We start from the raw sequence: 72089 nt of genomic DNA on the forward strand, positions 1-72089 counted from the left end.
GGGATTTGAAGAACTAGAGAAGGTGAATATTTTCAGACCCCAGCAAAAGAGATAAAATATTAAATGGCTTTGGGCAACAAAGATCTAGAAAAGTCTCTCACTTGCATAAAGTGAATCAGGGAGCACAAAATCAGATTAAGAGAATGGCCTTCACATTCACACCTGTAGTGCCAACACTGGGTTAAGGGAGAGACAAGGAGACCAAAAAGGAAATTGAACTGGCCAAAAGCACATGTATAGGTGCTTACTAAATATTGGAGGGATCTGTATTGCCAAAGAAAGGTGCCTGAAGACAACAGATACTATCTAGTAAAAAAAATTCCTGAATCTCTTCTCAGATAACAGGAATTAACTGCACTGCACATTTTTGAAACATCTATGCAAAACCACACCCTCAACATTACTCGAAGACAGGGAATAAAAATTACTGTGAAGAAAAAGAGAAAATACAAGGAATAATCCTATGGCAGTAGCACATGCTCCCACCCTCCCAATGCAATTAGGAGCTTTGTGGCAAGCAAAAGAGGGGGAAAAAAAAATACAAGAAATTCAGAGGACAAGGAGCTTAAGGGTGAGTTGAAGCAACCACTGGAAAAATTAAATCCACACTAAACTAGAAGGTATGGGGGGGGCGGGGGGAAGCAGATCACAATAAACTGCAAGGAAACGATTTCAGAGTACTTGTCCATGCTTTTAAAAAGCAAAACACCATAAAGAGACAGGTACAGAATTTAAAGAGACAGAATCTATTTCAGGCATTCATTTCAAAGAGGCAAACTAATGGGGGAAGCTGATTTAAAATGAAAACAAAATCAAAACAAAACAAAAACCCAGGCATGATTTAAAAGGAACAAAAGTCTTCCAAACACATAACTTCCAGGGAGCAAAACAGTCAAAAGAAAGTAGGAAGCATCCTCCAGCAAGGTGGTGAAAGGAAAAATAAGAAAAAGTGGAAAATTTAGGGTTCTGCAAGACCAAAGAGATGCAAAATCTGAGGACTGACAATCCTTCATCCTCCTTCAAAACCAAAAAACAAAAGACACTAAGTTTTGATTTTTTGCTAGACTGACAGAAAGGGTGCCATTAAAATAAAATTCATATAAAATACCTGGATATTATTAAAAACAAACCAAGAAAAGTAAAGTTAATAGAGAACAATTGCAGAAAATCAACTTAAATGAGCTGCAACATAAATTTATCCCACTATCAATTAAAAGAAAACTGTAAATCTACATTCCAAACAGAATTAAAAATTTGAAACGTGTATTTGAAGATATGAAAAGCTACCCTGAGTCAGAAATTAAAACAAAATCAAAATTGATAAAAACTGAGAGAAATTTTTTTTAAAAAAATAGCCTGAGTTTCATCCAGTCAAATTACAACCAAAAAGAAAAAAAAAAAGTTCAGAAAAGAATAGGCAGTAAGCATTTTTAAAATATATGAATACGTCCATAAAGGTAGGGACAGGGGAAAGAAAACTACAGTATAAATACCTATCTTAATAACACAGAAATAATGCAATAAAAATTGGGAGAAGGGAGGGGAAAGAGAAAACCACAAAAAGCTAATTTTTGTGTAGACAATAGGTGTGTGTTAAAGGACAACCCTCCCCAAAAAACTGATAAAGCTGATAGTAAAGTGTTAAATAAGAAAACAGGAGACCAAACTCAATAAAACAGACATAAGTACAAAAGTAGCTCTAATAACAAACCTTTCAACCTTCTAAAATACCCAATTCATTTAAATAAAAGGGCAGAAAATGCACATCTTACAGATAAAGAAACATAGCAAACACACCAAAGGCACATAATAATAAATTACTGTCAAAACTAAACCTATCAGTCCTAAAAATAAATGTTAATGAGCTTAATTCAATTTGGTACACACACTCACACACACACACACACACACGAAAATATGGTTGCAATATTCCCAATGTTAAAAAGTAAACTGCCTACTAAGATCTGATAGAATTAGCTTTATAGTGTAAGGGGCTAACACATTTGTGATTAAAAATAATAATAATAATAATAATAATAATAATAATAATAATTCCCTTTTGGACACTTTTACAAACTATTGTTGGTAGGAATGTAAATTAGTACAGCCATTATGGAAAACAGTATGGAGGTTCCTCACAAACTAAAAATAGAACCACCATGTGATCCAGCAATCCTACTCCTGGGTATGTATCCAAAGGAAAGGAAACCAGTATATCAAAGAAATATCTCTACTTTCATGTTTATTGCATCAATATTCACAACAGCCAAGATATGGAATAAACTTAAGTGTTCATCAGGAGATGATGGATAAAGAAAATGTGGTATATTATGCACAATGGAATACTATACAGCCATAAGAAATGAAATCCTATCATTCTTGGCAGTCTAGAAAAGCCTGGAGGACGTAATGTTAAGTGAAATAAGCCAGGCACAGAAAGATAAGTACTGCATGTTTTCACTGGTATGTGGAAGTTTAAAAAGTGATCTCATAGAAGTAAAGAGTAGAATAGTGGTTACTAGAAGCTGGGAAGCGTAGCAAGGAGATGGGGATAGGAAGAGGTTGGTTGATGGTACAAAATTACAGCTAGATAGGAAGAATAAGTTCTGATGTTCTACAGCACTGTAGGGTGACTACAGTTGACAACAAGTTATTGTGTCTTTTTTACTAGCTAGAAGAGAGGATTTTAAATGTTCTTGACACAAAGTGATGATAAATGTCTGATGGATGTGCTAATTACCCTGATTTGATCATTACACATTGTATACATGCATTGAAATACCACACTATACCCCATAAATATGTACAATTTTTATGTGTCATCTAAAAAATATAATAGAATAAATTTTTTTAAAGAAAATGAAAAGAGAACCCACAGAATGAGAGAAATATACATCTATTACTCCCCCCAGTCTCCCCAAATTATCTTTTGTTCCCCCAAGGTATTTTAGTTGCAACTTCTTAATCAGGAAATGTAACTTTACTGAGTTTCATAGATTAATCAAGGGAATAATATGATAATGCAGGTTCATTAGTGTGGTATTTCCCAGCTAAATCAGTGGCCACTATTTTCAACTGAGCACTGATGTCTTTTGAGGTGACAAAACACTTTGGATTTATTTAGGCATATTTGCCTGTCTCATCTAGGACTTGAGATATTCAGTCTCCACATGTGTTATCTCCCCTTCTGCACCATGCCCAACCATAAATGTTCTATTTTTGTTATTTATCTCCCTAACCCAGTCCTTCCATCTGTCATTAAAATAATGCAGTTATTTAGTCTTCTCTTTCAGTGGTGCCTGGGTGATGCTGGCACTGGTGTTGTAATCAGTCTCATTCTCTTCCTGAACTCTTAGAAAACATGGTCACAATATTCCCAATGTTAGCAAGTAAAAAAAAAAAAGACATGTGGGAACCTTAAATTACTAAATGAAAGAAGCCAATGTGAAAAGGCTACATACAGTACGATTCCAACTATACAACATTCTGGAAGGCAGCAAAAACTATGAAGCCAGGGGAAGGGAGGGAAGGATGAGGAACAAACAGGCAGAGCACAAGGGATTTTTAGGACAGTGAAACTATTCTGTATTATACTGTAATGATGGACACATGTCATACATTTGTCAAAATCCTCAGAATGTAGAACACAAAGAGTGAACCCTAATGTAAACTATGGACTTTAGTTAATAATCATGTGTCAGTATTGGTTCATCAATTGTAACAAATGGGCTATACCAATACAAGATGTAAATAATAGGGGAATCTATGTGGTGCGGGGGGAGGGAGTTTGTGGGAACTCCATGTGCTTCATGATCAATTTATGTAAACCTAAAAGTGCTCTCAAAAAATAGTCTATTAATTTTTTTTAAAGTAAATTAGCACTATCCTTATAAAAAGTACAGCAGTTAATCCACAAGCAACGTCAAAGAACACCTACTATCATTCACAATTACAATGCACTAAAGTTGCACACTTAAAACCCCATCATTCTGAGTGAGGAAGCGATGTGTAATTGCTACTGTGCACTGAAAACCACGGTTGCCAGCATCAGTCACTGGAGACACCACCACCAGAGACAGCATCTACAGAAGGTGGATAATCTAAACTGTATCCATCTGACACTAAAATGAAGGTCTAGGGAGCTTCTAAGAAGGAATATATTAAGAAGAAAAATAAATATAAAAGTATGTTGGGATTCATGCAATAAAATTTCTTGGGCCTATTCTTCCTACAGGAAGTAGGGCCACAAGACAGAAAAATGAAAATTATCCTTTTCATAAATAACTGGGAGATTTAAGAGCATAGACACACTAGTACAAACCTCTTTAACAGAGCACAACATAGAAAGAAGTGAGGCATCCTCCTTTTATATAGAACATGGCATAGGCGGAAACGTTACCACATCTCACAACTTCAGGGCATCTGAGAAGCGGCATATGGCCTCCTTGAGGGTGAGTTAGCAGGACCATAAGAAAGCAGAATGGCAGCCAGACACCTTTGAGAAGAGACAACAGGGTTTGACATACGTGGTAGTACCCGGCAGAGCTTCAAATGTGCCCATCCAAAGCCAAAGTGCCAAGTAGATAACTTGGTTCTAGATTAACATTACATGCCTATAATATGAAAATTTATACAGATATTTCTTCTTATTTTTAGTGGCTCATGAAATAAAATTATCAGCATTTTTTTCTCCTTCTCTGGCCATAAATTAGTAACTCTTTCTGGCAAAATGGTTCTTCAAGTTGATAATTCCCACATAAGTGGCAGCATACAGGGTAGAAGCTGCATGTGGAGAACTACATGTGGAGAGCTGGGCAGGAGATCAAGTTCCTTTTGATGAAAGCTTAATGGTTTCCTGCAACCTCAGAGGAAATCAGTTGCCTGTCAGTGATGTGGAATGAAACATTTAATGAAGCTGTCAATGCAGTTGCCAGACAAACGTGTAAGTCTTCAGTGTGCTGCCATCTTGCTCAGATACTGCAGATGATTCCTCTGATTCTTCTCTGGACTTAAGGGGCATTGTTTTCCTAAATGTTAATTCACAGTTAATTTGGGGTACGTAAGTTTATTGGGGTAAGGAAATTAATTCAATTGGTTACTTTATATAAAGGAAACTTTAAAGGAAGTCAAGTAGTTGACTTCACAAAAGTCTCTCCTACTTTCTTCATTTAATATTGCATTCTCTAAGTGTGCCCACATAGTTCATTTACATGGCAGAGATTTTTTTTTTATTAGATGGTCATTATTTTTTATTTTTAAAATGTTGGTAAAATTTCTTGTATTTTTGGAATATATTCAAGTCTCTGTTATGTTCATCTTGTGGACTTCGGACAGGATCAAATACAATACAATTTATAGAGCTCCTTTGAAGGTGCCCATTTCTTTATATTTATACACACACATGTTTATATACACTCACATATATGTATTTCGAACAAAAACTATCTATCTAACTTAGGCATTAACTAAATGGTGCATTTTTTTAAAAAAAACACCTACAATTTTTATAGTTTGTGAAAATATTTCTCAATCTGGAAGGTAGTTGAAGAATTTATAAACAATAATAAATCAGGAAGTCTGAGTGAGAAAGAAATAGGAATCAGAGTAGGGCCAGGACTTCTCTGAAGATGATCAAAATCTTTGCGGATTTGTGTTACCCCAGCCTCACCTATGTTATTACATAAATCATGTTTATCATCCTCAAGAATTCTAAAGCAAAGTATTCAGTTGGCGAGTATCTGAATAGGTATTTATGTCCTGAGAGTTAAGTGCCCACTATGTTAGTCAGTGTTGGAAGTGTTTATAATTCACTTGGGCTGGCAATCATCACACACCACTTCTAGTAAGCAGAAGTGAATGCTCATTCGCAGTGCAAACTCAAGCAGCCCTGCCTGAATTTGTATCCTGGCTATGCCAGTTAATTGAAAACTACATCCGTCTCTCTTTGCCTTGGCTTCCTCAATTTTAAGTAAGTACAGATAATAGCAGTGCTTACCTCATAAGATTGTCCCTACCGCTAATTAAGTTGATATACCTAGAATGCCTCAAACACTACCTGGCACAGAGTAAACTTTATAAAGAATTAGCTTTCCATAATTAAAACATAATTAAAATGCAATAAAGGATTGTATACCATTCTACAAACTAAGAAGGAGAATTGATTTCCTAAAGGTAATTCTAACAATAGTAACTCTATTGACATAGGATATTAATAATCTCTTGGAGGTTTCTTGTCACCTAAAATCAGATATATGGGCTTCCAGCCAGGAACAAAGCCAGGCTGAAGCCTGCCCGGAGGCCCTGACAGAAGGGGAAAGTGGGCCTCAGCTCCGTCCCCACCACCGCACATCCAGCCCAGCAACAGAGCCATCCCGACACCTGCCTGGGGATCCTGAGAGACTGGGTCTGAGGTCCTCAGCCCTGACCCCACTGCCAGACAACCAGGTCAGAAACAGAGCAAGCCTGACATCCAGAAGTAGGGCTCATCATCCATTGGGTTCATCCATTCAAAAATCAATGTAATTAACTTTGTCTTCAGGTTGAAGAAAAAAAAGTACATGATGGTATCAATAGACACTGAAAACGTATTTGACATGATTCAAGTCCATTCCTGAAAAAATCTCTCAGAAAACTTGGAATAGAAGGGAACTTCTACAAAAAACACACAGCTAACATCATACTTAATCTTGAAAGATTGAATGCTTTCTCCCTAAGTTCAGGAAGAAGACTATGATGTTTGCTTTCACCATTTCTGTAAAACATTGCATTAGAGGTTTTCAAAATGCATCTAGATTTAAAAAGGAGTAAAACTGTCTTTATTCATACATGACATGATTGTAAATGTAGAAAATCTTATAGAATCTACAAAAAGAGCTTCTAGATCTAATAAGTGTGTTTAGCAAGGTTGCAAGATGCAATATCAATATACACAAATCAGTTGGAGTCCTATATACCAGCAATCAGAAATTGAAAATAATAAATATAATTTACAATAGTATCAAATTATATAAAATACCTATGAATACTTAAATGAACATGTGAAACCTCTAATAAAAACTACAAAATATTGGTGAGAGAAATTAAAAACCTAAATAAATAGAAAGATCATTTGCATCGTCATGGGCCAGAAGATTCACTACTATTAAGATGTTAATTCTCCCAAATTGATCTATAGATTCAATGCAACCCCAATTCAGATTCCAACAGGTTTTTGCAGAAATTGATAAATTGATTTTGAAATCCATATGGAAATGCAAAGGACCCAGAAAAGCCTAAAACATCTAAAACCTGAAGAACATAGTTGGAGAAATGGTACTATGTAGTTTTAAGACTTACTATAAGGCTATGTAATGAAGAGAGCACTGTACTGGCATAAATACAGATCAAGAAATAAATACAACAGAACAAATAATCCAGGATAGACCCATGTGGAGGGTTAGAAATCTTAATTCTCATTTGATTTTAGAATAGGGCTTTTAGGTAAATGCATAGATAGGGCAAAAGCCCTCCGATAGGAGACCAAAGTCTACAGATAGAGGAAAAAAGCCCATTTAATCAATTCTAATTAAATAATGTTGATTCTCATTTGGTTTTCAGAATAGAATTTTTAGGTAAATACGTATTGGGGCAAAAGCCCTTGCATAGGGGTATACAGTCCACAGATAGCTGGGCCACAGCCCATTTAATCAACTCTAATCACTGCTTAGGTATGGGATCATATACTTTAATAATTTTAGAGCTAACAGGTGGTTGTCATACTGATGCTGCTAAGAGATTTTAAGGATTGCTGAAGGAAAAGACATGAAAAAAATATTCGCTAGAGGCAAGCTGTCTGTTGGGGGAAACTTTAGAGATAACTGTCCTTAGATTTTATCATAAGAATGTAACTTTTGCTTAAGGAGAAGTTATACTTTAGATAATGAGCCAGTTTGACCAGCTTAGCTTTTCACTAATTGTACTTTGGAATTTCACTTTGTTTATTTTACTGATGTTACTAGTTTCCATTGTTAAGCTGTACTTAGCCAAAGATAACTTTTGTCACACTGCCCATGTCCTTGTTTCCCTTTATAATGATTGAATCAACTAAATTTTCTTGTGAAACTTCCATGTCTTTACAATAAAAAATAGAAGCTAACTTTGAATGGCTGCTGTACCCAGTTTTCTCTGGGATGCAGACCCTTCAGGTTTCTCAACCCATTCATGGTGCTTTGAGTAATCCTTTTTCATCTCCATTACACAGTGGGAAATGTAACAGACCCACACATAGAGGGACAAGTAACTTTCAACAAAGATTCAATGGCGATTTTAAAAAATATTTGCTTCCATGGGTTGGGGGAAAAACTCTTAAGTTATGACACAAAAAATACGTTCCACAGAATAAATTGATAAATGGAATCTGGTTGAAATTAGAAACTTATGCATTTTGAAAGATACTATTAAAAGATTAAAAGGACAAGCCACACACTGGAAAATTACTTCAGATACTCATATCTGCTGAAGGGTTTGTATACAGGATGCTTGTATATAAAGGACTTTCAAGATCCAATAACAAGACAACAAACCCATTTTTTTTTAAATGGGCTAAAATTTGAACGTGAACTTCATTAAAGAAGGAAGACACATGGCAAATAAGCGCCTGAAAAGATGTCCCACATAATTTACTGGGAAATGAAATATAAAACAGCATTAAAATAACATTACATACCTATTAGAATGTCTATAATTAAAAACCTGACATATCAAGAATTATTGAGGATACAGAGAAACTAGAACTCTCAGCACACTTGGTGGGAATGTAAATGGTACAACTAGTTTGAAAAACAATCTAGCAGTTTCTTTAAAATTTAAACATGCATATATTATATGATCCAGCCATTCCACTCCTAGGGATATATCCAAAAGAAAAAAGAAAGCATATATCTACACAAACATGTTTATACTAATGTTCATAGCAGCTTGATGTGTATAGACAACACTAGAAACAACCACATGTCCATTAAAAGGTAAGCTGATAAAGAACTTGTGGCATATACATACAATGGAATACTACTCAGAAATAAAAAGAAATAAGCTATTGATATATGCGGCAACATGGGTGAATCTCTAAATTGTTATGATAAATAACATAATCCAGGCAAAAACAAAACATGTTATATTACACGATTTATATAAAGTTTTAGATATGCACACTAATTTATAGTGACAGAAGCAAATTAGTGGCTGTCTGAGAATGGGGACAGAATGAAATGGAAAAGATTAAGTGGTACAAGTAAATTTTCCAGGTGATGGATATGCTCACTTCTTGATTTTGGTCATAGTTTCCTGGGTGTACAAACAAATATGTCAAAACTTATCTCAAACGATGCTATTTAATATGTTCAGTTTATTGTATGTCAATTATACCTCAATAAATATTAGGAAAACAGAAAATTAAAGAAGCAGTTTGAGAGGTAAATGAAGGAAGAGCTCTTTAAAATATGCTTAGTGAAGCCAAGTAATTCTGTTTATGCAATTGTATTTAATGATCATTTCTCAGGTCTACAATTTCATTTAGCTCTGTGGACATTTATCTTGTACAGTGTTGAGTATTTTCTTAAGTGTCAGATGCTGTACTAGGAGCTGAAAATTTAAAGAGGCAATGGTGTTACATGGAATATTTTAGCATACTGGTTGAGAGCACTGGACTTACAGCCATACTGACCTGGATTCACCATGCAGCACCATCCGTTCCCACTTGAACAATCATGGGTGCTGTATTCAAGTTACCTAAGCCTCAGTTTTCTCTAGTATAAAATAAGATTAGGTGAGATAATGCATATAATATTCTAAATAATGCTTAGGGCATGGTGTGTGTTCAATGAGTTATCATTATTGCTGTATTACTATTAAAGAAACAATGCTCTCAACCACATCATCAAGACTGGAGAAAAAAATTCATTTAGAGATCATTAAAGCTTTCAATAAGCTTAATTCTAATCACAGAAGCTATAATTTTTCAGTCTAAAAATGCACTTTCTAGAAACTTTCTTCCTTTAATATCTCATTTTTCAATGGCTAAAGAAACCCAAGCCTCCTTTAAAATGCTAAAATGGTATACATGAAACCAATTAGTGCTGTCTCAGTTAGCAAACTGCAATTCAATTATCCATATGCAGCATGAAGAAAATAAAACTCCAGAACCCATTTTAAAGGCTTCTGTAAGCTGTAGCAAAGATCACCTGCTGTTTGAAAGTTGTGACTCAGCCAAAACATCTAGTGTACTTCAAAATGTCTTTTTTCGTTTCAGTTAGGACATAGAACGTCTCTACTGCCAATGTTCAGAGCCTTCTCTACAGTGTTTAAATTATAAACCACAAAGTGATTGCATTTCTGATCATCACCTTTGGGATAGGAGACAGGCAGGGTGAAAAACAAATGGAAGAATAAAATCTTTCTTCAAAGTGTGTTTTCCCTTTGAGAACATCAGCAGGGGAGGCAGGCACTATGAAGGACAGCCTTGTCTGCCATGCAGATTCCATTATCTCTATCTTCAGAATTTCCAAGCTGATCACCTATTTCAGTGGCCAGGAAAGGACAATACTGAGAGTCAAATATGCTTTGTAAAATAAAGGATTCCTACCTTTTACAAGAGTATACCTTTTTTAAATACCTAAGCTCCTTGATGCCAAAACCTAGGGATGGTATACCAATAATTTACAACCCTGGAATTCTAGTGGTTAAAGCTTTTACTGGTGGTAAATTGGGCTAGTACACTGTCAAGGGAATGCATTATCTGGTACAAAGTATCAGGCATTTGAAACTTACAGAGGAAATAATCACAAGTGCAGTGGGTTTGGATGGTTATTGCTATCATTAATGCTGTTGAGAAAGATCATAAAATGCTGAAGGCATTTATCAAGTATTTTAAAACCAAGTATAAAAGCAAGAGGATCTCTTTAGCAGCATACAAGGCTCTCATCTCTTACATAAGAAGTGCAAAGAAATTATTATATTCTGGGCAGAAGACTAAGCCCAGGAGAAAATATTTCAAGTGGCTGAGCTTTTAAAGTTTAAATGGCCAAGCTATGCAAGTCATTTAGGTCATGATTAGAGTCTGTTTGGGAAAACCTGGGAGCCTGACACATGAGATGGAAACATCGGAGAGAAATACCCTAAAATTTTAGACACTCCAGATTCCTCTGAAACTTCTGAACCTGCAGAAGTTGCTGACCTTTTTTATTAAGAGGTAGCATTTCCACATGCTGGAGGACAATACAGAGGCCTCTTCCTCTCGAGGTAACAGATTTCCCCCTAAGGATCTGTTCCACCTCCCTTTCTGACTACTAGGCATGTAGCTAGGTGTATGTCATAGCACAGACTAGTTGGGGACATACAGGGCCTGATAAGGTAGGAAAGGTCCTATATCCCAAAGGAACTGCGAGACCTATTGTATCTTCAGGTGGTGGAGGAGTGTACATGAGAATAGATCCTTGCGCTTGTTCAAGCAGTCCAGAACAAAAACTTAGATAAGGAAGAGTTTACAGATTTGGAAGCAGTCTCCTGAGATAAAGGATTTCGCACAAGCAAAGACCTCAAGAGATGGTTTCTCATTAACAGGAAAAAGTAAAAGGAAGACCTGTGTTGAGTGAAGTTGAATTTCCATGACAGATGATGGAAGAAAAAATTTAAAAGTTCAAGTACTGTGCATTCTTAAATAAATATGCTATGTATGTTCAAAACACCCACCAGATGATTTTGTTCCACAGGAAGACACGGAGCCACGAGGAATACTGTTAGAGAGAAGCATACACACTTAAAGAGTTAACCGGTGGTTCTCTTCTGCCCACCAGAGCTGAGAATGAGAGAGACCTTCACAGAACTTGGTTTGCTGATAGTGGTGGGGATCATAAGACACTGTGACAACAGAAGCCAGCTGTAGTAGAAGCCAAAAATCCCTGCATGTAGAAAGTTATCGAGCAGGTTGACAGAACCGTAACAATCCTAGGGGCAAAACAGATGAGCATCCAGGAGTACAACTCAGCTTGTACAAGAATGGACAACTGTGATGCTGAGAGGGATCACTCCAATGAGAAGTTCTGAGACCTTGTCCAGTTTACAGACCTAAGTCATTTTTTAGACCTGGAACCCTTTGCTTGAACTGGAATCCTTTCATACTTGGAGCCCTTTTCTTCCTCCCCAGAAAAAGCACGCTGTAAAATCACAGCAAGAATGCATAATAATGTTTCCTCAGTCCTTTCCTGTCACCTCTCCCAGGGTGACAGAGATGCAAAGGATTACTCAAAGCCCATTTCTCCAGAGCAGTGAGAGGCCCAAAAGGGGTTAATTCCAGGAGAAATTCCTTCAAGAGAGAAGAATTCCTAGGAGTAACGCCAAATTAGGTTTTCTCCCAGTTTTTATTCTCCAGGCAAGAAAGTTACAGAGAAGGAACAGTTAAGGGGGATATGTGGAGGATACCAACATTAATAAAGCAAATGTAGTTTTAGCAAGGCTGAAGCCCTTTGGTTTAAGGTATAGCCTAACTTTTTTGTATTGCACATAGAAATGCTAAGCTTGGGAAAAACAGAAAACTTTCCCAGGACTAAAGCCTCTGTTGCAGATAAAAAAAAATTGTAAAACACAAAAATGCTGGCTCTAAGGGCAGTTGTCCTCAGTGCAACTAAACCTGATGATGGGAAAGTACGTGAGCTAAAAGCTTCAAAGCTACTGGTTGGGGAATGTTCTACATCTTGTCTTCAGTTGTTTCTTTAAGTTTCTTGGAGAACTGAGCATTGCCATGATGATTATCTCTGTTCCTTTTGTAACCACCTGTATTCCTTCTCTGTAACTTTCTTGCCTGAAGAATAAAAACTGGGAGAAAACCTAATTTGGGGTTATTTCCTACATATTCTTCTCTCTTGAAGGAATTGCTCCTGGAATTAACCCCTTCTGGGCCTCTCACTGCTCTGGAGAAATGGGCTTTGAGTAACCCTTCGTGTCTCTGTCACCCAAATACGTGTGATTGCAATAGCTAGGCATTGAGACAGGATGCATGCTCTCCTAACCTTTAAGCTGATTGGAGGATGTAAAAACCTCCCTTCCCCATTTGCCTTTAAAAGCAAGTGCTCGTGTGATAATAAATGGAACTGCTCGACAGAACCCCCGCTGCATCTGAGTGTCCTTTAACGAGCTGGTTGGGGCCAGCGGCTGTGCTCACCTCTCTTCACAGCTCTCTTCCCCCCATCTCCTTCCAATGGGAACCGGAGGGAAAGAGGAATCCGAGCAATTCATTCGCCCACCAGAAGGAACACCTAGGGAGAGACTGATAACGAGGCAAGGGCTGTTCGGGTAGGCCAACGGCTGACCCGACAAAGGATCTTAAGGATTTTCTTAGAGAGTATTAATCCATTTTCATTACTCTTGAAACCTGCTAATTTTGAACCTTCTTTTATCATCTCATTTTTTATGTCTATCATCTTCTTCTGATTCATTTTCCCCTTTTCTGCCTTTTGAGAGGAAAATAGCATTTTCTAAGTTCCCAGCTGTTTGGAAAAATATCAATCTTATTTCTAATATTTAATAAAACTTTGCATTTTAACAGGCATACTTTTTTTTTTTTTTTTTTCCTGTTCTGTGACCGGTAAGGGGATCGCAACCCTTGGCTTGGTGTCGTCTGCACCACGCTCAGCCAGTGAGCGCACTGGCCATCCCTATATAGGATCCGAACCCGCGGCGGGAGCGCCACTGCGTTCCCAGCGCCGCACTCTCCCAAGTGAGCCACGGGGTCGGCCCCATACTTATTTTTTAAAGTCTAAAGTTATTTAAGCTTCCCTCTTTCTCAACACAAAGATGTTAGCATCCTATGGCACCCACTGAATACTCCCACTATTTTATTATTTTTCTCAGCTTTACTTTTATCTTTTCATAGCAAAAACAGGTATTATTTTTATAGTCAAGAGTAAATTAAATTTATCAAAATTTTATCAATTACCATGTTACTCTGTAATTTTGTATATCCTACATCTTCCTTTTCATTTTCACTGAAGAAAAAATTTAACAGTTCTTTAACAAGTTTCTCTGGCTCTTAAAATGTCATAATATTTCTATTTCTCAGTATGCATTTCATTTTCCCTTAATCTTGTATGATAATTTAGCTGGATATACATTTCTAGGTTGACAGTTATTTTTCCTCAAAACATGGATAATACTATTGTATTGCATTCCAGCATCTGTTGCTGATGAAGAGAAGTTTGCTGTCTGCTTAATTCTCATTATTTTGTCAGTCATCTGGCAGATTTCAAAAAGTTCTCTTTAACCTTGATAGTCTGCAGTTCAACTATGATGTGTCTAAATTATGTTTTGGGTTTGTTTTTAATTTCTGTAGTACTCAGAACTCTAGGAGATATATCAAATTAGAGATCTAACTCTTTCTTCAAAATTTGAAAATTCTCAGCTATTATTTTTTCAAATACTGCTTTTTTTTCTGTTTCTATTTCTGGAGCTCTTGGAATCTCTCAACATATCCTCCATGACTCTGATTTATTTTTTGTATTTTTTTTAAATCAGTAATGTGTTCTGTATGAATTCATTAGTAATCTTATTTACTTTTCCTATTTTATGCCCACTCTAGAGCTTTACCTGCCTCTTATTTTTTTTATTTGAATGAGGACATTGATTTATTTCTAAGATATTTATTTTGCTCTCTCTCTCTCATACCAACATTTTCATATTTTATGTTTGCCTATTTTGCTTCACTTTTTATTTAGGTGTGATTTATTAATTTATGTGTTTAAACAGGCTAAATATCTCATTTTAAATTTTATTAAACTTCTATAAAGTTGATTTTATTTAGAGTAAATTTCTTTTTTTGCTTTTCTTTTGGTTGTTGATTTGGTTTTTTTGGTATGCTATTTCTTCATAATTCCCCCTGTATTAATTTACTAATTTAAGTTTTCCCTGTTAACATCATTAAATCCTTGGTCTTCATGAGTTTTGAATTTTTTTTTCCTTTTTTCTTATCCTCTCACCTCATTTTCTGCACACTCTCCTATGTCTAGTAATTTTGAAATTACCTCCACCTCCTCAACTTCCCCATGCTCCAAGTTAAGAGACAGGTCTTTAAGTAGGGATTTAGGGTGCCTTTTACAGTTTGTGTGTATTGTACATCCAATAATGGAACCAATGTTTTCTTTAATAGTGTTATCTAGGTGCTACCTCCTCACTAATCCTACACTTTTGAATAAAAAATAATGTAAGTCTGGACAGTATATATCAGATGCCACTTTGCTTTCCTCTTCTTTGTTGGAGGTGGAGGTGGTTGTCTATCAGTCTCTGGTTTCATGAAGTGAGTCAGTTTATTTGCTCATCATCAATGTTATACTTACAGTCCAAATTAACACCAAGAGATGAATTCCTAGGCAGCACTGCCCACTTGCAGATCTTGAGCCAAGCAAGTCCATGGTTTCAGATTTACTCACCACTTTCTTTAATCTGTTCCATTTTTACTCCAAAGTTTGGTTTATAAAATTTTTAGAAATACCAAGAAATGTTCTATTTTCTTTTTAATAATATTTATTTGTACAGAAAAAATAAATTCCCACATATCAAAGTGATACTTTGATGAATTTTAGACAAAAATAACCTTCCATTCCAATTTCTAAGACAATGATTGATTGATAAGAAAGTGAGCACAAAGACTATTTCATTCTGTGAACATCAAGAGACTCTTTCTATGTCTAATACTCATATATCTTGTGTCTGATAGCTAAGTAAGATGAGGAAAATTAGATCGGGTCCCCTGAAAAGAGCAAACAGAGATTAGAAAAACTGATCTTATGAGGAAAACTTCTGAAAAAGAATTTCTGAGACAAGAGATGAGCTAATTGAAGGAGAAGGATTGTTAGAGGACAGTTAGATATATGGAATTAAATATACATTTGACTACGAGCAGCAATTTAGTATAAATGCATAAGACCAAATAGAGGAAGGAAGGAAGGAAGGAAGGAAGGAAGGAAGGAAGGAAGGAAGGAAGGAAGGAAGGAAGGAAGGAAGGAAGGAAGGAAGGAAGGAAGGAAGGAAGGAAGGAAGGAAGGAAGGAAGGAAGGACAAGAATTTAGAAATAGACAAAACTCCCTAATTATAAAGTTTATGAGACATTATTACAAAATCTCACTCACTGTGGATTATTTAGAAAAGTTTAGACAACTCTTCCTGAGCTAGTTTAAACATCCTTAAATAGCAGCCTTAGCTAAGAAATTAACTTATATTCCTTTTAGCCTCATCACTCTCTATCATGCCTTGGAGCTAGCCATAGTGCCTCATAAAAGTTCTTTCAACTTCTGCATATTCAAGGCATGAGAGTTCCAACTTGTTTTGCTGAGACTCACACTTCAGTATTACTGATCTAAGAGGTTTGTAGCACATATAAACCTTTGGATACTGATTTAAACTACACTCTTGGGTTTCTAGGGTTGTCTGCTACTTAATTAGACCTTCCACATAGGAAAAGAACAATGAGCTGGTGTCCCATCTTCAACAGATGCCTGTGCCAGATGCTCAGAGAAACATATACTCCATTTCCTATAATGTTGTCTATTGCTCATTTTTATACTGTGTCAAAGAAGCTTTACCAAGAATACTTCGAGAATTTACAACAAAAACAAATAGAATATAAACAGTAAAAGGACTAACCTCTATTTCAATATTTTTGTTGCATATGCTTTCTTATGAATATTCTTTTTCTATTGTTCTATTGCTCCCACTTTAACTTCTACTTAGTTCTTTTTGGTGATTTTAAATTGGATTTGATGTGCAAAAAAAAAAGGGCCCTGATTATTCACACTATCCCAGAGCATTGGATAATGTCTGAAATTCCAGGGTCAGACACGAATCTGTCCACCTCAGGGAAGGCTTTGATAAAATGTGATGTTGACAGCATTGACACCTGATGCGACAGAGAGAGAAAAAAATAAAGAATATTCCTGAGAGGATGTGAAGATTTTGAAGAAAAAATAAAGCTAATTATAAATTATATCCACTGTGTTATTTTGCTCATCAGTCTCTGTAAAGCTTCCCAGGAGGGAATTAAAGAGAAAAATCCAAGAAGGAGAGGGAAGGACGTCCAGCCAGGCAGTAAGTCCCATTTATTTATAATCACAGAATTTGTCATTAAAAAGACCAGTAATGTCACTATTTGTTGTCTCATGTTACCTCTGATAAAAGAGTATATTTGAGAAAATTTTCCTAGGATTAGGTGAGAGTCTACATTCAGAGGCATCTTGGCATTACAGTCATAACTTCATATGTTCATGACAAAGAATGAGGTATCAAAGAGAGGGCAAAGACTGTGAAGGCAAAACATCCAGTTTTATCACTTGCCAGCTAGGTTACCAATCTCTTTTCGGCTCCCTTAAGTGTCAGTCACATGTAGAGTATAATAGCTAACAGAGAGTCCTTGTTAAATTCAAAAGACAAGAATATGCAAAGCACCTAGCATGGTGCTTAGTGATTAATTGGTGGTCAATAAATTTTTTTTTATTATTATTTTTTTTTTAATTTTATTTTGTCGATATACATTATAGCTGATTATTGCTCCCCATCACCAAAACCTCCCTCCCTTCTCCCTCCCCCCTCCCCCCCAACAATGTCCTTTCTGTTTGCTTGTCATATCAACTTCAAATAATTGTGGTTGTTATATCTTCTTACCCCCCCCCCCGGTTTGTGTGTGTGTGTGTGTGTGTGTGTGTGTGTGTGTGTGTGTGAATTTATATATTAATTTTTAGCTCCCACCAATAAGTGAGAACATGTGGTATTTCTCTTTCTGTGCCTGACTTGTTTCACTTAATATAATTCTCTCAAGGTCCATCCATGTTGTTGCAAATGGCAGTATTTCATTCGTTTTTATAGCTGAGTAGTATTCCATTGTGTAGATGTACCACATTTTCCGTATCCACTCATCTGATGATGGGCATTTGGGCTGGTTCCAACTCTTGGCTATTGTAAAGAGTGCTGCGATAAACATTGGGGAACAGGTATACCTTCGACTTGATGATTTCCATTCCTCTGGGTATATTCCCAACAGTGGGATAGCTGGGTCGTATGGTAGATCTATCTGCAATAAATTTTAATTTCCTGCCACCACGCCCACTATCAAACTTTTCTCTCAAGGATTAGTTTTTAAATTTTTCTGTACCATATGTCCCCTTGTATAAGATGTATTGAAGATGTCAGCTAATGACATCCTGCCTTTGAATGCTTAGATAAAATTACCTCAATCTTCTATCTCATGTTTTATGTAAAATCCAATGCTCTCTCTAAAACTCTGGCAAATTATCAAAAGCTTACACTCATTGTTATGTCTAGTTTCTCATTTAGGCCCTGGTTCTCTATCAAATTTCCTTGCATCTCACCATCTTCTCCCATTTGTTTCTCTCTCCTCTATGCTGATTCAGATACCAAATTCTTACCCTTGATTTCTACCAAAAAAACATTATATAAACCACAGAAATACACACTACAGAGATGAAAGAACTTAAATTTTAATAAAGATACTTCTTTGTGATAGTTACTTTTATATCAACTTGATTGGATCAGAGGATGGTTGTACAGATATTTGGTTATACATTATTTCTCGGTGTGTCCATGAAGGTATTGCTGGATGTGATTAGCATCTGAATCAGTAGACTCAGTAAAGTAGATTGCCTTTTCCAATAGTGAGCAGCATTCAATCCATTGAAGGCCTAAATAGGACCAAAGGTGGAGGAAGGAGGAATTTGCTCCTTCTTTACTGCCTCTCTACTTGAGCTAGCACATCTTGTCTCTTCTTTTACGCTCAGACTGGCATTTATACCATCAGCTCCCCTGGTTCTCAGGCCTTCAGACTCATAACAAATTATACCACTGGCTTTCTTAGGTCTCCAGCTTGCAGATGGTAGATCTTGGGACTTAGCCTCCATAATCATGTGAGCCAACTTCTCGTAATAAATTTCCTCTTAAATATACCTATGTATATGAAATCTACTGTTTCTCTGGACAATCCTGATTAATACACCCTGTTTCTATGCTTCCCATGGCTGTCCATGGTTAGAAATTTCTTACTGGACATGCTTCTCCTCAAGGTTCAGCCTCTAACCCCAATGCTTAGCCTCTCTTTCCTATCTCTCTTTCTTCACTATTGTCCTTTGTTTTCCCCAACTACTGAATTTATGTTGATTTATTAGTGTCCTGCTTCTTCAGGTGCTCACATTCCACCCTCCATTAACTTAGTAGAGCGAGTTCATTGGAAGAAACTTTGACTCCAACTATTAAAATTGTATTTTTCATGTCACTTTAAGAGTACTGAATACACTTACTGAAAGTGATGTAAATAAATATAATTGAAAATATGAAGGTGAAATATCTTTTATGCAGGCTAACAACATAAGGTACTTTCCTTTTTAATTTCCTTTTTTTAAAAAAAATTTTTTCCTTTCTTTTTCTTATTCTATAGCTGAACTAAATATAGCATTTGTGGATTATTTGATCCTTGGAATTTTACTTTTGCATTCTACCCTGAGTCTCTGTACAAGAAGAAATAAATCTTAACTTGTGGTCAAAACCAGTCCCTCTACCGCAGAACACTCAATACTAGAGATTTCCAGTGTTGCTCTGCTCCCAACTAGACTGCAAACTTCATGAGAGCTTCAATTTTCAATTTCGTTTTATTCACTGCTAAATTCCTGGAACAGTGTGACAAGAATAGGAAGAGCATAGATAGTATATGTGTGTGTATATATACACACATATACCTATATATGTGCATATATATGGAGAGAGAGAGAGAATGAGTAAATTTTAAGTTGATTTTCTCATTATTCTGTCCATAGTAATAATAACATAATGTTTTGATTATCTATTGCTGTGTCACAACCCCAATAAATATAATAGCTTAACACAAAAGTTGATTATTTCTCATGGTACTGCAGATTAACTGGGTTCAAATGGATGTTTCTCACTTGGGAATCTCTAATGTTATTGCAATATAAAGGTTGAGGCTGGAGTTATCTGAAGACTCAAGGGAGATATATGTACTATATGACCTGTTCATTCACATATCTGACACTTCAGTGCCCCTCCATGTGACCTGGACTTCTCTTTTGGCAGTTCAGGGCTCCAAGAGACTGAAGAAGAAACTGGTAGCCCTTTAAAAGGTTGAGTGTAGAACTATATATCACTTCTGCCATAATCTCTTGGTCAGAAAAGCCAGAGGTGGGCCAGTCCAGATTCAAGGGAAAGGAACTATACCCCACTTCTTGATGGGATGAGCTTCAAAGAACTTGTAGCCATCTTTTATCAGCAGCACATACACTGAACCCTTACTAAGGATTAGGTTCCATGCAAAAAGCAAAATATACATTCTCTCATTTAATGCTCATAATAATTCACTGAGGTAAGTACTATCATTGCCATAAGTCACACAACCAGTGAATTGTAGAGTGGGCTATTGATCCTTAATCTGACTGACTTTGATGCTTAGGTTCTTTACCACTATGACTAAAAACTCTGACTTAGCTCACCAAAATATTCTTCTGGGAAGATTTATCGCCATCCTTCTTTCAGTGTGTGGCCAGTACAGTTGATACATTCACATGTTGTTGAAAAGCCCATACAGTTGTATTTGCAAAGATAACATGAAAATGCAATTCAATCTGCAATGGTGTTTTTTTAGGTTTGGGGGGGGTTGTTTGTTTGTTTGTTTTCGCCCATTGCCAACTGACTACATGAGCCTATTTGTAAGATTGGAAATTTCTACTTGGCTATGGATGATTTTGAGGGAATTTCTGGATTGGCTTTTAAATTTTACAGTACACATTGGCCTGATATTGGATCACAAACTTGGGACAGAGCTCAGAACCACCTGCTTGCATGGTAAGGCATGTCATATTATTAATTGAAGCTCTTATTTTTCCCTTAACAGCAAACATGTTGACACAGTCCTCCTGACTTTTAACTCAATCTCCTCAGTCTTAAATGTATGAGAGTTATATTTGGTATAAGAACAGTAAATTAATAAAATGAGAAAATATTATAACTTGCTTTTTTTCAACAGAAACTTTTAGAGTAATCTAGAATGCCTGTATACGGTAAAGAAACAGCATTATTCATTTTTGGCAGGAAGCTGCTTCTTGATGTTAAAGCATTGTTAATTTTTTCCTAATTAAAAAAAATGTTTATTTTCTTTTCTATTTTAGCAAGAAATCATGAAGAAAAAAAGGAAAAGCCTTCTTCATAGAAGTGAATTAAAATGAATTAGAATAAAACTTGTTTTATAAAGCACCTGGTGCCTTACATTGTTCATTGCTTAAGATCACCCCTAAAATATACCTACAAAAGCAGTACTATATAGTTGTTAAGGCAATTTTGTAGAGGTTTAACTTCTTTAATCTTTCTGGTTTTGTCTTAAAACTCGTCTGACAGAGTTTTTAAAATCTGTAGAACAGCTGGACATTTTGAATTTCACATTTTCAGTGATTTATTTTCTTTTTATTCTATAGTTTGTCATTCAGTTAGAAACCCAGTATGATTTGAATGTTTTCATAGATTACTCTTAACTTTCAATCCCAAGTGGATTTGCTTAAAAGGAAAGAATTTATTCCTCTCTCATCATCAAGTCTCTACAATTTGTCCCTGTGTTTATTTCAGTACATTGTGTTTCAGAAAAGCAGATCTAGCATTTCAAATTTCCCAAGTGGCTGTGAGAAAGAACTCAGTGGTAGAGGAAACTCAAATGAGAATGTGAACTTGAAGTTTAAAATTAAAAACAAAATGATAATCCATGGCAATCAGTCTTTCTCATTCTTTTTCTTGCTCTCCAATTCTCTTGAGGGACTAAGAAAATAGAAAGGGGACCAGAAATAAGATAATAGCCCAGAGTATAATCATGTAAATAGGGCACACCATCTAAGACTTGAGTTCATTTCCTGACTTGTTTCTAATTGGTTAGCAACATGTGTGGGTGGGGTGCTTTTGCTTTTACAGCCTAAAATACATGTTTCTCCCTAAGAAAGGACATTCTTTATACATGCTTCTCCCTAAGAAAGGACATTCTTCAAAATTCTTAATTAAAATCTATACTGGGGTTGGGAGAGGAGGTGATAGAAATTATGCAAAACTTAGTCTAATATGTGAAGATTTTAAGATTAGACAAACCTTATTATGATTTCAGAATTAAAAAATCTTTTATTCTGGAGATTAAAATTAGCACCAAGAATAACTGCAAACTTTATAATGAACTTTATTTAAAATGAAGCTATAATTGTGTATCTACACTTAGTAACCAAGTTAGTCTTTGAATAATAATGAGTACTTTCTAAAGACAATTTCTAAAATACAGTTTAAATCATAAGAATTTGGGCTTGCTTTTCTCTCTAGTGACTTGACTAGCTCAATTTCTAAGCCATGTACAAGTCATTTCTCAATCCTTGCATATAAGTTAATGTGAAAAACAGGGACCAAAGTTGATAAACATGAGATTTAATGAAAACAAATTCCTGCTGTGAGAAAAAAATAAGAGAGGGGCAGATGCTTCTTAACTTAATAGTTTATTGAAACACCAAAAACAGAGGAGAAGCAGTATATGTTGAAACACTATCAATTTTATTGCAATAAAATACAAATCTCTTCTCCTGGAAGCCTAAGAGAAATTGTATTTAGCAGAGGAAAAATATGCAGACTGCTCCACTGATCCCTCAAAGTAGAAGATAATCGATTCGTATTAGCCAACTTAGAAACAATGAATGTCTTTCATTCTAAGTTGAATGTAGGGGAGAAAATAAGGAGACAGAAAAGCAATGAAGAGAAAAAGAAGACATGGTTAAAACATCATCCTTCAGTTAGTTTCTGCCACAGAGGATCACGTAGAACAATGTCAAGAGCAGGGACCAATGCAGTCAGTGTTAGATATATTTGCTTGGGGCTGGGATTGACTGATACACTATGTAAGGAACCTTCTACAGTCATTATTGGCTTATTTTATTTTGATTTAAAGGTATTCTTCTATAATCACAGTGTATTTAGTATGTTGGAATAATCTTTAGAGAAGAGAATTACATTTATATTGAACCATGTCTGTTCTCATCAACCACAATACTGTTAGTCTCCAGTGTTGAGAAACAAGATTTACATAACATTAAAGGGCATTACACTAAAGTTCCTAAATCCTTAATAAACCTTCAGATTGATTAGAGAAAAGTGTTTTTACTTTACACAGTGAGAAGTTCTGATACACTAATTTTGATTACTTCCAAAGAGATTAAAGTTTTTGTACCCAAAAGCCAAGAACGATATAGTAATACTATTTGGGTATGAAAGGTTAGCTGACAAATTTGAGCAGTTCCAGAAAAACTGTTCCAGTCCTGGGAAAACAGCCCTGTCCACTATTCAATTTAACTCTATTATGCTTCCTCAATCACATAGCTTTGACTTAGGATAGAATGCCATTTTATGCTCTCATGGTCTTCATAAAATCATAAACTTGTGTCTGTCCAAATTTACATAATACGAAAGTTAAAATATAGCTAAGCAGTTCAGATTTAGAAATGCTGGGTACTTATTTCATAAGTCCTTGGAATATCAGGCTTTATGCTGATATTTGGCATTAATTTTTTTAAACTCTTGGACTCTTAACTGAACAAAAGTATAGCTAAATGATAAGCAAAATACATGCCAGAAGGTGCATCATAAACATGATTTCAGAAATGTACTTTAAATTCCTTGACATCACAAGTTTTTTCAGATGATTTATCTGGGATAACAACTATAAAATTTTTTGAAGGATATTGAGTTGATATATGCAGGGACAATTGATATACAAAATTAGATTGTGGCACAGAAAAGGATCATAGCTTAATTCATAAATTGTTCAGGAATTTTTTAATCATCTTGATTAATATATGTGAATAGGCTTTAAAATGTTTGTGCTATTAAATAGGTGTTGGGGATTTTACTGATGGAAGTCTGAGCTTGAAAATGTGGGGCTCCCTTTTTTGTCTCCAGTTACTTGACTGTGAATGTGATTGTGAACATGTCAAGGTGAACAGATATAGACTAACATTATGGAAGCATTTTTCACAATGAAGACCTAAAATGCATTTCACAGTTGGAGCAAGAAACACTCATTTAAACCATGAGGAGAAATACAAAGCCCAAGTGTTAAAAAAATAAATCTGGTTAGATTACAAAGCCAACTGCCCCCAAAAGACTTCAGAATGCTAAAAATAAAAGCAACTTTATTTCAACACCTTTACTGAGTGTCCAGCTTCCAACAAAATGCAGACGTCTAAGCTTATGAAACAAGCACAAGTATCCTGTGTCAATTCAATCTCTTTACTGGAAGTTAAATGAGGTGTCACTTTAATAGGACAATTCAAAGAGAAACAGAGCTTCAAGAAATTATCAAGGTATTTAGGGAACAAGGGTGTCCTCATCTAGAAATCATAGAACTTTTGCTCTAGATAAGAATATAGTATTATTACCAGTCAGAATAGTCTGAGTGGCATATCATGAAACCTTATGCTGCTCAACACAACACAGTTTGTGCTCACCCACAGGGCAAGCAAAACCATGGCTGGCAAAAGCAAATTATTATCTAAATTAATGCTATCTGATACAACTGAAATGGCACTAGATAAAACTAACTCAGTAAATTAAAGTTTTAGAAAGCATCCCATAATATTCACATTCATTGGCATTAAAATCCATTTCAGTTAGTAATTGCTTTTCTGAATTAAGTCATTAAAATGTTCAGAAAATATTGCTGTGGTAGTATCATCCCCAGAGAGACATTTTACTACTGGTTTTATGTTTTCCACACTTTGATTTTTATATATATATAGTTTGCTAGAACTAAGCCTGAAACTTCATTCCTTTGCATATATATTCTCTCTTGTCAGGTTTTTGTAAGAATCAGAAAAGTGTTCATGTGAAGGCCTGCTCATCTCACAGACAGAAATTAAGGTTACATTTATATATATATATTTATATATATATATATATATATATAGTTTGCTAGAACTGCACCTGAAACTTAATTCCTTTTGCACATATATTCTCTTTTGTCAGGTTTTTGTAAGTATCAGAAAAGTGTTCATGTGAAGGCCTGCTCATCTCACAGACAGAAATTAAGGTTACATTTTTTTCTAGGCCTAGAATTTCATCTATATATTGAGAGGACAATATAAAAGGTTTCTCTCACCTATTTTATGACCCAACTATACAATCAGCAAAAGAAAGCAATGCTTATTGTTATGTTTTTTGATTGAAGAGAATGGAATGAGCCGAGTGTATACAAAATCATCACTGGTATCTTATTTTGGGGTAGAAGCAAAACTTGTCTCAAAGTTTATTTGGCAAAAGAAAGAAAAAATCCCTCTATTGGGGACTGTTGAGTCCCACTTGGGTTTTAAAGCAAATCACTTGATTGTTATAAACCAATTTTTACTTGTAAAAGTAAAATATTTTTACTTATAAAATAGCTTTTTTCAATCTTTTAATTCTTAGAGAATCACACAGTATTTTATATTGGTTGTATTCATTAGAGCTAACTAGTGAAATCAGAAATAGTCAAGTTTACAAGTAAAATAAACATAACAAACATCTTTATAATTTAGGCATAAAAACCCAATCATTTAAACCCAATATTACAACGAAGGTAGTCCCTCCTAAAAAATGTTTGTAGTTTTAGGATGACAAAAGTAATTCAAACTATTATGACCAGCATTTAACACTATAGCAAAGTCTTGTTAAGTAAACATACTTACACAGCAATTTGACTTAATAATGATTTGATCCGAAGTACTGATTTAATTTAAATTTTACAGTAACTGATATAATCTAATATTCTTTCTTATCTACAAAGTGGCTGTCTAATGACTAACCCAGAATTTGTTATTTGCTTATCACATAGACCTTTGCATCAAGTGCTATTGAGAGTGGTGCTTTCTTGGTTGGAGCGTGGTGCTAAAACATCAGGCAGAAGGGTTCAGATCCCTGTGCCAGCCAGCCACCAAAAATAAATAAAAGGGATTTTTTTTTTTAAATTGATGCTTTCTGATGTCAACTATAATTTTAATTAAGTTTAAATCTAAGATATTTGAAGCTATTAGGCCAGAACATGAGGTAACATAATATCAGATTTTACTAATGTTTTTAGAAACATAAATTCAGCCTTATACTCTCTATAAGGAAAGTAGACAAAGTTTAGTCAGACTCACTCGCCTTACATCTATCATAAATGGGCAAGATTCAGTACATTCACTAGAAAAGCTATAAAAGTAGTGTAACTGTGCATGTATGCCCATTTACTGATTCAGCATGATTGTTGTAATTATGTAATGCTCGGCTTGCAACCACTATTGTGTACTAAGAGTATAAAAGGTGACTGCTCTGAACTGCTGGTCGGCAGTGCACAGAGGAAGGGCAGAGCATGGGGCATCAGTAGAGTAGAGGCAGAGCTCATGTCTGAGGATAAAACATGTCTCTGAAGCTCACATCTGAAGAATAAATTATGTCTACCTTGCATAAAGCTGCCAGGGACTTCTTTCAATTACCTGACTCAGGGCCTGCACAGGAAGGGGTAGAAGGATCTGAGATCCGGCCAGACACTCTCCCTTAAAGTTATAGCACATATTAATCTGATATAGAGAAAGATGAAATGTGTCTCTAGTGACTACAGAGTCCTCTCAATAGGAGTCTAGAAGACCTGTATCTACTGGTTCTCATTAAACAACAAATTGTTCCTATGCTGTGGATTAAGACTCTGAAAGAAAACACGGTTCTAGACCTAAAAGGACATTTAACCAGGAACATCCCCGAAAGTAAGGAAAGGGAAAATAAAGAAGCCAAGGCATGCTCATAAGGACACAAATTTCAAAAGTGAATCTATAGGAAATGCACAGAGGGCTACGTATTCATGAACAGGTAGAAATAAAGGTGACAGCACCTAAATGTATTCCAGGAAAGTCAATCTAAATCAATTTCAGTGTTGGGGGTCAAGCAGACCTCTGGTGGGCTCCAGGATTTTCATTTACTCTAAATCTTTACACCTAAGACTTCTAGAGTGATAAGAAAAAGCATAATTTCTTCTGAATAACAGCCCATCAGTTATTGGAAGATAGAACTATCAGCTCTTCAGCAAGTCTTGTCATTTCTAACCACACATCCATTAGTTTTTTCCAAAAACTTCAAATGGCAGAGTTTCTTGGTTTTTCCATTGGTCCTTCACTGTTCCAGTCACTTTCCTCTTGAGCTATGTCAGTGTTTTGTTTGTCTGTTTGTCTGTTTAAATAACAAATAGGCCCAAAATGAACCCAATATTACAGATCTTGAATGGGCTGTACAGAATATACTGATACCAACTTATTTGAGCATCTTTTTTGCAATCACTGCATTTTAGGTAATATTGCCTTACTTTTTCTGAAAACTGAATCAAACTAATAGATTGTACTTGGGTCTAATTAACATAGTATCATGATTGCCTTGACTAGATCTATAGTTATTTTATCTATATGGCATTTAAATAATTGGCAAATTTTTGAGGACACCTCAACATATCCTACTATAACGCATAATACTTTTATGTGCCTGTTATAAAGTTTTTGAATATATGACTAAATGATCACTGAGAAATTTAATGCTAAATTGAACATACACACACAGTTGGCATTATCTTAATATTTCACTCACTTCAATAAATATATGAAATGTGTGGATAATATCAACTTTTTCAATCCATATGTTCACTCTACTCCATGATTTCTTCAAACTTTAATACAGACAAAATCAAACATAATTTAGTAATAAGCGTCTTACTCTTGGCTCATCAAGAAAAAAGAGCTCTCTCTCCAGCAATTATGTCTTTTTTTTTCCAAATGTGCATCTCTAATATTTTTGTTTTTAACAAATATGACTATAGTGGATTGAATAATGTCCCCCCAAAAGTCATTGAAGCTCGAATTGTGAGGCTTGAATTGTGTCCCCTAAGTTTTATGTATTAGAAACTTAGCCTCCACTGTGACTGTTAAGAGGGTGGGAAATCCTATTATGTTAATTGAAAGGTGGAGCCTTGAAGAGGTGATTGGATTGTAGGACCGTTCAGTAGTGAATGAATTAAAAATGGTGGTCAGGGATGTGGTCCTGAGGGCTTTAAAAGAAGAGGAGAGTCTGTGTCTCTCTCTGCTTCTACCATCTTGCAATGTGAAACCCCTGGGTCACTGTTGCTACCACCAGATGGACTTTGAACTTCCCAGCCTCAGAAACTGTAAGCAATCATTTTTTCTTTGTAAATCAGCCAGTTTCAGGTATTTTGTTACAGCAACAAAAATGGACTAATACAATGACAATCTTGATCCAATTATCCATTTGGATTTTAAAATAATTGAAATGAACAAGATTTATCAACTTTTCAAAGTCACCCAAAAGGCTAATGTGAGTTAAAAAGGACAAAAATGTTATGCAGCTTGAAATAAAAATTGTGGCTCTGAATTCAGAACCAGGATTAGAATGTTGCATGCATGTTTTTCCTTTAATTCTGATGTTTGACTTGCTCTACATCAGGAAATTAAAAGTAAAATAAAGAATTTTGTTATCTCATTTTTTAAAAGATTCTAGTTAAAAATAATTTCACTTGAATTATCTTGTTATTCTAGTAGGCACATATACATGTTTGGCAGCATGAAGCCTTGTACGCGAACTTCACTTTCACTGTTATAAACCATATGACCTGTGGCAGGCTACTTTACTCCCTGCCAAAATGCTACTGATATCCTTGAGTGTAAATATTACTTTTAACTGGGAAGATTAAGAACATTTTTTGTTGTTTTAAAATTTTATTCTTTTAACTCTGCCTGGGTGGCCTTAACTGACTTTATTTTAACTTCCATCTATAAGTTGATGACAACTAAGTCAATATCTCCCAGCTAGTGTTTCCTCTTAAAGTCCCTAAGACTATGTCTAACTGTTTCCATGAGATTTCTGTTTTTCTGTAGCATAGGCAATTCAAATTCAACATGCCCAGTCTGAATTCATAATCTTCCTCCTTTAACTTTTTTCTCCTCCTGTATCCTACCCAGGTATATCATTGGTTCTTACTTGATCTACTACAATACCCCCCGCCTACCATTCCTACAGCCATATTTGTTCTCCTCTACTTTACTGCAAGTATAATTGTTCTTGGTAATTTAATCTTGCCATTCTCTCGCTTAAACACTTCAGTGAATCCCAATAACTTAGAAGTTAGAACTCAAATTCCATGATATTATCTTCCTGTACCTCTATGCAGTAAACCTTCTCTCTCTCTCCAGTTTCAGTTCTTTGGTGAGCCCTTGGCTCACACTGAATTGTTTGCAGTTCTCCACAATATATCTGCCTTTCTTCATGTTTCTCTATTTATTTATACTTTCCCATTTTCTCCAGCTAATTAACATCACCTCTTAAGATACGGTTTAGGTGTCATGTCCTGCAGAAAAAAGCAAAACAAAAATCTTTAATTCTTTTTCTCCTTTCCACTGACTTATACGCAATAAAAACTCATTAACAATTTTATTACTGTACTTCCAGTTTACTTTCTAAATTTTCATTGCTTGTGTCTACATTCCCTTATTTTTCCATGGGTCTTAACAGATGACTTCTAACCATATAAGAAGCTCTTGATGTATATCTGAAGGATGAAGGAATGAATAAATGTCATCTGAGCTAGTCCATAAAAAATAGGCAATATAGTGACTTGTGCAAATGGCAGAAAGGTTGTCCCAGGCAATGGCATAGCCTGAGCAGAGGCATGAGGAGAAAATCGGGGAAAACATCAAATCAATAGAAAACCAGTCGAACAGAAGATGGTTAAGGCAGCATGGTGCAGTAGCTACTACAGACCTGGCTTTATTCTCTCTGTGTACTTGAAATTGTCAGGAAACCCGTATAACCCAGGTAATCTCTCCTGACCTCGGTACTATATATGGAAAACAAATGGATTTTCTGAGAATGACAGAATTCATACCATATGAGGGGTCTTCAAAATGTTCATAGAGGGTTTGTATTATTTTTTAATTCAACTTTTCCGAGAACCTTTTGAAGTACCCTCATGTAATAAGTACTACCTAAAGTAAACAAAAGTATAATGTCATGCATCATATAGAATATAGAGTTGAGTTCGGTATATCTCCAATTTCCAGTTCCAACTTGATCAGGAATTGATGAAAGCCCTGTGAGAACAGTCTCTGCTCTGGGCTTCAGTATCCTCTCACAATGTCCTCACGCCACACCATTCTGTGCTGTGTGTCTTCATTCCTGCATAGTAGCTTTTCTTCAGTCTCTGCTTCAAGGACACCTTAAAAACAGTTTTATTTTAATCAAAGTGATTATTAAGCTAGTTTTCTCCCCCCCCCCCCCCCGTTATGCTCTATAAAATATCTGGCCTGCATTACTATTGCGGACTGACTTCTATTTGGGAGGACCTGAATTTTCCTGTCTCTAATCTTAGGACACTGTGTTCTCTAGCCATCTGTTTCTGGGTTCTGCCTACACAGAAGAGATGGGGGAAACTTTTACCTCTAACTTCTTTCGTTGTGAAGAGTAACTTTCAGATTAAGTGAGAACTAACAGCAGAACTCCCACTACACAAGAATGTGGAGGTCATGACATTTCAGGTGTAACACCAGTGACGCCCACCCCACATCTAGTAACTCAGTTTATATCCAGTAAATGACTTTATACTCAGTGCCATGGAACTTCACAGGGAGAACTTTGTGGCAGAAAAATAAAGTTATGAAGCTAACACATTTGGAAAGTCAATCAAGTAAAACTAATGGAGGGTCTTAAATGAAGGTCTGTATAAAGACTGAATAAATAAAGGTAATTTCATGAGAATAGTAACATTAAAACAGCAATATGTCTCACAGTGGAGGGTGAGATAAATTGTTTTTACTTTTCATATTGAGAATCTTAAGTGGGAAGTGTTCTCAGTATGCACATTGGTTTGGTCATTAATATATCATGTGCTCCAAAACTTTAAACAGGCTTATTTAGCATTCATCAGAATTTTCCATTAAAAGATATGACCTTTTTTCAAAATCAACAAAATTATTTTTTTCAAGTTGTTTTAATACCAAAAATAAATTGCTTCTGAGCACCCACGCGTTTACGCAGGAATGATATCCACAGTAGTTATTGCTAAAGGACAACTATACCTGCTGAAAGCATAAAAATTGGTCTCTATTTACCCTTGGAATTGAAAATGCTTAGTGGCATGTGTTATGTTTGATAACAAATGTTACTTGGCAGGACAAAGTAGTGACTTTCAATCAGCATCAAAAAGGCACATTAGAATGTACAGGGAAAGTTATTTTGACACATTGAAAATGTGGTATATATGAAAAAGAGATCCATCTGAGTTTATTTAAATCAATTTTATTCAAATTTGAGATTCTTTAGACAAATGTTATGTCTATAATTTTTATGTAAGCTGTTTAGCATTTAACTATAAGTTACTCATTGAAATATTTTGGCTATCAAGGAATTTTTTTTCTTTTGCTATAACTAGGTTCTCCATATGGTACATGACACCCCCATTTCAAAGATGAAGAAAAATGAAATTTAAGTCTTAAAACTGTAAAGCATTAAATAAATCATATATGTAAATGTTACTAACCTGATATTTTTAAATGTTCACCTGCCTTGTTCACATGTTACTTTGTTTGCATTTCTTGTTTTTAAACAATGTTAATAGATACTTTCTCACATCTCACAGCAAGAGGTGTTGGATGAAAACAATGCTAGACCCTGGTATGTGGCTTTCCCCACTGGTGAATTGGGATAGGAGTAAGAAGGGAATGCTCTGCTCAGTGTAATCTCTCAGAAGTTAGAGAACTTCAGGGAAGTAGCAATTATAATGACTATAGAATCAAATGGCTCTGGCTGGGTACAATTGATATATTAGAGAACAAATATAAAAAGAAAGGTGGAAGACTAGTTACTAATTCTAAGCAAAGTATGAAAGCCAGAAGACCTCCCTGGTAAAATACAAAGAGAATCTTATTTCCTGTATCTTTAAGATAGTAAATGCTGAGGATCAGGCCCAGGACTTAAAAGGGTAGAAATGTTCCTGAGAAGACTGAATTTTCAACCCCAGCAAGTCTATTCTGCCAAGGTCAGATCCATGATTGAGAACAAGTGAAAATCTAAGATGAAGATTAAAAAATCTGTATCTACAAGATAAAATATATCAAATTCCCACATGCTCTAGAGCCCTCTGGCCCTGCAAAAGTGGCTCATGGCTCTTTGTTAATAGCTAGTGTCCTTCCACTTGCTTGAACATGAAGTTAGAATTTATTGATGCAGGAGCACTCTCCATGATTCAGTGTTTAAAATTCCTGGCAAGGACTCTAGGAGACAAGTGCTAACATTCTGTTAGAATGGCTCTGGAAAGCATGGAGAAAGTGGTGGTCCACAGTAAATGAAGTAAAAATGACAAAAAGTCCAAGGAAGATGGGGAAAAATAGTTCAAAAGACCAGAGAAGTGGACATACTGGAGTAGATATCCCATCTAAAGCTGGACAGCCCACCAAATGACGATGTTTCACAGAGTGGGCCTGGAGGATCCTGTTTACCAAAGAGATAAGAACTTTGTGATGAATCCGCCAGCATTATTAAGAAGCTCTGGGGTGGCTGTCCTTTGTAGGGCATCAATAACAGTAGGAGATGCTGTTACAGAAATGAGTTCCCTGATAGCAATGGGGATGATATAATCCCAAAATAATAGAGGCCATATGGTGTTACTTAACCATCACACACAAAATTGAAGCAATTATCCTAATGAGAACAAGTTTGAACTGGCAGTGAGGGTGACCTGGCTTATAGAAAGCCTTGGAAATGCTCAAAAGGACACAGTGTCCCTAGGGACAAGATAGGGTATTGGTTAATCAATTCTTAAAAACCAAGGTTGGATGATCAGGAGGCTGAGGGTGGATGCCTCAATAAAACTCAATGCCTTACAGAGTATCAAGACCTGAGTCAGTTTTCAAGTCCAGAACCCCTTGACTGAAGACAGGCCAGATCCCCAAGAAGGACTCTGCTTTACTGCAGTAAGGGTATTTAGTAAAATTTCCTTCAGCATTTTCCCAAAGGGATCTATGGCCATTCACTCAAGAATCTTTAAGTTGAGGAGAGGAGAATAGGCAGATTTTTTAATGACTCTTGGACACACGGTCTACATTGACCTTGAAGTACAAGCATTTCCAGCCCCCAACTTCCACCTCTGTTAGAATGAGGGAATGAGGAAGTCAGTTAACTGTTTGTGTCCTGACCTAGGTCTGGGTTCTGTGGGTTCACTGAGTCCACAAGTATATCTTACAGTAATGTCCCTGGTCCCTGAATGTATACCTGGATTGAATATATAGTGCAGTTAGCAGAATTCTCACATTGGTTCCATGGTTTGTGAGGCAAGCATGATCATAGTGGAGGAAGCCACGTGGAAACCTCTGAAACTAACCCCACTACTAGCCAAAATATGAAATTTGAAAACTACATTGTCTCTCAAGGAGAATCATTTAAATATTGAAAAGGTAATGAGCTGATGGCACCCGTCATATTCCCACGTATTTTTCCATGCTGGCCCTCACACAAACCAGACAGATCCTGAAGGATAACAATGGACTATTGCAAAGTCAACCAAGGAATAGCCCCACTGCAACTTCTGGGACAGACATGTTATTTTTGTTAGAGAAGATCAACAGACCTCAGTGAGGAACGCACTTTTTTTTATACCTGTCAAGAAAATTTCCATTTTTTCATGGAAATCAAACAGTGTACATTTCAAGTTTTTCCCCAGGTCTAGGTTTACCGTCCTGCACTATGTTATAATACTGCCTGAATTGACCTACAACATTTAGATAGTCTTCAGAATGTCACATTGGTGTATACATTGGTGACAACATATTAATCAAGCCAAATATCTGTTTTGCTAATTTGGTTAATCAAACCAATCGACAGCTTGTTAATCCAGCCAAAAATCACTTCTGTGCCAAATATGTTGGAGGCCTTCATAAGGTATATGCACTTTAGAAAAGATTTGCATCAGAGAAGTTTGTATATGTCCTGCGAATGGGGGCATGCCGGATCATGTACTTTGTAAAGAACAAATTATTGCTTCATATCTCCCACTGTTTTAGTCTGTTTTGTGTTGCTATAACAGAAATACCTGAGACTGGGTGATTTATAAAGAAGAGAGGTTTATTTGGCTTACGATTCTGGGACAGTTGCATCTGGCACGGGCCTCAGGCTGCTTCTACTCATGGCGGAAAGTGGCAGACAGCCGGCGGGTACAAGAAGATCACATGGTGGGAAGAAGGAAGAGAGAGAGGGGGGAGGTGCCAGAGTCCTATAAACAACAAGCTATCATGGGAACTAATAGAGCGAGAACTCACTCACTACCCCTTCTCCCCCAGGGAGAGTATTAATCCATTCATGAAGGATCTACCCCCATGACTCAATCAGTTTCCAACACTGCCACATTGGGGATCAAATTTCCACATGAGTTTTGGAGGGGACAACACATCCAAACTCCATCACCCACCATTGAAGGAAACCACATAATACCTGGCTGGACTCTTCAGGATCTAGAGGCAGTACAATGAAACTTGGGAATAATGCTCGAATACATTTACTGAGTTACAGAAAAGGCTACCACCTTTGAGTGGACCCAGAGAATAATAATGTTTGACAGCAGGACCAGGTTTCAGTGCAAGAAGCCCTGCCTCTTGGGCCACATTACCCAACAGACCCTATGGTTTTAGAGGTATATGTCACGGAGAAAAATGCAATGTGGAGAATTTTCCAGCAGGAAAACCACAATATAGGCTTTTGGGGTTCTTGATCAAGGGCTGCAGAAAGTTAGATTTTGTTTGAAAAGTAGCCTATATTTCCCTTCTGGGTCTTGGTGGAGATCGGGTACCTGATATGTCAAATGTCCACACAGTCAGTGTCCCAGCATGAGTTGTGAATATAGAGTGAACCCAACAACAGTCCCTAATAAGACAGAAATGAAATATGTGGGATCTGGCATAAGCAGGTACAAAGAGAATAAGGGTCTGTTAACAAACAGGTGAAACAGATTTTGGTGACTCTCTTTCAGCTCACAATATGGTTATATGTCAGGAGAGGAACATTTATGATCAGGTGATGAAGGAAAGGAATGCCAAACTTAGATCATAGATGTATCAGCTCAGTATGTGAATTTGAGAGAAAAAAATAACTGCTCCTGTAGGTCATCTTCAGTCACCTTCACCCAGGAGTGGCTCTGAAAGTCACCTACAGGGGAAATGCTCACCACGGTCAGAAGTTTGAGCACTGGAGACTATCCTTATTGTGGGGGGGGGGAAATGGCCTGAAATAAGAATATCTATAGTCTCATGGGCAGTGGTGAATAATCTTGTTATTGGGCTATGGACGTGGAAAGAAAGACTGGAAGACTAGGAAATCTAGGGAAAAGACATGTAGGATCTATGGGAACTTCTGTGGGTCTTTGTATTATATGTTAACACCAACCCAAAAGGATCCACCACAGAAGTGGCAGTAACGACATAGGAGTAATGACTACCATTAGATATCAGCCAGCCTCTGTCATTGGCCACCTCAGTGCTTTGGGCTCACAAATAGAGTAGATTTCATGGAAGATATGGAAGCTATACATGGACCAAATAGCATAGGCTCCCACTTGCTATGGCTGATTTAGCTTCTTTCAATACTAAATGTTCAAATTTTTGACAAGAGAACTAAGCTTCCAAAATACAGTGAGGTGCAAGTAAATGTTTAACAACTGGTTATCTAGGAAAAAGAGCCCTGATTTTTGTGGCATTAATACTCTCAGCATGATAAATTTCAAGTTGCCAGCCTGACATCACTGAATGCAGAGGTGTGAAGAGTTGTGCACTATCAGCTCTTGCAGACAAGTTGAGCCAGCTCTAGTGCACCACTGCCAGCATGGCACCATCCCCTCCGGAAACCAACTAAGAACTTGGTGGCAAGTTGATTACATTGGACTCTTACCATTATGAAAAGACAGTGAATCATCTTGACTAGAATCAACACATATTCCGGAAATAGTTGCTTCTCTACTCAAAGGGCCTCAGGGAATGCTACTATCTGAGAGTTAATAGAATATTTGATCTCCTGATGTGGGATCCCATATAACATCATGTTGAACGAAAACAGCCTGTTCCCAACAAAGGAAATGTGGCTGTAGGAACATGATCATGGGATACAGTGGTTCTATCACACACTATATCACACAGAAGCTACTGGCCTAATAAAACAAATAACCTTTGGAAGATGCATTTACCCGCTTGGAAATGATCATCTTGAGAGTAAGAGCATCATTGTCCAGGACTCAGAATATACCCCAAATCAATGACAGTTTTGCTTCCTTAATAGGTTGAATACATGGAACCAAAACTGTTGATGTAAAAGAGATCATGCTTTCAAAGAGTCCAGATTTCCTTTTGAGGAAATTAGTGCTTCCAGTTTCTGAAATTCTAGGTTCTGCAATTCTAGGTATCTTATTCTCATATAAAGTCAGCACTTCTACACAGAGTACTTAGCAAGAGCCCCACTAAAGTACAAGCTCTCATTCCCCAGATGCAGGGACTGCTGAGATCTCACAGCCAAATTGCCCTCTGAATGTTGCTGCCTTATCCTCTTCCCAGGAACAACCTGCATGAACTGCATGACCTCTGAAGGGCCATCCCAAATCCACATTCCACTTGCATCAGATGAGGTCTCTGCTGCAATTTTAACACAGTTTAACTTCTCCTTCTGCCCAAACTTATTACCCTCACAGATACCGGTCCCAAGAGCACTTCTTGTCAAACCACTTGCTTGAGAATGTCTATTTTAGCATCTAGTTCCAAGGAAACCAAAGCTATAATAGATACCATCTCAATCTCACCTTCAGAAACTTGTCCTAAATCCTCTACTTCTTATTTCACAGTCTGCCTCACACCAAAGTTCTAAGATTTTATTTGTTCAGTCCTTGCTCGCTCTTACTTTTTTTTTTTTAAATGCTGGAAGCAGTGCTCATGCAATCTGGCATTCAGTTTTCAGAGCACATTTATATGTGCTAAAAATGACCATTTTATCAGGAGCAAATATCTAGTTCTGAATTAAATTACCCCATTCGTCTGCCACTTAATCATAGATAGAAGACAGTCTTTCTTCTCTGTAGACCTGAGTGTTACAAAAAGGAAAACTGTAGAAGACAAACAACCATAAGACTACTGTTCAGTTTAAAACAAAACTATATACCTTTTAGCCAAGTCTCACATGTCATCTCTTGGTTTACAGTTGCATCACTATAAATAGCAGTTTACTTTTTCCTCTAAAATTGCTCCAAAGATTAATGTACATGTTTTCTTATAATTTTAACAAATGTATAGGTGGTAATGCCTTCCTCTCTTACTAACTGTGAAAAGGGCTTTTGTAGATTACAAAGACATTTGCTTTTTATTCCTGAGACATCTATATGTTTCAAACACATCATTAAAAATGTATTTTTAGAACTTTCTGACAAATCTACTCACTTTCAAATTCATTCAGGATATAAGCACTGCTAAAATAAATAGGTTGTTAAAATAAAACCTCTAACTAGGCCATTATATAGGTGAGATAAACAGTACTGCCAGGTAAAATTGTCCTTGTTAAATTGGCTTTCATTTCTCAACCTCTTACTTTTCTTTCTTAAAGTTGTCTAGCAACATGAAAATTCACAGAGTTCAGGTGCTAGGTTAGTTTTTTTCTTTTATTTTATTTTGTCTTGTTTTCAAAAGGATTACTTCCAGAGCAAAAAAGCAATATTCTGCTTGACTTCTAAACAGTGTGTTTTAAAGTAATTTGGAAACCTAAAATGGTAAATAAGACAAATTTGTCTTTATATCTATTGAAATCTTTGGATAAGAGACTGGAGTCAAGGAATTCAAGGCTTTTTTCTTTTTTTTTTGACACATTAATTCATAATGTACCTTTAAAAAGTTAACAGAAAGGTGCATATTATCTCTCAATTCTATTTTTCCACCAACTTTTTGAAATAGCCTCATACTAAATTATTTTTAAGATCTTTTCTCCTCTACCAATTTAGATTCTATGAATACATACAATTACCTGAATCAAAGTTAAATTAAATATACTTACATTGAAACATACCACCTACTAGGAAATTATTGTTCATTGAACAAACCTTCCCATTTATGGAAGAGAAAACTGAAATATACAAATTAGGAAACATGCCCAGAGATACAGCAGTAATTGGCAGATCAGGAAAATGGCTTTGGTACTCTATTCACTATATTATGATGTAATTTAACTTCTCTGACAGGTTTGATTTTAGTCAGTAGGTTTATTTGTGAATAAATGAACTCTGAGAGGTTTAAAAAAATACGTAATGTACAAGCAAGATGTATTAGCAAGGTATCGATTTCACTGTAAATGGTACATAGCCATCTCAGTATCTTGAATCAGTATCGACACCCATAACTTACCTTTCTTCCTATCTTGTCCTTAAAGTCCTCAACTCTAGTGATCAAATCTGGAAGTCAGATAAATTATAGAATTTATCTCCATTTTTCCTCTAATACTCCAGATATTAGTCCCACCACAGATGCAATAGCTTTTCTATTTTTTAAAAGGCATGAAAATAACTTCAGTGTGTACTACATAAATAATGTTTTAATTGGCCTTGAAATAAAAATCAACAGCCAAAACGTGCAGAATTAAAGAGAAGAAACATTCTTTAAACTTTTAGAAGAACAATTTTATAATTTGCAATTCATGACATACAAGTAAATATACCTTTTAATGTATATTAAAGGAAATTAAATTTAGGAAAGTGTATACTTCCTGTTTATCTTTCAGTCTCTCTTTTTCATTCCTCTCTTTCCTTCTGCCCATAGGTATGATATTTCTTTTAGGACCCCAAACATATAGCCCTGCACAATTCTTATAGAAATCTTTCAACAGCAAATCAATAATTTACTGAATTTAAAATAAGTTATAGCAATAAATCTTTATTAGCAGAAAGCCAAATCTATTCCCCAAACAAGATCAAATGTGAACATCTACTGCCTTATGTGACTGCATTGAAAAAGAAAGCTAAGAGACATGCAGAGTAATATGTAACAATGAATCTCCTTATGAGATAATCTCAATAAGATAAGACGATTTTGGAGAAAAACTTTATGCTTTTGCTCTTACAAATTCAAATCAAACAATAATAATACTCATATTAGATTAAGAACATATTTCTCATAAACTCAAATTGCTACTCAAGAGACGTAATTTAAAATATATCGTCCTTGACATTAAAACTGGCCAACTCATAAACTTCAGAGCATCTATTCACTCAGAAGTCACTGTCCAGCAGTCCCTAGAATCAATGGGGGACTGAGTAGACCGAGTAAAGCAATAAATGAACAGGCCTGAAGCATTTAAAAGTAAAAACCAAAAGTTATACCAAACTGAGCACCATAATAGCTTTCTTACAGTGCATGACAGTGGGCAGTGTCTTTTACTCTAGAATCATTCTGGTTGACTAGGATTAAAGACCTGGTATGGTTTTATGAGATTAAAGAATTCAACTAGATTTTATTCCATTCACTAATGAGGAAGTCACTTCTTTGCTTGCTCAGGTTACATCCTTTATAAGTTGGTGACAACCTGATCTTCCCTTTGCATTGCAGCAGATGGTGTGAGAGTTAAGTGAAGACAAAGGATTCATATCCATAATATGCAAGGAACTCAAGCAATTACACTGTAAAAAACAAATAACCCAATCAAAAATGGGCAAAGGAGCTAAATAGACGTTTTTGTAAGGAAGACATACAAATGGCCAACAAGCACATGAAAAAATGTTCAACATCCCTGGTCATGCAAATTAAAACCACATTGAGATACCACTTCATCCCAATTGACTGCCCGTAATCAAAAAGATAGTGAATAACAAATTCTGGCAAGGATGCAGAGAGAAGGGAACACTCTACACTGTTGGTGGGACTGTAAAATGGTGCAGCCACTATGGAAAACAGAATGGAGGTTCCTCAAATAACTACAGATAGATCTACTACCATGTGATGCAGCAATCCCACTTCTGGATATATACCCAAAGGAAAAAAATCATCATGTCTAATGGATACCTGTACTCCCATGTTCATTGCAGCTCTATTTACAATATTCAAGATATGGAACCAAACTAAATGCCCATCTGCGGATGACTGGATAAGGTAAATGTGGTATATATACACCGTGGACTACTGCTCTGCCATAAAGAATGAAATCCTGCCATTTGAAACAACCTGGATGAGCTTGGAGAAACTTATGTCTAGTGAATTAAGCCAAGCACAGAGAGAAGAATGCTGCATGTCTTCATTCATAATTGGGAGCTAAGAGAGAAAGAAGGAAGGAAAGAAAGACCATAGTGGTGTGTTGGACTTGCAGAGAGAGCAAGCGTACCTAGTATTGCAGAGTAGAGTAGGGAAAAGGGGGAGGGGGAAGAAGGTCGGGGATTAATTGGGTGGGGGACACGGGGAATAATCACAGTTTGTGGTAATGGGCATGCTAATAGTATTGATCTGGCCATCACATCTTGGGCACAAGTGGTGACAGTCAGTTTTGTATGCCATGAATATTCATAACCAATAAAAAAATTTTTTGGAAGAATTTGGGAGGATATCTATAAATAATTATAAAATGTTATCATTCTCCTGCAGTGAATATGATTTTGATACATCATTAAGGATATTCAAAGCTGTTTTGAATCTAGTACAAGTTTCTCAAGAAAACTCAGCTTTTGTTATTGTTGTTTTATTTCCTGCTTTGTTCTTAGTTTATAGTTGATGAGAATTCTGAATAACTGGAGAGAATTTTTTTTATTGGTTATGCATATTCATGAGATACAAAGCTGATTGTCACCCCTCGTGCCCAAGATGTGAAGGCCAGATCCATACTGGCAGCATGCCCATTACCACAAATTGCATTTGTACCCATGTCCCCCCTCAATTATCCTTCCTCCATCTCCCCCTTACCCCCCGTCTCCACTTTGTATCCCTAGGTATGTTCTCTCCCTCTGCAAGTCCAATGCACCACTGTGGTCTTTCTTTCCTTCTTTCTTTCTCTCTTAGCTCCCACTTATGAGAGGGTTTATGTGGTATTTGTCCCTCTGTGCTTTGCTTATTTCACCCAACAAAAGTTTCTCCAGGCTTATCCATGTTGTTGCAAATGGAAGAATTTCATTTTTTTGTGGCAGAGTTGTATTCCATGGTGTATATATACCACAGTTTCCTTATCTGATCATCCATTGATGGACACTTACGTTGGTTTCATGTCTTGGCTATTGTAAACAGAGCTGTGAGGAACGTGGGAGTGCAGGTATCCATTAGACGTGATGATTTCCATTCCTCTGGGTATATACCCAGAAGTGGGATTTCTGGATCGTATTTAAGATCTATCTGTAGTTGTTTGAGTAACCTCCATACTGTACCATAATGGTTTTACTAATTTATAATCCCACCAACAGTGCAGGAGCATTCCCTTCTCTCCACACCCTCACCAGCGTTTGTTATTCATCTTTTTGATTATAGCCAGTCTATCTGGGGTGAGGTGGTATCTCAGTGTAGTTTTAATTTGCATTTCCCTGATAACTAGTGATGTTGAGCATTTTTTTCATGTACCTATTAGTCACTTGTACGTCTTCTTTTGAAAAATCTCTATTCAGCTCTTTGCCCATTTTTTAATTGGGTTTATTGGGTTTTTTGCTGTGTAATTGTTTTAGTTCCTTGTATATTACAGATATTAAACCCTTGTTGGATGCATAGTTAGCAAAAATTTTCTCCCATTCTGTAGGTTGCCATTTCACTCTGTTGATTGTTTCCTTTGCTGTGCAAAAGCTGAGAATTTTGACTACAGACCCAGTCGTCAACCTTATAGTTTATCTCCTTCCTGGACACCTTACCAGGAAGAAAAACACCTGGGATGCACTTGTAAGTGACAAGAACAGTTGATTGATTCACTTATTTATCCACTAGACACTCAGTATCTGCCATGCATCAAACCCCTTTTCACACACTGGAAATACAAAGAGGAATATACAAAGGGTTCCCTCACAACCCTTAGCCTGGAGATTCCTAAGGAAAATGCCTCAGTGGGACTCTTGAGGAATAATCCTCACCAACCTCTCACTCAGGGCCACTCACTCTGGGAAGCATCATCCTTAACAGACCTAGGAGATACTTTATGAAGCAGCTACTAGCTTTTTATTAAAATACTATGTCCCAAAGTCACAACTGTATTCCTTGACATCTGCCTTTCTTCAGTCAAATTATTTCAGTCCCCACACACTAGAATTCACTACAGTCCAATTCCCTAATGAAGTGTTTAAGAGTTTATACTCTGCAGTTATACTATTTGTATTCAAATCTCGGTTGTTTCATTTACTATCTGTGTACACTTGGACAAGTATTGAAGATCTCTGCTTTATTTTCTTCATCTGTAAAATAGAGATAATAATAGTCACTAGGGTTTGGGTGAGACAAATAAATTAATATATGTAAAACATATAGAACGCTGCCTGGAATATAGGAAGGACTTAATTACTTTTAACTATCATCATCATCATCACCACCACCACCACAACTGTATGCCATGAATAAATTTAGAGGCTGTTGGTAGCAAACAGCTTAATACCAAAGTCTTTTCTCAAAAATCAACTGTCCCAACCAATCTGAATATTCCCTCAAAATCCTCTCTGAATTCTAGTAGGCCGACAATGGCTAAATTGATATTATAGAAGGGACATTCACAATAAATTAATTTTCCCTAGAATTCACAAATTCTGATGTTGGCGTAAAGAGAAGAGTAGGCTCTAGATCTCTCTTCTGAGCTGAATTGTACTTGTACTCACCTAAAGGTCAGTTTCTACCATAGGAATGCCTTTGCATATCAACTATACAGAATCCAGATTTTCTCTCAGAAACCTGGTCCACCTCTGGCATTCCTCCTCAGGAAATGGTCACTCCAACCTGAATGGTTACATAAGACAGAAATCTTACGGTCATCCTTGATCTATCCCTCTTAGAACTTCACTTTCCACATCTATCTAATCAATCATGGAGCACACTGGACTCTGTTTTTGAGACATCTCTGGATTCCATCCCTGTCTTTCCACCATGATCCCTTACCTAAGTTCAGTTGTCATGGCCACTCCTGCCCTTCTTTAATCCATTTTTTCCTCAGCCAAAAGAATAATCTATGCAAAACATAGATGTGAATATGTCTCTCCCTTTCCTTATAAAAAAGATTCTCATGGCCCTGGAATAAAATACAAAATGAACCACAATGTGCCCCATGATCTGGTGCTGCCTGATTGATCAGGTTAAACTCAGGCCACCAAACATCTTCCCAACATTTCTCTCCTAAACTTGCTGTCTTCAAATCCTCCAGGCCACTGTGCTTTCTTCACTTCCATAATTGCTATTCCTTCTGCCCACACGTAACCCTAATCCACACCCTGCCCCCATCTCTTCCTTTTCAATGCCTATTCTTCCAATCATCCACTCTAGATCACTTTGTCAATAAAACCAGACCAAGTTAAATACTATTTGAGATCTGAACTTCTCCTTCCTGACACTTAACACTAATATAATTTAATTATTAATTGTATGATTTATTGCTTAACCTATGTTTTCCCAATTATAATGTAAGTTCCATGAGGGGAGGGACCTTGAATCTTTTACTCACAGTTGATTCCCATAGAGCCTCAATATTTTTTTAATGCACAAATAGTTAATTCATGATTTATTTGGTGACAAAGACTCAGCCTTATGGTGAGTGAAAGAAGCTAGACATGCAAAGGAAAATACTTTACGATCTCACTTATATGTGGAATCTAAAAACTTGGAATATATAGAAAGAGTAAAATAGTGTTTACCAGGGAAAGGGAGAGGGAGGAAATGGAGAGATGTAGATCAAAGGGTACAAACTTGCAATTATTCAGGATGAGTAAGAAAAGATCTAATGTACAGCAGGAGGACTATAGTTAACATTATACTCATATACTGGAAATACGCTAAGAAAGTAGATTTCAGGTACTCTTACCACAAAAAAAAAAAGGTTAAAAAAAAAGATAACTATGTGAGATAACAGATATGTTAATTTGCTTACCTACAATTGTTTTATTATGTATATGTATATCAAAACATCATGTTGTACACCTTAAATACATACAATAAAAAATTAAAAGAATAATTTTAAAAAGACTCTGCAGAGTTACCAAAGCTAATTACTGGTTCAGAGAATATAGATTTTCTAAAATCTAAGATCTTGATTCTTGATTTCACATTTAATTTCAGAATAAGGCAGAACCACCTCCGACTCTCTAATGTTTCCCTGTTCCCTTATTAACAGCAAATTCAGGAATTCAGGTCTCAATCCTGGAAGTTTTCCCAGCTCTTCACAGTAAAAAAATGATTAGTACTTTATTCACCTGCTAAAGAAATTAACATCATATTTCATACAAAAAAGATATAAAAAGTTACCTCCATCTGTGGGAGCTGCTCTATTATTTTGCCCGAAATGGAAGAGGTAAACAAATAACACCACCTAGTTCCAAGGCCTTCAACAAGAACAAAGTGTGAGAAACTTAAAACTAACTTTACATTTTCTAGAAAAACACGTTTTAACTATAACATGAAGAGAAATTCAGAGAGTATCTCTACCTTCCTAAAACGGTGTATCCAAATCCTATATTAATGCCTTTTCTTTACACTTTGCTTTACATTTGCCTGTGGCAACGCATCTTGCAGGGTAATTATCCTGCAAGAAATCTTTAAGATAACAAGCAATATTACCCCATATTCCAATTACAAATGAGTATTAAAAGCAAATGTACAACTTATACATAAACCAAAAATCATTAATGAATTTATAATCAAAATTTTTTTCCATTTTAGAAAAAAAATACTTTTTCTGAGTTTTCTATTTATATTTTTGGCCACTTTTCAGCTTTCTTCAAAGGTACTCCTTTTTTCAGGAGCAACTTGAATGTTTATCTTCTCTAGGGTTCTGACTTGGCAATCCTGGCAAATTTCATTGTTGTCAACTAAGTATTTGCTTCCTCTCTAGGAAAGGATTATACTTCCCTATCCCTCATGAGTCACTTTGGCCTTGTGACTTGCTTTGACCACGGAAGTGTGAGAAGTTTTATGTGTCACTTCTAGGCAAAAGCTGTAAGAGCCCAATCATGCTTTGTCACATTCTTTTTCCTCTACATTATGATAAACAATGTTCCACACAAAAATTGTCAGTGAAGGCTGTGCCCCAGAGATAAGAGCAGAGTCAAAACCCACCCACAACAGACATGTAGCAAAAGGAGAAGTAAATCTTCATTATTGTATATCACTGAGGTTTGAGGGCTTGTTAATGTAGCATAAACACATCTGCCCTGACTGAGACAGCTATCTTATTTTCTCACTCTAGTCCTGACTCTATAATCTTGTCTTTAACTGCCACCTACATACTAATTATTCCACTACCACCCCAATCTTCATTACTGGAAATCACCACCTAAACACTATATATGTTTTCCACATGCCTCTTGAACAATTTCACCTGGGTGCTATTCAGGCAGTTTATAATCATGACTAAAACCAAATTCAACATTTTTCTTTCAAAAACGTTATCCATACAAATGTCCAACAAGGATATGAAAAAATGCTCAACATCACTAATCATCAGGGAAATGCAAATCAAAACCACTTTGAGATACCACCTCACCCCAGACCAGCTATTATAAAAAAGACAGAGATTAACAAATGCTGCTGAGAATGTGGATAAAGGGGAATCTTCCTAACACTGTTGGCGGGATGGTAACCACCTTACAATTACCATAATAGGATTTCCCACCCTCTTAACAGTCACAGTGGGGGCAAAGCTCCTAATACGTAAAACTTGGGGGACACAACTCAAGCTTCAGGGAGTTTGGGGGAGACATAATTCAGTCCACTGCATTCATACATGGTAGTTCTTCACAACTGCTGTCTTTTTCTCAACCTCACTCCATAGCCAATCAGTTTTCAAGTTCTTTCAGTTTTGCAACCCAAATAGCTATCAAATCTCTTCCACTCTCTTTGACTTCATTGCCAAAGTTCTGGTGTAGATTCTCGTCCCTAATTTCTCAGGATTTTAAAATAACCCAACACATTATCTCTACTTCCAGTCTTATACAAATTCAACTCCTTCTCCAAATTTTCATGAGCATGGTCTTTCTAAAATTCAAAGCTGACTTTATCACTTCACTGCTTAGAATCTATCTATGGTAGCACCAAGCATTCTGGACAAAGTTCAAGATCTTAGTATGGCATTTGAGATTCTTCATGATCTTACTCCAACCTGTTTCTTTTTCTGAAGGTACCATATTCCCTAAACTTTTTCTGAAGGTACCATATTCTCTAAAACCTCTGTTACTTTTTATATGTTTTTGTTCATGAATAGGTAGCTCTCCTCAGCCCTGTAAGCCAAGGTTAAAACTGTGAGGATTTCCAAAAGCTACAAGCAGCAGCTATAGATGGTCCCTCTTGGATCCTATCCAATTCATGTACATCATATGAGAGAAAGGATGGTCAGAGAGATATGAAGAGAACCAGAAGCCTAATAGGTCATGAAAACAAAGTGCAGAATCTTTAAAAGGAAGGACTAATCAAAGGCGTTACAGTAGAGAGGTTTAGTTGGATAATGAAAAATTTTATACTGGATTTAGCTATTACAAGGGATGGTGGGTACATAAGCCAGTTTGCAACAGGTTAAGGAGTAGGTAGAAAGTAGGGCTTGGCGACATTAAATACAAATAGCTCTCCTGCATCGTGTGGATCAGTCAGAATGGAGAAAAGTAGTGACATAGCTATTCACAATAGCCAAAATATGGAACCAACTTGAGTGTCCATCAACAGATGACTGGATAAGGAAAATGTGGTATATCTACACAATGGAATACTACTCAGCCATAAAAAAGAATGAAATTCTGCCATTTGCAGCAAGATGGATGAGTCTGGAGAAAATTATATTAAGTGAAATTAGCCAAAGGAACAGAAATAATGCATGTTCTCACTCATAACTGGATGCTAGGAAGGAAGGAAAGAAGGAAGGAAGGGAGAGAGGGAGGAAGGGAGGGAATGAGGGAGGAAGGGAAGAAAGAAAAGACCACAACAATACGTTGAACTCTCAGAAGGAGAGAACAAACCTAAGAATACTAGAGATGGGGGGAAGGTTGGGAAGGGGTGTCAGAAGTGATAGGTCAGGTAAAGGGCATAAAGAAATATCACGATTTGTAAGAATGAATATGTTAATAATAAATAAAAAATAAAATAAAAGACATAATAGGAAGAAAGAATTTTATTTTCTCAGGATGGGATGTCAGAGTAGAGTTTGGAGACAGATTGGTTAGAGCTGCTAGAAAGGAATTATAATCAAATGTAATTCTTTCAAAGGGGGTGGAGGTCTGAGATAGTGGAATGGTAGAAGGAAATGGACAAGTTGAGAAATAGGTGTTTTTGCCAGGGGAGGAGGAAGAATATAGGAAAGAAGTTTGGGTTTAGTCATGGAGTTTGAACTGAGAGTAGGACTGGAAAGTTGAAAACCCTACAGAAAATATTGAAAAATATTGGTGTGAGAGTAGGTGAAAGATCACAGTTAACCTTTTGTAAATCACATACATTGATTTCCTAAAACACAACCAAGAAACATCAAATTGTTCTCAGAGGGATGAAGCACAGAGTTGCATTTATCATATTCCAACCAATTTTTCAAAACGGCATTTTTATTTTTTATTTTTTATTTATTAGCATATTCATTCTTACAAATCATGATATTTCTTTATGTCCTTTGCCCAACCTATCACTGAATGTGACTTCACTGAGTATCCTTGTCAAAAATATTTGACCACATAAAATAAAGTTTCTGCATTTAAAAGTAGTGAATTATAACAAAACTATGTTTTAATAGCAAGGAGAGCTGTACAATGTATAGCCACGCAAATAGAGAGACAAAGAAACCATGGTAAATCTCTGAAAGAAAAACACAGGGAGGGAAGGAGAAAGAAAAAGAAGGAGAGGGGGAGATGGTGGGAGGGACGATTGGAAAAAAGAAAGAAAAGGAGGTTTTTGTTTTTAATTTAGAAGTGTAGCATGATCTTTTCTTACTGGGGTCACCCAATTCCTTTGAAATTAATTTCCCTTGTAAAGCAAATGGTTACCTTAGCAAAAGCTATTCTCTATGTATAAACTATAAATCTAACTACAGACACAAATTAAATTAAATGCCAGCTATATTGCTTTGAGGGAATATTAAGTCTAAGATTTCAGCATTATTTCTGATTAAACTATCTTTTCTGTTAGGAATCTCTTTTAGAGTTTTTTTTGTTTGTTTTACTGGTGTGTGTGTGTGTGTGTGTGTGTGTGTGTGTGTGTGTGTGTGTGTGTGTGTGTGTGTTTTCCTAAGAAAATGTTAAAACTCTGTGCTGCTGGCAGAGTGCCTTTCACCTCAGTCTCTCAGATTGGAACATGGTTCTGTCGCAGACACTTAGGGTCGTGTTATATGAAATCTTTGAAATACTTTAATTTTAATATATTAAAATTTTCTACACAATTTTGGGTATTTTCTTAGAGATGTTATAAAAATGGATGTGGATAGTCACAAAACTTGTTGCCTAGCAACACTTCTGCACATATGGTTGTGAAAAAACGTGCATATGTGTTTACAACATTGAAAATCCATATGATATACGAATGTTCAAAAGATTTCCATGATCAGATGGCCAAACATTTTGATAGCATTTTTTTCCTTTTTAACTCACTGATTTACATTAGAAAAACATAATGTGTTCCTGACATTAGGATAAAAACATAGAAGCAGAACAACGGTCTTTTGATGCTCCGATTAATATTAAGACATTTTAAACATTGCAAAAAGGTACTGCTTCTGATGTTTTAACTTCTAGTTTTTCTGGCCCTTTACACGTTTGATGTTTCCTTTATTCGTGCTGTCATCCCTTAAATTTATCTTTGTTACTGAGCTTCAGAAATAGATCAAACAGCTTTGAACTTGCAGGAACCATTTGACCAATTACTAGTTGGCAAATAGGGGAAGCACTTACACACAGCTCTCTGGTAGCTGGTGTGAAACACATCAGTTGCCTCTCTCTAGACTGATGTGTCCACAATAGGAAAATACACCATTACAATGGAAGCTAATAAGTCTCAGAGGAACTTAAATTAAATGAGAAAGTTCCAGTTAATTGTCTTTCATTACTTTGTGCTAATTTTTTTTGTGAATATCTTCAGTCACAATATTTTTCGTGAAAATTATAATCTAGGTCTTGCAATAACTAACAGAGATAGAAGTCAGATAGCCATTTGAGTATTTTAATGGTTACATCAACTAAGGAGAACATATTAAAGATCAGGAAGTCATTTTTTTGAAGATTGAATTTAAAAAAATAAATGGGGAATGAAGAATGTTGGTGGTGGGGAGGTTATCATCTGGTATAGGAAAAGAAAGAATTGGTCAGAAAATCATCTCAGATACAGAAACTACTAGATGCTGTGGAAAAACTAAGTTCTGAACCTCTAATCTTCCTTTTACATTTTTATACCCAATTAAGACTCAACCATGACATGTAGTTACCTTGGAAGGCAAATAATTTGGCATCCAAAGCAATATTTCCCAACCATTTATACCTGGGACTGAGGATAATCTCAGGGCTGCATAGGAGGGGGAAGAAAAACAGTGTTCATGAAAGCTATTTATGAATTTAGAGATTGGTGACAAACACCTGAATAATTCATTAGAAATGGACAAAAAATGATGGATTATCTATACAGACCAAGATTAGTCAAAATAATTACTTAAATCATTTAAATAATTATCACAACATTACACTGCATTTTTCATAGTTAAATACAATTCCTTATAATACTTTCCACTTACATGCCTTGTCAATTTTTACCTTCTAAGAGGCCTTTTCTAACTCCCCAATTTAAAATAGCAGCCTCCCTCCATAGAGAGATTATATTTTATCCTTTACTTTGCTTTATTTTCTTCATAGTTATCAACCTTATCTGAAATTATATTACCTATGTATTTGTCAACTTGGTTATTGTCTCTCACCCTCAAATAATGTCAACTTCATGGGGACAGAGAACCCCATTTGTCTAATTCATCCTTCCACCCCAAGGTCTGGATATGGGAAATGCTTTGCTGGATGAATGATAACATATGAAATAACAATGGGTTACTTTCATATAAGTTTACCGAATTTTACAAAAAATTTTTAAAGTGTATGTATTTTAGCTACATTGGTAAAACTGATTTTATCTCTCCCAAAAAACATTTGAATCACAGTAATAATAAAGAGAAAGAGAAATGCCCAAATATATCACTTTGTCACCCTGGTAAATAATTTTTTTGTCAGTCCAGTAAATCATTCCTTCTATGTTCATCTTCTAATGTATGAGTCAATGCATTTGAGTTGACCCATGTTTCTAGAGAGCAAGACACATGACATCTGATTTTGATATGCATTTCTAGATGTGTATTTGGAAATATGACACCATTTTGGAGGTTATCATCTCCAATATTTAACATTATCTTAAAATGTTAGATCAAATTGTAGTAAATATCTTCACAACAGCACTGACCCAAAATAGCATATAAAAGAAGAAAAACATTAGTATTGATGAAACCTTAACTTGATCTCCTTAGGAGCTAGTGATGTAAAAGTGTCAGGATCCGTGCTACTGGTTTCTATATTGAACTTACCTTAATGGCTTTCTTCAGTTTAAATGAGATTTAGCATCATATGTCACTAAGTTTTGTCAAATAGAAAACCGAAATCTAAATACATTGAACTCAAAAAAGAAAAAAAGAGGCCGAGCCCGTGGCGCACTCGGGCGAGTGCGGCGCTGGGAGTGCGGCGACATTCCCGCCACAGGTTCGGATCCTACATAGGAATGGCCAGTGCACTCACTGGCTGAGTACCGGTCACGAAAAAGACAAAAAAAAAAAAAGTATTTAGGATGTCATTTATGTCAATTTAATACTAAAATTCCTAAATATAATTAGAAATTTTACCTTCAGAGAAACCTCTGGAAAGATCTTGGTCTTTCTACCCAATGGCTTATTTTCCTAGGAGAAAAAAAGAAATAAAACAATCAAAGAGAGAGTGGAAGGTAGAAATGGAAGCTGCAATTTAGTCAGCTGTTCTAGAACCAGTCACAAAGCATGCACAAGTGGCAGTGATTACTACCTTTGTGAGGGTGATTTCATAGAAGGTCCTGACCCACTAACTCCCCACCACCTTAGACGTCCACACCTGTGGATTGATATTAGCATTTCCATTCCTGTTAGCTTAAGTCTCTGCTCCATGCTGATAATAGTAATAAATGTACTTGAGAGCCTTATGATCTTAATTTAATTGTTTAACCTTATTTATGAAAAAGAAAATAATACATAAGAAAAACCTGGGAAGGTTGGGTATAATACGAAGTGTCTAGTGAGATTTGAAAGACCATTTGATACATTCACAATGTGTCAACTTTTACTCTCTCTTTTCTTTCTCTAAAGACAAGCAAGGAAGAAAGTTCTAGAAATGCTTTTCACTTTTTCGTTTGTTTTCTTCTCCACTAATCTAATGCAGATCTGTTTTTAAAAGTGATAGATAATAGACGTCCAGCAGGGGAGGCGGAAGCTCCGCAGAGACCACATGCCCTGCGGTGCCAGCACATGACACAGCAGCCTGGCTGAGTGCATGCTGACAAGAGAGACAGCTCCCAGGAGAGGCCCAAGACCCAAGGCAACCACACACACAAGGCACTAGTGGCCAGCTGAGCAGACACCGAGGTAGTCATACCAAATTGGCAACCCCAGCAACATCCTAGCCAGACAATAGTGTGAAACCTGTGGACTGTGAAATCCCCTGCGACAATGAATAAACATCAAAGGAAAGATACCAGAAATATGAAAAATCAAGAAAGTACACCACCAAAGGGTGATAACTCTCAAGCTCTAGATCCTATAGAACAAGAAGCCCTTGAAATGTCTGACAAGGAATTTCAAGTGATAATTCTAAGGAAACTGAAAGACATAAAAGAAAACTCAGCTAGACAACATGATGAAATGAGGAAAGTTATACAGGATCTGAAAGAAGAAATCTACAAAGAAATCAATGCCCTGAAATAGAATGTAGCAGAGCTTGCTGAGCTGAAGAATTCATTCAATGAAATAAAAAACACAGCAGAGAGTTTAACCAGCAGGCTTGCAGAAGTAGAAGAGAGAACTTCTGACCTTGAAGAAGGGCTGTTTGAAATTACACAGTCAGACAAAAAGAAAAAAGATTTAAAAACATTGAAGAAAATCTAAGAGAGATATCAAACAAACTTAAGCACTCAAATATCCAAGTCATGGGTATTCCAGAAGGAGAGGAAAAAAAGAGAATGCATTGAAAACATATTCAACAAAATAGAGACAAAAACTTCCTAGTTATTGGAAAAGACACAGATCTTCAGATTCAGGAAGCTCAAAGATCCCCAAATGTTTTCAACCCAAAAAGGTCTTCTCCAAGATATGTTATGGTCAAGTTGGCAAAACTCAAAGACAAAGAGAGAATCTTAAAAGCTGCATGAGAGAAGTGTCAAATCACCTATAAGGAAGCCACAAACAGACTAACATCAGACTTTTCATCACAAACCCTAAAAGCCAGAAAGGAATGTGATGATAAATTCAAAATACTAAAAGACAGAGATTGCCAGCCACGAATACTCTACCCCACAAGGCTATCCTTCCGAAATGAAGGGCAAATAGTATATTTCTCAGACAAACAAAAACTGCAGGAGTTCACTACCATATGACCACCCTTACAAGAAAGTCTCAAGAGAGTACTGGGTTTGGTACCTGAAAAACAACTACCACTGCCATAAAAACCCAAGAAAAATCAAAACCCACTAGTATAATAAAAATGGCATCCATGAAGAGAAAACAAACAAACAATAAAAGGCTATCTACAACCCAAGGAACCAACAAACACAGAAAACAAACAGTAAATCAGAAAGAAAGGAACAAAAGACACCTAAGACATCCAAATAAAAATCAATAAAATGCTAGAATCAAATCAACACCTTTCGATAACAATTCAATGTAAAAAGATTAAATTCCCCAACCAAAAGACACAGACTGGCTGACTGGATTAAAAAGGAGGACCCAACTATATGCTGCCTTCAAGAGACCCACCTCACCCATAAAGACTCACGTAGAATAAGAGTGAAAGGATGGAAAAAAATTAACCATGCAAACAGAAATGAAAAACAAGCTGGAGTAGCTATTCTTATATCTGATAAAATGGCTTTATACTAAAAACCATAAAAAGAGACAATGAGAGACACTACATAATGATAAAAGGATTGATCCATCAAGAAGACATAACAATCATAAATATATATGCACCCAATGTTGGAGCAGCCAAATTTATAAAACAAACTCTATTAGACCTAAAGAAGGAAATAGACACTAATACAATAATACAGGGGTCCTGAACACCCCACTGGCAATATTGGACAGATCATCTAGTCAAAGAATCAGCAGAGAAACACAAGATCTAAACAACATACTTGACCAATTGGACTTGGCAGATATCTACAGAACATTCCACCCAACAACCTCAGAATATTCATTCTTCACATCAGCACACGGATCATTCTCTAGGATAGATCACATATTAGGTCACAAATCAAGTCTCAACAAATTCAAAAAACTTAGAATTATCCCATGTATTTTTTCAGACCACAATGGATTAAAATTAGAAATCAATAACAAATGAAATTCTGGAAACTATACAAACTCATGGAAATTAAACAGCATTCTACTTAATGACATATGGGTCCAAGAAGAAATCAAATAGGAATCAAAAAATATCATGAAACTAATGACAACAATGATACCAAAGCGTGTGGGATACTGCAAAAGCAGTACTAAGGGGGAAATTTATCACATTAAATGCTTACTTCAGAAGAATGAAAAGATGGCAAGTGAACAACCTAATACTTCACCTTAAAGAACTAGAAAAACAAGAACAATCCAAACCAAAAGTTAGCAGACAGAAAGAAATCATTAAGATCAGAGCGGAACTTAAGGAAATTGAAACCCAAAAAATGATACAAAAGATTAATGAATCAAAAAGTTGGTTTTTTGAAAAGATAAATAAAATTGACAAATGATTAGCATGGCTAGCTAAGAAAGAAGAGAGATGACCCAAATAAGAAAAATTGGAAATGAAAAAGGTTTTATTACAACTGATACCTCTGAAATACAAGGAATCATTTGAGATTACTATAAACAACTATATGCCAACACATATGAAAATCTGGAGGAAATGGATAAATTTCTGGATTCATACAAACTACCAAAACTGAACCAAGAAGATGTAGAAAATCTGAACAGACCAATAACAAAAAAGATTGAAGCTGTTATCAGAAGGCTCCCAACAAAGAAAAACCCAGGACCAGATGGATTCACAGCAGAATTCTACCAAACATTCAAAGAGGAATTGACACCAATTCTCTACAAACCATTCCAAAAGATTCAAATAGAGGCAGTACTCCCAAACACATTCTATTAAGGAAACACCATCCTGATACCAAAACCAGGTAAAGATACAACTAAAAAAGAAAATTACAGGCCAATATCCTTGATGAATATAGATGCAAAAATCCTCAATAAAATACTAGCTAACAGAGTACAGCAACACATATGCAAAATAATACACCATGATCAAGTGGGATTCATCCCAGGGATGCAAGGTTGGTTCAACACACGCAAATCAATAAATGTGATAGGCCATATCAATAAAATCAAACACAAGGACCATCTGATCATGTCTATAGATGCTGAAAAAGCACTTGATAAAATTCAACACTCAGTCATGATAAGGACTCTCTACAAGTTAGGTATACATGAAAAGTATCTCAACATAATTAAAGCCATATATGATAAACCCACTGCCAATATCATCCTGAATGGGGAAAAGCTGAAAGCTTTTCCTTTAACAACAGGAACTAGACAAGGATGCCCACTCTCACCATTCTTATTCAACATAGTGTTGGAAGTACTAGCCAGAGCAATCAGAGAAGAGAAGGAAATAAAGAGCATCCAGACTGGAAAAGATGAAGTTAAACTGTCCCTGTTTGCAGATGACATGATCCTATATATCGAACAGCCTAAACCCTCTACAAAAAAATCTTGGAGTTGAAAAATGATTCCAGCAAAGTTGCAGGATACAAAATCAACACACAAAAATCAGTAGCATTTCTATTCTCTAATATTGAACATGCAGAAAGAGAAATCAAGAAAGCTTGCCCGTTTATAATAGCCACCAAAAAAATAAAATACTTAGGAATTGAGTTAACCAAGGAGGTGAAAAATCTCTATAATGAGAACTACAAACCACTGCTGAGAGAAATTAAAGAGAACACAAGAAGATGGAAAGATATCCCATGTTCTTGGATTGGAAGAACCAACATTGTGAAAATGTCCATACTACCCACAGTGATATACAAATTCAATGAAAATCCCATCAAATTCCAATGACATTTTTCTCAGAAATGGAAAAAAAATATCCAGACATTTATATGTAATAACAAAAGACCATGCATAGCCAAAGCAATTCTGAGCAAAAAAAAATAAAGCTGGAGACATAATACTACCTGACTTTAAACTATACTACAAAGCTATAATAATCAAGACAGCGTGGTACTGGAATAAAAACAGACACACTGATCAATGGAACAGAATAGAGAATCCAGAAATCAACCCACACACCTACAGCCATCTGATCTTTGACAAAAGCACCAAGCCTATACACTGGGGAAGAGACTGCCTCTTCAGCTAATAGTGCTGGGATAACTGGATATCCATATGCAGGAGAATGAAACTAGACCCATACCTCTCACCATACACTAAAATCAACTCAAAATGGATTAAAGAATTAAATATACATCCTGAAACAATAAAACTTCTTAAAGAAAACATAGGAGAAACACTTCAGGAAATAGGACTGGACACAGACTTCATGAATACGACCCCAAAAGCATGGTCAACCAAAGGAAAAATAAACAAATGGGATTATATCAAACTAAAAAGCTTCTGCACAGCAAAAGAAACAATTAACAGAGTTAAAAGACAACCAACAGAGTGGGAGAAAATACTTGCAAAATATACATCTGACAAAGGATTAATATCCAGAATATATAAGGAACTCAAACAACTTTACAAGAAGAAAACAAGCAACCCAATTAAAAAATGGCCAAAAGAGCTAAGTAGGCATTTCTCTAAGGAAGATATACAGATGGCCAGCAGACATATGAAAAAATGCTCAACATCACTCAGCATCCGGGAAATGCAAATCAAAACCACACTGAGATACCATCTGACCCCAGTTAGGATGGCTAAAATCCAAAAGACTCTGAACGATAAATGCTGGCGAGGTTGTGGAGAAAAAGGAACTCTCATACATTGTTGGTGGGACTGCAAAATGGTGCAGCCTCTATGGAAAATGGTATGGAGGTTCCTCAAACAATTGCAGATAGATCTACCATACGACCCAGCTATCCCACTGTTGGGAATACACCCAGAGGAATGGAAATCATAAAGTTGAAAGTATACCTGTTCCCCAATGTTCATCGCAGCACTCTTTACAATAGCCACGAGTTGGAACCAGCCCAAATGTCCATCATCAGATGAGTGGATACGGAAAATGTGGTACATCTACACAATGGAATACTACTCAGCTATAAAAACGAATGAAATGTTGCCATTTGCAACAACATGGATGGACCTTGAGAGAATTATATTAAGTGAAACAAGTCAGGCACAGAAAGAGAAATACCACATGTTCTCACTTATTGGTGGGAGATAAAAATAAGTAAATAAATACACAATAAAACCTGGGCGGGGGGAGGGATGAAGACACAACAATTACGATTCCTTGAAGTTGATACGACAAGCAAACAGAAAGGGGATTGTTGGGAGGAAAGGGAGAGAGAGGGAGCGGGGAGGGAGGTTTTGGTAATGGGCTACAATAATCAACCACATTGTATATTGACAAAATAAAATAAAATTTGGAAGAAAAAATAATAAAAGTGATAGATAATAGATTGGTAAGGCAGAGAGAGAGATGGACAGAGAGGAAGGGGGGAGGGCGAGAGGGAGGGAGAAAGGGGACAGAGAGAGAGAATCAGGTCTAATCATAAACAGAACCTCAACATAGTTGAATTTTTTCTTTGCCACCTATAACCTCATTATCCTCCTGTTTTGTTTATCCTTCCTCTTCCCCTTTTCTCCCCAACCCAAACACCTAGGGTCAGAAGCAACCTGACTACCCTCTACAACACATCTTCCAGGGAAATATTAGGACAAAATAGAACTAGCATTTTGGTAGATATCATAAGCTAGGTATTTTATGTGTGCTATCTCATATAATCATCACAATAAATTCTGGAGTTAAATGTCATCATACCCATTTCACAGATAAAGGAACTGAGTTTTTATCATGTGTTCCTTGTTATCCAGCTTATATGTGACAGATGTGGATTCAGGTCCTGCTTTTCTGACCTTAAAACCTGTGATTTTCAATGCATTGCACTGCCTCTCTCTCTCTGCCTCCTCATCTGGACTTCCTCTCAGTTGGCCAGAAATTGGATTGCATTAACTAGTTCCACCAGAGCCTGAATAATGAGTGAGACTTATATGTTCTCCCTCCATAGGGTGCAATATTTACAAAGGGGAAAACATCCTTAACTAATGAAGGATTTACTGAGGTAAAATTTCCGGGCTAAGCCTCACTTTTCCAATGGAGTGACTTTGAGGCTGAATGCGCCACTGGCTTGATTAAGCAGGTCGTGGTTCTCAAATAGTCAAATATACTTAGTCTAAACAAACAACTAAGCATCACACTACACAGTATATTTTGTCAGTGATTATTACTGGCAGGCTTCAAAGTACTTGCTATAACACTTGGGAGAATGTTGTTTGCTGGAGGAATTTGTTTCTGTTCTTAATAAATGTATTTGTCATGTTTCTAATTTCCTTTCTGTACTCTTCAAATGCCGTGGCTTCCAAGGCTTAGACTGTCATAACCTCAGTTTGAAATTCTTTCTCTTGTTTTGTACAGAGTGAAGAAGCAACACAAATTCCTGGCCATAACAGACTTTTCCCATCAAACTGCTTTCATCATGTGACAGGGAGTAATAAGTTAACCCAACTTCATAGCTACTTCCTCATGTACAAATGATGTTAATACTAGCATCTCTCTGGGTAGTTTATCTAAAGCAAACAACTCTATATACATCATATAGTTTAAGAGTAAAGGGTCAAGCTTCATAGCCAAACTTCCTGAGTTTGAATCTCACTCTGTTAACTAGTAGTTTTGTGGACTAGATTAACTCATTTAACTTCTCTTGCTTAGATTTCTATTGCATTAAAAGGGAATAATTACAATACCCATCTCATTATTTATATGATTAAATGAGCAATGCATATTAAGAGTATAAAAACAGTGAATGACATATATGTTAACTATATATGATATTGCTTTGTAATTTACTTAGCAATCCTGAAACATGATATTGTGTTGCATCATCTGTGGCAAAAGAGGATTTGTGGTCTCCTTCAGGATGAAAAATCAGAATTCATGTGAGGTTAGAACAGCCATGTGTCTGACATTGCATTCAATCCCTGTATAACAAAGTAGGTAATGCTCAAAGGAGGTAGTTCTCATGAACTTCATAAAATGCGAGACCCAGAGAAAGGGAGGCTGGACCACCAAGGCTACTATGGGAATTCAACATGGCTTCGCAGAACCAAAGAGGATAAAATTCCATGAGACCTCAGAGAAGACAATGAAACTTTAAAAAAAAAACACTAGGGCCGAGCCCGTGGCGCGCTCGGTAGCGTGCTGCGCTAGCAGCGCGGCGACGCTCCCGCCGCGGGTTCGGATCCTATATAGGAATGGCCAGTGCACTCACTGGCTGAGTGCCGGTCACCAAAAAGACAAAAAAAAAAAAAAAAAAAAACCACTAAATGGATAATTAGAAATGGTGGGTCACAGTGATAAACTAGAAGCTGTCTTAAAAGCAAAAGTGATTAAAGCAAAAGTTAGGAATTATTATGAACAAAAAGAAGAATATGGTTGATCATACAGCTCTGTTTTATATCAGTTTAACTGCACATTGCAGTGGTGAAAGTAAAATTTTGAAGTGCCAAATTCAACTTTGAAAGTGACCTATTCCCCAGATATGTTGAGAAGTCATCAACAGAAGCACAGATAATAACAATCTCTTTTTCTCAATGAGGAGAAATGTATCTACCGAAAGCCTGAAAAGAGGTATGGAGAGTAGAGAAAAACAGCAGAATAGGGGATACGGAAGTTCCAGAGAAAGTTCATCTATATGCAAATAAGCCTCTCACTACCCCCTACTCCCACCTGCCATCTACCACCCATGAATCCCCAGAGTCACTGCCATAGTCTGCTGTTCCAAGACAATCAACTAGACATGCAAACCAAACACAAAGCTTTTAACAAATCTTCAGATTTTAAAATGAAAATAAGTAAGAAAAGGTTAAAAAAACAGGAACACTCCAGGAGAGCTGACCATTAGTAGAGATCCCCAGTCAGGGACTGCCTACGAGTTTGCCCTCAGCTCCAAATACACTTTCCCATGTGAACTGAATAACTTAATATATTCTGTTATATCATTGACTGTTCTCAATTAGAAATTTATTTGAGATATTAAACATCTTCTAAAAATGAAAATGCTTCTGGGAATGTGAAGAAATTTGCCTCCTAAACACTTAGCAGAAATAAACTGCATTGGAGAATTGGAGTTCTTATCAAAGCAGAGTGGAAGTAAATAACTTGGAAGTAAGGATAATCCCAGGAGGCAAGTTAGACCTCAATGTGGGTTGCAGTGAGGATATAGAGCAACAGAATAATAGCGAAGCAGAAGAAAGAAGGGGAAAAAGGGAAGCATCACAGTTAAATTTTGCCTAAATTTTAACTTTTGCTTTGGATTATCCATATCCCAAGAAAGGAAAGATATTCTTTTACTTTGCATTTTATTCTAAACTGCATAGCCCCCAGGACTTGGATTAGATTTTAAAATTAATACGTTATTTTGGTCACATTCATTACTGGTTAATAAACTTTTGAACACTGGTTTTAAACCTAATTATAGAGATTGGGGTGACAACGTGTACAAAATATCATAGGTCATTCCTGTTCCATGAAAAGCCAACCCTCTGGAAAATACCGCATTCATAATTATGGGACTAAGGGCAAAAACTAAGAGCAAATGTATAAGTTTTTAGAAGCGGGTAGCATCTAGATTCTGCATCCTGCATCCTAGGAGAGATACTGAGAAAGTGTAGAAGACAACAATGAATAGAATTAAGAAGCTGGAACCTGGGGAACTTTCCAGTAAAGATGGTGAAGTAAAGTGGTCAGGCAGAACTTCTGTCAGATATTGATTAAATCTAAAGGAAAATTTTTTTAAAAAAGAAAAACTAAAGTCATTAGAATTATTTTTTTAGAAAAGAAGCTAGAGAAGAGTTTATTCTTAAACTGCCACTGGAATGGAGAAAAATGAACGTAGGTTTGGGAACTGCGGGTAAATATATAAAGGTACAAACCATTGTACAAAGGCAAGAAAAAAAGGTGGGGGGTGGGAAGGCTCTTCCACCACCTCAGCTTTCAGGGGTAGGAAAAGGAGATATGGAAAACCTTAGCCTCACCAGCTCAAGGTGCCAGAGAACAGAGTTGAGGACTGGTAGAACAGCTGGAAATTTAAAGAAATCCTGGCAGCAAGAGAACTGAAAATTGAGACCCCAAACCTCTAGCTGACATCTGAATTATTCATGTTTGGGGAAGAGCTCATAGAAGCATGGCGGGAACTCAAGCAGAGACCACCGAGAAATCTACTCTTGAAAGATAAAACTGCAACTGCCGGGGACGGTTGTGAGTTCGGTTCTTTCGTAACTCAGTACATCCAGCCAAACATTAATTAGACGGCTAAACTTTAAAAGACTGACAATTTGATGCATTCGTGAGAGTACAGAGCAGCTAGAACTCTCATATTTAGGCTTTGAGCAGTTCTTGCTTTTTCCGTCCCTCCTTCCTCTGTGTGTCCAGCACCCCTCCCACCCTCCACTCCTTCTACTCCCTCTTCCGATTCCTGGCATTTAAAAATGCTCATCACCTGAAAGTGATTTAAACAGTTTAAAAGTTCAATGCGTACAAGCTTGGGTTCTTTACAAGAAAGACCCTTTATAAATGAGTAAAGCAATATTAAGAAGAAAGGAAGAAAGGTAAAATTTTGCTTTATTTTTATTTTGATATACGAAGATACTTCAAAAAGCTCATGGAAAGGCTCATATTATCTTTTAATTGTATTTTTCCATGAACGTTTTGAAGCATGCTTTTATATGTATATAAAAGCATGAGATCTTATAGTCCTCTGTGGCAAACTGTTAGATCTATTTCTCACCTTCTCTTTTAACAGAATCATAATTTTGCTTGACATGGCATTGCTCTCAGATGACATCCAACAAATAAACAAGTAATAATCTCATTTCAATTTCCAGCCTCCCTTGCAATGAAGAGCAGCCATATGGCACAAGTCAGTGAGATGTGAGGGTACTTCAAAAAGTTCATGGAAAAATACAGCCATCAAAAAGAACAAAATTCTTCCATTCGCAGCAACATGGATGAGCTTGGAGAAAATTATGTTAAGTGAAATAAACCAGGCACAGAAAGAAATACCACGTCCTCAGTCATAAGTGGGTGCTAAGAAAAAAGGGAAGAAAGAAAGACAGAAAGAACCACAATAATACGTTGAACTCTCAGAAGGAGAAAACAAATCTCTGGTTACTAGAAGTGGGAAAGGGGGAGGGGAGAGGGAGGCTAGGGAGAAATTGGGTAAGGGGCACAAAGAATAATTATGATTTGTAATAATAAGTATGCTAATAATATTGATTTAATCATCACATATTGTACACAAGTAATGGTAGTCAACCCTATACACCAAAAATAGTCAATTATCCTTCAATAAAAAAATGGAATTAAAAGATAATATGAAACTTTCGATGAAATTTTTGAAGTACCCTCATATAAGCAGAAATGACTGGGCAAAGCTTACAGGAAAATGTTCATAAAAGACTGATGCAGTTTGACTGTGATTTTTATTCTATGCTCTTCCCCCTCTTTCTTTAAATGGAGACGAAATGCTGGAGTCAGAAGCCATTTTTTGACTACTGGGTTATACACATAAGAACAAAAGTATAAGAATAACTCTTAAGGGTGGTGGAGCAGAATGCCAGGTGGAACCTGAGTCCTGATGGCTTCCTGAAGCTACCAAATCAATCCTGTATTTCTTAGTTCTGAACATTTTGCCATGTGAAAAAACAAAACAAAACAACTGTATTGGTCTGTTTCTGTTGATTATAACAAAATGCTTGGAACTGGGTAATTTGTAAGAAAATGAAATTTATTGCTTACACTTTCAGAGGTTGGGAAGTCCAAAGTCCAGGGAGCACACCTGGTGAGGGTTTTCTTTGGTGGTGACTTTACAGTAATGGAGGATTCTCACATGGTAGAAAATGACAGAGCAGAGAGAGAGGTAGCTCCTCATGCACTCTTCTTTTTAAGTCCTCAGAACCACACACCTGATCACTATCACTAATCCATTCACTACTGCATCATCCTGCAATCTAATCACCTCTTCAAGACCACACCTTTCAATTATCACAATAGGATTTCCTACCCTCCACAATTGCAGTGAGGATTTAAGCTTCAATGAGCCTGGGGAGGCAGGGGTGGGCATCCAATCTACAGCAACACCTTATTTGATTAAGCCACTGTCAGTTGAGTTTTATATGCCACTGAATCTACCCCTAAATAATAACATGCATCCCCTCTGCAACATCTCATTTTACAGATAAGAGAATGAAAGTAGAGGAGGTTGTGACTTCCTTCACTAAGTTCCACCTCTAGTTTTAATTAATGACCCAGTTCTGCAATCCAGGTCTCTTGATTCTCAATACCATAATAGAGTCTCTAATACATGAAAAACCTTATGAAAGAGAAACTGGTAAGACAAAATTATTCCTTCAACCACACAGGTTCAGAAATGCTAAAAGAAACAATACTAGAGTTTAACACCTTGAACTATAGATGCTTACATGTGAAGGATTTCATTGTAAGTTAAAAGCAGCAAATTTGCAGTAGAAAGGGGTTAAAAATACCAAAAATTCAAATACGTATCTTCTTGAGATAAAACTAAATTGAGAAAATGAATTTAAAATATACCACGATATCTGGATATTTAACATAGGAGATTCAACATAGTTAAAATATCTGTCTCCCTGAGTTAATTTACAATCCCCATAAAAATAAATATTGAAGAGCTAGATAGGTCTACTGAAAAGTTCATCTAGAAAACAATCAAGCAAGAATACTCAGGATAAAACCAAAAGCCCGCCCCCCCATGGTAAAATAATCACGGAGGAATAACCTCATCAGATATTAATAAATATTATAAATTCACCATAATTAAACTGTATATTAGCAGATGAAAACAGGCTACTGGAAGAGAGTAAAAAGTTCAGAGCTGATCCAATATTGTATGTAAATTTAGTACACAACAAAAGTGTAATTAATACCATTATAGCTATGAAAAAAAGAGGATCCATTCCTTATATTTATTCATCAGGATAAATTCCACAGAGATCAGAAATTTTTACATAAAAAATAAAACCGTATAAACAATAGACAAAATATGGGTAAATTTCTCCATAACTTTAGTGTTTGGAAAACTTCCTTAATAATGACTCAAATCCATATGCACAAGGGAAAATATTGATAAATTTGACAAAAAGATTATATAAAAATAAAAATGTTTCATAGCAAAAAAATTTTTAAAAACCACCATAATATGTGGAATGAAACACCATAATGACATAATGTTAATATACCTCCAACTAATATCTTAGATAAAATACTAATGTCATTGTAATGCACAAGCTTCCAAAAATATGAAAGAAAAAGAAAAATTGGCAGGTATATTAACCAATAGTTCACAGATAAAGAAATATAAATGTCCCTTAATGATGTGAGAAGATGCTCAAGCTTACTTACTCTAACTGAATGTAAATGAAAACTAAATGAGTTTCCATTTCTCACCTACAGATTGAAAAACACCAAAATTTCTGACGTTTTACTGTGTTGGGTAAAATAGGTGTTCTCATGCATTGCTGGTAGGGATGCATAGTATAATTCATATAAGAAATTTGATGAGGTAACATCTGGCAAAATTATGCAAGCATTTAGCCTTTGACCCAGCAATTTTACTTCTAGACATCAACCCCAAAGGTCTGGCAAAAATTTTAGAAAGTCATATTACAAGGATCTTTATACAGAAAATGCCCCACAATAGGGGACTGATGGAATAAACTATAGTTTGTCCTCAGAGTGGAGTACTATGCAGCTGTTAAAAAATATATATATATCAGTACTATGACTGAATGATCTCCTACATATGCGAGTATATTTTACATGATGAAAAAAATATGGAAAAAATGGTATCTAAGAAAGGGAGATAGAAATAAGTATACATACTTGATGATAATTAAAGGTTAAACCATATTTTTAAATTAAAAATAGAAGAAATAGGATGTGGCAGACAGTGACAAAAGCTAGACTTTTCGATATACGCTATTTTATAGATTTTAATTTGGAATCCTGTAAATGTGCTACGTGATTACCGAAAGAAAATAAATTTTAAAATGATCTCAAAAAGCTTGATTTGCAATGAAATTAATAAACCTAACTGTTCATTAAGTTGATGACATAATCACAAAGAGAAACTATTTCAAGTTACTTTAAAACACAATAATTTCATACATCCAAAGTGGGGTATGCACAAAGCCAAAGAAAAAAGAAGGTATTTAAGAAATTCTTAAACTGTTTTCACTAACTGTATTTTTGGTGGCAGTGTTAGTATATTTTATTCTTATACAGTTGCATAGTGCATACTGTGTGATAAAGAAATTAAGAAATTGTTAGTGTCTTTGAAATCCAGGATTTTATACATCAAAGATGGAAACGTGAGATTGATGAGGTGACATAAAACTCTGCAGGCCTAAACTGAAATGGAATTATTAATATAAATTTATAATGTTAGTCTTTACAGAGTAAACAAACATTTTCATGCTCTGACCACTGAAAAAACCTAGAAATAATGATCAACCAGTAGTAATGATGACCCTTAGTAACCAGATTGTGATCTTTAATTATTGTAAGTTCTATTTCCTGCCAAAAGCAATTGGTCCTCTTGGGGGCAAAACTGAATCTGTCTGAGACAGGAAATGGGCACAATCTCTCTGGAAATTTTTGTCATAGCCGAAAACAAGAAGCTATCAATGATTACTAGAGTCATGACAAATGGCCCAACCAAGAGCCAACATAAGGAGCATGAGAGCTCCTTATGCAAGAGAAGGGCAAATAGACTATCGTTAAAGACGAGAACTACAATGGTTTGAAACACAGCAGCAAGAATGTTTAAATACATAAATTCATAATAACCATTGAAGGATTGGTCACCATTGGCAGATACTATTCTTTTTTATTTTATTTTATTTTATTTTATTTTATTTTATTTTATTTTATTTTATTTTATTTTATTTTATTTTATTTTATTTTATTTTATTTTTGGCAGATACATTCTTAAAAGTAGTCAAAAAAGGGAATGTAGCAAGCATTTATCCATTCCTCAGGGTAAAGACATACTGATGAAATATGAAGAAAGTTTTCTCTTTATGGAGGTATCGGTATTCTAGATCATAAATAAAAAGGGAATAATAAAATTAAAATATATTCATTTTACAACCCCAAAGGAAATAATGAACATAATCCATTATCATTAATGACTGCTAAAATTAGATGAAATGGTACAAGCAGGCACTATGTGCCTACAAGAAAATGATATTACATATAAAGTATATTCGCCAAAAATATTTACCCAATTCCTTTTTTCCTTTTTTTCTCTTTTTCACAGCCAATTTTGATTAGGCTTCTGGCTCTGTGTACCAACTTTCAAGAAATACTGGGGACAGAGTTACACTAAAGTACTGGCTATGAGAAACTCCAAAAGATATATTTACAGGATTATTCTACCAGTGAAGATTAAAGATTAAAAAATATTTAGGAAGCTTAATCAATTGAATGTGTAGACCTTATTTGATACCTTATTTGAAGAAATAAACTGTAAAAAGTATTTATAGGACAATCAAAATCTTGTACAATGGCCATACATTTGGTATTATTTCTTATCAATTTTAGGTGTGTTAACCTTATTATGGTCATTTTGTTTTAAATCTCCAAGAAATATATATTAAAATATTTATAGATAAACTAGTAAAGTAGTAAAGTGTCTAAGATTTGCTTTCAAATGACCTGGGTGTTAGGAAATAGATGAGGGCTGAGTCGATAGTTCTTTAAAGCCGGGTGGTTGGGTTTATGACATTATTTTCTCTATATTTGAGTATGATAGATATTTCATATGATGAAAACTTTAAAAAATATGTATCTTTCAAAAAACATACATATGTACACAGAACAACCAAATATAGACAGTTCTGAAAGGCCCTCTAGAGCAATAATATTTGCAAATTTTTTCCTATGTATCTCGTACTTTAGTTTTACCCTTTAAGCCAAAATCTATTATTTGACTACCAAGACTATGAAAGGTTTCTGAGAACTATGGCATGTTCTGTTGGGTAGGAGTGGTAGTGTACAAGACATGTATTTACTGGAAGCATCTAAAAATAGGATGAGGATCTCACCAGATGAATACATTATTGATGACTTTGTCTCTAGGTAGAAAGATATGAAACTGGGATGTACTCCTCAAGAATGCCGGAGAGAGAATAATTTCCACAACCTAGTAAGCCAAAAATCAATAGTTTTCATCCAGAATCGTATTATCAGAGCAACTGAAGAGCAGGCAGAGTTATATCAGGTTTTATGCTACACAAACATGTAGCAGGTAGCTTTCCTTTTTCCTAAAGCAATAGTAGGAAATTAGAAATAGGGCCAACACGAGGCATTACATTTCACTTCCATTTAACATCAGTTGTATACGTGTACAAATATGTTTAAATCTTCCTTAAGATAGCCAAAGGTTCATTTATTTCATATACAACAGATGAGGTAAAAAGGAGATTTTATATTCAGAAAGAAACACATTGCATATTATTAAAATCATATAGATGTTCGTTTTATTTAGAAGCTGAAAATTCCAGCCTATAAAGATTCTAAATACAGAAAGCTGTTATTTTTCAACAAAAAGCTTTGTTTTCCCCATAGCATTAATTAAAATAAGTTGTATATACTTAGTTTGTTTATAGTTTATACTGCTTTCAGTATATTAGACCTATTTTCTATTAAATAAGAAGGCGGAAAAGTTTGGGAAACACATTTTTCCCATTCCAGCTCTTTAATTTTTTTGATTGTACAAAGAAAAAAAGAGAAAAAAGAAAGAGATAGGGGAAGGAAGGAAGGAAGAGACAAAGAAGGAAAGAAAAGAAAGGGGAAGGAGAGGGGAAAGGAAATGCAAAGGAGGGGCTGGCCAGTTAGCTCAGTTGGTTAGAGCATGGTGCTCATAACACCAGGGTCAAGAGTTCCAATCCCCAAACAGGCCAGCCACCAAAAACAAAAAGAAAAGGAAAAGAATATGGTCATAGCAAATATGCTGGCCCCATAGCTCTACAATCCCCTTTAATGCTTTCTTGAAAGGGGGGAAACCTAGGCCTTGCGTAATTATGTACTTGCAACAAAAGATAACAAGTTTCTAAAAAATAGGGACTCACTACAGTAGGCAACCGAACAGAACAAATAATAAGTTTATAGCATAAACAGTTTTAGATTTCAATGATTCATTATAGTTCTTTTCAGTAATGTGTAATTCGAAAGTACACATTGTTGGTGGCTTGTAGGTCATAAAAATATAGGGATTACTATATTTAAAATTAGTAGTGTGTGTGTGTATACCTTGAATAGTTTCTACAGATTAACTGACTTTAAAGAGAAGTCTAAAAGTCTCTCCATATATAAAAGTCTAATTAGAACACAGTTTTTACAGAATTTATGGTCAAAAAAATTAAACTCTACATTTTAAAATATTAACATATAAGTTTTTTTCTCACTTAGGAATATTAGAAAGTTTCATACCTGCATGCCTGTACACACATGCAAAATAAGACCTCATTCCCTTAATTCTCTTCTTGTGCTGAAAATGCCAATAAAAGAGGCCTATATAGTTTAGATCTAAAACTATTTTGAATATAATAACCTGGGGCAGCAGGATAATAATTACCTCTTCAGGTTATTAATTATCTCCTTCCTGAGCAGTTAATATACAACCAGGCTGAAATAATTACTATATCACCAAAGGAACATGCTTAGGCATGATTAATCAAATTAATAATTTGATTAATGGATTTAATGAATGAATCAAACTAATCAACGTACCTTTAACTAAAAGAGAGCCAAAATAAGCAGATCTTCCATGACTAAACATAGAGGCTACCTAAATTTAAACATGTTTGCATTATATTGAAGAGAAATTTTGAATTACTTAGTATTGTTGACCTGTTCTCAACACTTTACCATTCTAAATCGACAAATCTGAAATTACCTGGACTTTGATTGCATCCTAAAATAAGAACAACAACAAAGATCAGTCAAATAATATAACCAAAAACATTCAGTATCAACCCAGTTGGTAGATTAGAAAAATAAATCAATTACAAGAGTTTGCTAACAAAATACCATTAGACCCCATGTTTTCTGCTGCACTGATGAGCCAGATGGTGATGGGTTTATTCTATGTTGGCAGTAGAAAAATTTTACAAAAAAAGAAATTAGATTGACATTGTGTTTCACTTTTGCACTCTGCTAAGTTTTTTATAAGTTAGTTATATGAAAAATATGGCATGTCTGTTGATGTATGAGCTTTGTGTTTTTAATTAGATAAGTAATTTAAGATATATTTCTGTACTTCATCCAGTAACCAATATCCACTGGAATGAGCGAAAGAGAACAGGGATGGGGTGCAGCGTGCAGTCATAAGAAGTTCCTTTAATTTGCTGTTCAACCTCCAACAAAGCTTCTGGACAATCCCAAAATCCTAGCATTAGTCTGCAGCCACCCTTCTCTGAATAAGAGTGGGATGGAAGTGTCAAGGGATCAAACTTTGGTCGTGTCGGTAGACTATAAGACAGTTCTGCCACCTAGTGGTCGCCTTCTCACACGTGACTTGGCAACACTGGCACTTGTGTGGATTCTATCCGTACCTGCAAAGAAAACGATGAAGTTGGGAGCGGCCAGCAAAAGCTTGGGACATAACTTCCCACCGTGTTAATAGAGAGATAATTCTGGCTTTAACTGAGATAAATATAAATGATCCTAGATTTAACATACAAGACAGGTGAGGCCCTTCTCAATTTGATCTCTCTCTGCCCTCTGTCCAAGGTAGCACCCACCATTTCCCTCCATCAAGAACAACTTGCTGTTATTCAAATGCACCATATTCTCCCATGAACCTCTTCTCTGAGTGCATATTCCTTCATTCATCTTAGCTGCACTGAACATTCTTACATCCTTTAACTTGAGAAGCATATCCCCATGAAACCTGCACTGACTCCTAGTCATTTGCCCAGCGGTACTTTGCTCCATTCTGATCATCCGTGCACATCCCTGCCTTACCTTCTAGACGATAAGTTCTTTGAAGACAAGAGTTTCATCTTGACATCTTTGCATTGCCTCACCACATAACACTGTGACTTTGGCCCATAAATATGTGATGTGTATGTTGATGAATGTGACCCTTTGGAAGGAGTGTTTATTTCCTACTTTAGCACAATTATTGTTTAGAAAAAGGAAGCAGAGATTTATGGAAAATACATTATTTGCCAGGTGTGGTTTTTCTAATGCTTCCTAAACCAAATTTTCCAGCATTATAATATGATTTTTATACATTCATATCAAATATATGGCAAATTTAGATCCTTGGCACACAAGGAATAGAATCTTTAGTAGCAGTAGTGATAGAAATAATTTTTAAGCTTGATTGTAAAAGAAACTCTAAAAGAAATTGTAAACATCATTTATTTCATCCTGCCTGAATGGGTGAAATTAAAAACAAAACTAAAAAGTATGTATATTTTACTTGTAAAATAAGACTCCCTGGATTAATCTTCAATTTGTGCAAAATCTTTAATCTCATAATGTGCAATATAAATTTTCATGATAGTCAGAAAAGTAATTATGTAAAAACACCACCTTTTACTATATTTAGCTCATCCTGGCCTATCTTCAAGCCACACCTGCTTGCTGTGTTGACCAAAATAAACATTTATTTATTTCCATATTGCATAACTGAAATAGTTATGAAAGAGCAAGCTTAGATTTTTCTTTCATTATCTGCTGAGCTTACAGCTAAATCCTGGTTTAGAATTTTTACTTTCTGAAGATATACTATAGAAGATAAAGTTTGATGCTGGATGTTGCCATGTGGAGTTTACAAAACTACTGGTTATGAAACAAAATCACCTTTGCATGTCGATGGGACATTTGATATGGAGAAGTATAAACAGCAAAGGTTTGGAGGGCCATGATAAATGATTAATTATGGTACTCTTTAGCAAGTAACTGGGTACAATCCATCACCAAAATGTTCTCATGTGAGAGTTCACCTGCCTCATTTCTCATGTCTTAGATGACTATTCTGCAGGTAATTTTCATAAATTCAAAATAAACCAGATATTTTCTGTGACATTTTGCTTAATAAGTTTTAAGAGATAAATACAGAATACTATTAATTAAATATTAATTATCATAAAGTACCTTGTATGTTACAATGTATATGTAAAATCTTAACATATTGTCTTCCCCTTGCTTTTAAGGACATATAAAACCCAAAACAATGTCATCATCCTTTTGAAGGGGACATATATTAAATACAAAAGTCCAGTTGTCTTAAAATTAATCAAAATCAAACAAACCAATATTTTTCTAAACAAGAACTAGCTCTATTTATTGCTCTGTCCTTTTACATCAGGGAGATATTTTATTATGTTTTATTGTTAGATTTATTCTGAACATTTCAATCCTAGGAAAAGCCTATGTGACTTACTATGTATAAACACTTCATAGAGACAAAATGAAGTAGTTTCTAAATGGGGCTTCTTTGTATGTCCTGGGAGCTTTTAAAATACACAGATGATTTGACTCCACAGCCAAGACCTACAGAAGCAGAATCTAAAGTCAAGGCTTGGAATCTGTATTTTTTCAAAAACTTTCCAGGTGGTTCCTACATATCTCACTTTCAGACCAGTTAGTAAACTGGTATTTGGTTCTCCAAGTGTGAGAACAACAGTTGGTTCTTAAAGTGTGGTCCTCAGAACAGCAGTGTCAGCATCACCCGAGAGTTTGTTAGAAGCGTAATTTTCAGACCCACTCCAGACCTATTGAATCAGAAATTCTGGGAGTGAAGCCCAGCAGGATGCATTTTAGCATAGATGATGAATATATGATGCTGAATCGCACTAAAGCTAATGTTTGAAGACCACTGGTTCAGGCAAATAAGTTGGAAATTGAGGATTCTTTTAATTCAGTAAGGTTATGAAATGCTTATTATTTTGAGAAAATAAAAATAAACAAGTTAAGATCCCTAGCCTTATGGAGGGTACAATATAATCAGTTCTATTACATTTTTACTTGTGATCCGTTTTGTGATTTTTAAACAAGCTATTTATTTGTTAATATCTCCACTTACAATCATTGTTTATTTTTTCTATATTATTATTATAGATCCCATATGCAGTGGATTAAGCTTAACCACATCTTACTGAAAGGACTATATTTCCTGAATAAATTGTTCTCAAAAATGCCTCTTGTGAAT

The sequence above is a fragment of the Cynocephalus volans genome, chromosome 6 (genome assembly GCF_027409185.1).
Source record: "Cynocephalus volans isolate mCynVol1 chromosome 6, mCynVol1.pri, whole genome shotgun sequence".
In the NCBI taxonomy this organism is placed as follows: domain Eukaryota; kingdom Metazoa; phylum Chordata; class Mammalia; order Dermoptera; family Cynocephalidae; genus Cynocephalus; species Cynocephalus volans.